Below are 72,089 nucleotides of genomic sequence, written 5' to 3' on the forward strand. Positions count from 1 at the left end.
ACATGCCCTGGTAAGCCCATGTTGCCTTCAGAGCTAAGGTCTCACCTGAGAGACTGGTAGTGTCTGGAGACATTTTTAGTTGTTACAGCTGGAGGGGGCATTGTTGGCATTTAGCAGGTGGAACTTGGGGACACTGATGGGCTCCCTCCAATGCACAGGACTGCCCCACCCCTACAGCAAAGGACTGTCCAGTCAGGATGCCCACAGCTCTGAGGCGGAGAAGCCCAGGGCTCACCTTCTGCCAGGTCTCCCACTGTGGGGAAGATGCGGGGACAATGAGAAGCCAGTGCCTGGACAATGGACACCTCTGTGCTGTTGACTTTCATATGAGAGGGGAATTGTGTGTAGCTGTCTCTTTATGAAGCTCAAGTGTATTCTACTTGAAACAATAGCTGATATTTATTGATGGCTTAGTTTATGCCGGGCATATACTGTTCAGTGAAATCTCCACGTGACAATTCTTTTAATCTATGTTAATATTATTTTAATTTTCAAATACTTATACCCATCTTACAGATGAAGAGAACTCTGTTGGCCTAGTGGATAGAAAGTTATGCTACCAGGCCAAAGGTGGGTGGTTTTAATCTGTGGACCTCAGGCCTGGTTTTAATTGTTTTTAGTCATTCTTCTAGATGGTATAGCACTGGTCTGTCCATTTACTGTACAGAGGTAACTCATGGTTGCTGTGATGCTAAACACTATGACACCGATGTGTCAAATGCAAGAATGGTTACCCATCGTAGACAGTGTTTGGTGGAGCTCTCTGATTAAAATAAGCTTGGAAGCCAGAGTAGCATCCATTTCTGAAATAGCGTGCGTCCAGAAACCCTATGAACTTGGAGAAACGATGAAAGTTATATAAGTGTTCAGGTCTTTCATTCATAGAGTTGCTATGAGTCGCCTATGACTCGATGACACTTAACAACAACAGATGAAGAAATTGGGGTTCAGAGATGTTGTGCAACTTTTCCTGCCTGTCCAGTGGCCAAGAGCCAACTCTCAACCATGACATTCAACTGAGCTGCTCAGAAACCAAGGCTTCTTCCTGATTCCGCTGTGTAAACTCTTGTTCCCTTAGACTTTAAAACCTGGGAGTCTTTAGGTGATCGTAGTAGAAGTTCCTGGACAAAGTGAAAGCGAGACTGTGGAACAAAAATCTAAATCACAGAAAAGATCGGCTTACTTGTCTGACAGAAATTGCTGGAGCCAGGACTGGGGCCTTCACTCACTCTTTAAGTCTGGAACGAAGCGTCCTGTGATGGGCTGAATCACACCCCGTGTGCATTGGCTCGGCTGCAACTCTCTGTGAAGTACAGTCATCCTGCATGTTGTAAATCCTCATCTCTGTGAGGCTGACGGTCATGTGATGATGTCATCCTCTCCCATGATGGGATCAGCCAGTCAGTTGTAAGGGGTTTTGGGGGGATGTCCAGTCAGTTGTGAGGGATTTAGGTGGGTATGATATCCTTAATTAGGGCGCAGCCCTGATCTGAGGCAAGGTGGCAGTTCCTGGGTGTGGCCTCTATCACTTTTTTCTTGTAAGAGGTAAAAGGAGACAGAAGTAAGCAGAGAAGGCCTCCACTTCACCAGGAAGGAAGAGCGCAGGGCCAGCAGGCCCTGGTGCCCTCCCAGGGCCACGAGACACACAGAGAAAGCTTCTCCCACAGCTGACCCTTCACGTGGACGTCTCACCTCCTGCATTTTGACACCGTACATTTCTGTGTGTTAACCCCACCCACTCGGGGTGTCTTGGCTATCGAAGCACTAGCCAAAGACAACAATCCCGCAGTTCAACTTTCAGGCAACCATCAGACAAGCTATAATACAATCAATAATAACAGAGAAGTATGGACTCCGTAGATGAAATCAGAAGGGCAGTGTTTGCATGGACAGAAGGCTCAGAAAGGCAGTCGGAAGAGTTTCGTTACGTGGTGAAGATGGGAATCAATGTCCTGAAACAAAACGCACATGAATTGTTGAACAGAAAACCAATTTGTTCTGTAAACTTTCACTGAAATCACAGTAAAAAGTTAAAAATATTTCCAAGGGCTTGCAATAAAACTTCTGCTTCAGATAGCAGCAGCTGGGCGATGCCTCTGTGTCTGCTCGGTTTTCTCCCGGCGGAGTCTTCCCTCCAGGGGTTCTGCCCTCTCTCCTTCACGTGAGCATTTGCAGTGTGGGGGCAGCTCCAGCTCCCGCCCCAGAGAGCCATGAACCTCACGGTCAGCAGACTCTGGGAAGCCCACTCCCCGCACCTGCCCAGTGCCCAGGTGCCCACAGCAGCTCTGCATCCACAGCCCTGAGCCCGGCCTCACCTGGCCCTCCCAGCTCCTGACAGCTGGCCTCCCAAGGCTGACAGATGGCCAGAAAACCCTTACGCAAGGAGAGGGGTTCAAAACACGTGCTCAACAGCCCAGGCGGCCAGCCACGTGCCCAGCATTCTCCATCTGGGGCAGCTGTCTCCTGTGCTCTTATGCCCCAGCCTTGCGGATAGTGGGGGCCTGACACTGCCTAGTCGTTTTATCCAGTCTGGGGAGCTCTTGTCCAAAACACCGAGTCATGTCAAAGCTGGCTCAGGGTAGAGTGTCCCCTCGGGTTTCCTCCCCTCAGCTGGACACCAGCTGCTGGTGCCCACCACAGTCGTGGAAGCGGACACCACTGCACCATCCAGGCGAGCTGTGTGAAGCCACCTAGCCAGGGCAGGGGGCAGGGATGGGAAGATCTGATTGCAGAACTCTGACTCGGCACGTGTAGCCCTGTCATGTGTTTGTGTGCTGCGTCCTCGTGTGCAGAAGTCCTTGTATGTACAGACGGGGTGGTGCTGTGTGCAGACAGTGGGCTCACCCAGTGCTCAGCCCCTCACCCAAGAAGGAAAGAAGCATCCCACCTCGTGGGACCAGCATGATGGACGTGGTCAGGAACCAGCTCCTGAGATCTAAATTGAGACAGCAGGAGGCCGGCGCTGGGCACAGCCACCTAACCCTGGAATGAGACAGGTTAAGACTGGGGACAAGGAGGGACAGATAAGAGATTAGAGTTGAGGCTGATAGTCTAAAAAGTTAAATGATCAATCAATTAAAAAGATAAATATTGACAATAGGTAAATTAGAAAGACAGTAGGTAGATTGATAGATGATGAAGATGATAGAAAGACAGATGGCAGGCTGTAGATGTTAGGTAGGGAGATAGGTGAATAGATAATTAATTGATAGATAGTTGATGGGTTGATGGATAATGGATGAACAGATAGATGATAGATAGAACTGACAGACAGAAAGATAATAGATCAATAGCTGGTTGATTGACAAGCGTGACTGGAGATGTTTGCACCCAGCAGATGGATGACCAGCCCCGTCCTCCGCCTCCGGCCCAACCCCTAGGACCTTCTCCCATGCAGCCCTCTTCTGCAGACACAGGTTATTGTGAGCGTGTGTCCCTGTGAGAAGTCTCTGTGTGGCTCTGGATGTGACAGTGAGGTGCTGTCATGGGGCAGCAATAAAAGGACATGAGCCACCAACACAGGACTTCTTCATTCGCCTGGGGACCCCAGAGTGCACTGGCTAAGCAGATACGTGCATACCCCAGACCCCTGCGGCTGCTGCCCTGCCCAGCGCCCAGGCCAGGCCACTGTGCTGGATCATGTCAACGTGGAAGCCGTGTGCTCCGACCAGCCGTGCGGCCCAGGGCTTTGCTGGACTTCGCTGAGCCTCAGGTCAGCAGCTGGACAGAGGAGGCTCCTACCGCAGGCATTGTCGGGGTGGGCACACACCACTCCCAGCCACCTGTGAAACTGGTCCTCGCTCAGGTCAGGCCACCTTCCTCCCAGCTGAGGGCCTTTCGCAGTGCCTATGTGAGCTCTGCTGTCCTAACCGGAGCCGCACCACTAACCCAGACACGTGGTTTGAATCCACCAGCTGCTCTGCCGGAGAGAAATGGGGCAGGGGAGGGGCGGGGTGGGGGTGGAAGAAAGATGGGAAATCTCCCATGGGATCTACTGTCTCTGAAAACTCACTGGAGGGTCAGCTGTGAGCTCATCCCACAGTACACACCACCACCATGGCACAAGTGGTTAACCAACCGGCCAAAAGGCTGAAGTGTGAGTTCACCCACAGGTACCTCGGGAGCAAAGTCTGGCAAACTGCTTCTGAAAACCAACCACTGCAGTTCCCATGAAGCCTCATGACTCAACTTCTGACCACACAACAGCCAGGCACGCACGGTGGACAGAGCCAGGCCCACACGGTGGACAGAGCCAGGCCCGCACGGTGGACAGAGCCAGGCCTGCACGGTGGACAGAGCCAGACCCAGACAGTGAGCCAGGCCTGCATGGTGGACAGTGCAAGGACCATATGGTGGACAGAGCCAGGCCCACACGGTGGACAGAGCCAGGCCTGCACGGTGGACAGAGCCAGACCCAGACAGTGAGCCAGGCCTGCATGGTGGACAGTGCAAGGCCCATATGGTGGACAGAGCGAGGCCCACACAGTGGACCTTAGCACCAGGAGGCAGGCACTCCTCAGACTAATCAGCCACGCAAGATCAATGGACTGTGTGTTCAGTGACACAGAGTTCAGAAGACAAGGAAGGAGAGGAGAGGATGAGTGGAAATGGGCAGCGCAGGAAGGAAGTGGGAAGAACGCTGTTACAGTGTGGAAATTTCCATCCATGTCAGAAATCAAAACGTGTACTAATTGTTGAACAGAAACCCACTTCCCTCTAAATTTTCACACAAATCACAATACATTTGTTTTAAAAACGAAAACTCACGGCGCATGATTCAGCTCTGACTCACACGGGGTCACCAGGAGGCTGGGCTCACAATGGTTGTGGAAGGCAGTCCCTTGCCTCACATGGTGTGACAGCCATGGTGGGGCCACACAGGAATGTTCCGCTGTCCGTCCCCAGGCACCAGCTCCGCCATGGCCAGCATTCCACCCGTGCTGGCCCCCTGAGCTCTGGCTGTGCTGTGCAGCCCACTCGGCATTGGTGGTGTCTGGGGCCAGCTTAGAGACTGAGCCCAGCTGAATGAAGGGTGCTTTAGCTGGAGGGAGACTTAGAGCTTCTTGTGAGTTCTCTGTGGCCATTGTAACAAAGCGTGAGCTGGATGCTCGTGATGGGAGTCTGTTCTCACAGAGTCCTGGAAACCAGAAGCTCTAAATCAAAGCGACCCAGTGGCTGCCCTCCCTCTGGGGCTTGAGGTGAGGGAACTCCCTGCCTCCCAGCAGGGTCAGCTTCTGGACGCTGTTAGCAAGCCTTGGCTTGGAGAACCCTCACTCCCATCTCTGCCTCCATCGTCACACGAACATCTCCTCTTCATTGTAGCCATGCTGCTGTTAGGTGCTGTTGAGTTGACTCTGACCCGGAGCTGCCCATACACAGTGAATCGAAACCGTGCCCTCTCCGACGCCATCCTCACCGTGTGTCTCCATGTGTTAAAGCACACTGCTGCAGCCACGGGCCAATCCATCTCCTCGAGCTGCTGCTTCTCCCTCTCTGGCCCTCTTTCCCAGCATGATGCCTTTTCCCGAAGACTTGCCCCTCCTGACAACATGCCAGGAGCATGAGACCAATTTTCCCCATGCTTGCTTCCAAGGAGCACTCTGGTTGTACTTTCTCCAAGACAGACTTGTTTGTCCTTTTGGCAGTCCATGGCATCATCAGTTCTCTTCACAAACACCATAATTCAAGCACAGATTCTTCTTTGGTCTTTCTTATTTATTGTCTAACTTTCACATGCATTGGAAGCAAGTAGAAACATCATGGTTTAGGGCAAGTGCACCTTAGTCCTTAGGCTAACATCCTTGCTCTTTGCAAGGCTCTTTGGAGAGAGCCTTTACAACAGATTTTCCCAATGGCACACATTCCTTGGAGAAGGACACCATATTTGGAAGAGTGGAGGGACAGGGCAGGAGAGGAAGACCCCAGATGAGATGGATTTATACAATTACTGGGGTAATGAGGGTAGGGGAGTCAGAGAGACTGGCTCAGAATTCAGAGCTGTTGTACATAGGGTTGCTATGAGTCACAGACAACTCGATGGCACATTTTTGTTTTGTTTTTTAAAAACAAATCCATCTCTTCCTATCCTCCTGTGCTATTAACTGCCTCTGAAAATGTGCTGGAGGGTCAGCTATGGGTCGGTTCTGACTCGACGGTACACAACAAACAACAGTGACCATACCACAGGTGTTGATGGTGCTCAAGTAATATGAAATCACTGACAGCCTCAATCTTCTCACCATCTGTCTTGCCTGTGGTCCAGGGGTGAGGTTTTTGTTTTCTTGATGTTAAGATGTACTCCATATTAAAGGCTGTATTCTTTAATCTCCTGTAGTTAATGCTTCAAGTCATCTGCATAAGGTATGTTATGGACTTACGGCCCATTCTAGGATGACCTCTACACACTCAACTACCAAATAAGGTCACACTCTGTGTTTCTGGGTGGATGTGACCTCGGGGAGACACTGACACACTTCACCTCTGACACACTCCACCACATGGTCAACCAATGGACCTTCAGCCTTGTGACCCAGCCACCCCTCACCTGGCTCAGACATTCCTGGGCATTTTGTCACTGAGCCAGCCACAGCCTGGAGCTCTGGACAAACACAGTGTCCAGTCTTCATCAGGCTCTCTGGGCAGCTACAGCAGAGGGAGCCCTGTTCTCTTGGGATGCTCCCTTGCTCGGATCCTGAAGCCAGTGGGAGTTGCAGAGAGAATCCCACCCTGCCTATTCCCAGCCTCAGGATGCCCTCAAGCTGGAATCAGAAACAGCTGGCCTCGACTCGCTGGGGTCCAGTCCTAGACTTGGCCTCCACCTGGGATCTTCCTTAGTCTGCCCAGACCCGGAACCCCTCTGCTGGGTGAGGTCCAGCAGCCACACGTTTGGAAGGTTCTCAGCCATGTGGGTGCATCACAGCCCAGTTGCCTGCTGAGCTCAAAGGCAGAGGAAGGTGAGGTGCCCAGCAAGGAGCGCTGTGATTAATGGGTGAGCCCAGCTCATTCCAGAATTAGAGAGGAAGCGGGTCACTGAGAGGGTATGGCTGAGCGAATGCCCAGAGACACGCCCGAGGCTGCGCACCTCAACTCCAATAGAAGGTCATCCCGAAAGGGCCAGGAAGCAGGTGACTGAGCCACTGTGGGTCCAAGACCTCTGAATGATGGGCAATGACAACACAACCCAGGCATCGTTAGAGAGGGCACTGCAACCACAACACTGTCATCCCTGGGCACACGTACACCTGGAGAGGAGCGAGGAGCCATCTAAATATACACGCAGATGAATATGATAGAGGGATAGATAGGTAGAGATGGATGGATGGATGGATGGATGGATGGATGGATGGATAGATGGATGGATGATGGATGGATGGATGGATGGATGGATGGATGGATGGAGGAGGGAGGGAGGGATGGATAGATGGATGGATGGATGGATGGATGGATGGATGGATGGATAGATGGATGGATGATGGATGGATGGATGGATGAACGGACGGACGGATGGATGGATGGATAGATGGATGGATGGATGGATAGATAGATGGATGGGTGGATAGATAGGTTGATATATGGATAGATAGATGGGTATGTGGGTGGATAGATGAATGGATGTTGTTGTTATGTGCTGTCAAGTCACCTGCTACTTATAGTGACTCTATGTATAACAGCTATGAAGCCTGCCCTATTCCGAGCCAGTCTCCCCATCTCTGACACACCTATTCCTATTGTTCCAATTACTGTGTCGGTCCATCTCATCTCTTCCTCTCTTTCGCTGTCCCTCCACCCATCCAACCATGATGTCCTTCTCCAAGGACTGGTTCCTCCTGGCCACATGACCAAAGTATGTGAGATGGAGCTTCAAAATGCTAGCCTCCAAGGAGAAACTTGGTTTTACTCTCTCCAAGACAGATGTGTTTGTTTTCTTCGTGGTCCACTGTATGTTCAAGATTCTTCTCCAGCACCACAACTCAAAGGCATCAATTCAGTCATTGTCCAGCTCTCTGATGCATAGCAAGTAATTGAAATGACCATGACTCCTTGACCTCATACCTATTACACAGCAGTAGTAACCAAAACAGCATGGTACTGGTACAATGACAGGCACAAAGACCAATGGAACAAAATTGAGAACCCAGAAATAGACCCAGCTATCTATGGTCAACTGATATTCCACAAGGAAATCAAAGCTATCAAATGGGGAAATGATAACCTTTTCAACAAATGGTGCTGGCAAAACTGGACTTCCACCTGCAGAAAGCTGAGACGGGATTCACTCTCACACCATACACAAAAATAAACTCAAGGTGGAAGTAAAGCCCAAAACCTTTAAGTTCATAAGAGATAAATTGAGATCAAGCTTAGAAGCCCTAGTCCAAGGTATAAAGAGACTGCCAAATACAACCAGAAATAAATGCACAATCTGAAGAGGATAAAATTGATGCATGGATTTCTTCTACAGATTAAATCCATGTGTGCATCAAGAACTTTTCCCAACAGGGTGAAAGGAAAGCCTACAGACTGAGAACAAACATTTGGTAATACCTTCTCAGACAAGAGTCTTATAACAAAAGCTTACAGAATACACCTGGGTCTCCACAAGAAAAAGACTGATAACCCAATTACAAAACGGGCAAAAGACTTGGAAAGAATTTTCACAGAGGTAGATATTCTAATAGCAAATGAACACATGAAGAAATGCTCCAAATCACTGGCACTAAGAGAGATGCAAATCAAAACCACAATGAGGTACCTCTCACTCCAGTAACAGTGGCAAAGTTTAACAGGGCAGCAAGTAATAGATGTTGGAGAGGATGTGGTGATAAAGGAACTGTTATACATTGTTGGTGGGATTGTAAAATGGTACAACCATTCTGGAAGGCAGTTTGGTGCTTCCTCAAAAAGATGAAGATAGAAATTTCATATGACCCAGCTATTCCACTACTTGGAATATACCCTGAGAAAAATGAGAACTGAGGCATAAACTGAGATTTGTACACCAATGTTCACAGCAGAAATATTCACCATAGCAAGAACATGGAAACAGCCCAGCTATCCAACCACAATCAAATGGATTGAGAAATTAGGGTACATTCACACAATGGAATACTATGCAGCACGCAGGAGCAATGATTTTGTAAATTATTACCTAGCTTGGGAGGGACTGGAGAACATTATGTGAAGTGAACGCAGTCCCACAAGGATACATATTATATAAATTCATTATTGTAGCAAGAATATAAGGATCCAAGAGGGGTGGGAGAGGTTGGAAGCAGAGGGATGAGGATGTGTGAAAGGGTGGCAGTGTTTAATCATGGGGATGTGCAATTTGATTGGTGGGGGAGTGAGAAAAATTAAAAGAATTTGTTCTTAAAAACAATGCATTCAGATTTTGTAAATAAACTAGTAGAATTTTTTTTAAAAAAAGAAGAAAACCCACAATAAATCATTGAAAAGAGGCTTCTCCATCTCTGTCACTGGGAAGAACAACTTTGTGTCTGACTCAGGATCTGCTCTTTAACAAACCACATGCTAGCGGCCTGACCTCCACTCCCGGTGACTGCACGTGTGTCAGGGCAGGCCTGGGCTCTGGGGGGGCTGTCAGGACTGGGCTTGGGGAAGTGGGTTCCCGTGGCCCATCGCACGGTAGTGGGGGGAACCCCATGCTTTTCAAAGCACACCTACGAATGTCCAAATAACTTCTGCATCTTCTTGTTTTAGTCAATGGCCACCTTGGAACAACAAGGCATCTCCTTCCCCTCAGGTCCTGGGATGAGCTCGGCACCCTGCACCTGACTCCAGAGAACAGGGCGATGGTGATGGATCAGGCCTTTGCTTGGCTCCGGGCTGGACTGGGTGGAGCTGAGAGCTACGCCAAGCATTGACTCAGACCCAAGGGCTCAGGCGGGCTATCTGGGCCAGCAAGTCCGTTCACACACCACCTATTTTGAGAAATGGGGACATCAAAAATAGAAAAGCCCTAATTCTACAGCCTAAAACTCTCAACTAATCAGTTAAGACAGTGGCTCCAGTCTGATAACATTCTCACAACAGATTCCCCCCTCTCTTTTCTTTTGAATGTTACAAAATCTTAAAGAAAACAGATGGTTAAATTATCTTCAAGGACAGAACAGCAGTTACCAGCACCCTTAGGACCAGATAAACTGGCAAACTCATTAGGGATGGCTTTGTTGACAGTTCCACGGCAAAACGGCTTTGGTGGCTCTGAGGGAGCCCTTTTACCCTGATTTGATGTGGCAGTTCATAAAATTCTAAGTAGAGAGGAAGGTTGTTTGGGAAAAATTCAGAAGGAGGGCCAACTGAAGTCAAAGATGTTTCTACTAGTGCTTTTTAAATAATCTCCCATAGCAAAGCTCTGTCTCCCGCTTCAGTTGGGCGATCAATATCCCCAAACCAGGACAGCCACCACTTCGAGGAAGAATTCAGACTCGTTCAGGTATTGCTCTTCTTTGCAGACTTTTCCTCGGAGACTTAGCTTTGGCCAAGACTTAGTGGATGCAGAGCTGACTGAAGTCTGTTGGAAGATGTCTGCTCAAATCCTTTTTCTTTGTTTTCTGCCTCCTAAAAGCCCTGTCAGGGTGGAGCCTGGCTCTGAGGCTCACTCGCCATGACATGCTCGACGGATATCAGTCATTACTCATGAAATATTTATCAAATGTGTGTCCGCGTGAAGAAGCACGATGGGAACCACTTGGGCTTTCTCCAGTTCGCTCTCCTGAAGGGGAAAGAGCGTGCATCAGAGGTGAACGAGTGTGGTGTGCTGGGGGTGAAAAGGGAGTGAGATGGGAGGCTGAAAAGGAAGAGCCAAGAGAAATAGAAAACAGACAGGATTACCTCTGCTGGGAGGCAACAGCGTCAAGGAAAGAGGTGAAGCAGAGGATGCAGGCCAACAGTACAGCTACAGAGCAGGAAAGCAAGCATGGCTGTGAGATGAGAGAGGTCTCCCAGGAGCTACTGTAACAAAGTATCACTTACCAGGCAGGTACCTCCCTCAGTTCCCAGGCACAGCTGTAACAGAGCTGGTAGTCAAAGAATATAGTAACAAAAGATTCACTTTTATAATCTTTTGGGCAAAATAACTTTAACTCTGCAAATTGTATCTTTTTGAAATGTCTTTTTTTTTCTATTAGTTTATTTACAAAATTAAAATACAAATATGAACAAATTATTTTCATTTTAAAAAAAGATTAATACACTTTTAAGCATCTCTTAAACTTCCCCCACCCCCAACATCCCCCACCCCCTTTTCTTGTTTGCCTCAGCACTTTAGGGTTAAAAGTCAGCTTTCCTTCAGAGCTTGAAGAATGGTAGTGATACTAATCTTACCTTGGTTTTCCCAAAGCAGGACAGTGTAAAATTTCTCATGACGTATAGTATGCTTCAGCTGCTTCTGCAATGACACCATATCACGCAGTGGAAGGTGACCACCAGTGAGACCAGGCTGGGCAGGCAGGCACAGCTGGGAACACTCTACAAATGTCATACCCCATCTCTCCCCTCTGTGACCTCCCACAGTCTGCAGGGTACTGACATCTATGGGAACAAACCAAATGAGGTATTGTGTTGGGCAGATTTGCTGCCAGGGGCCTCTGTAAAACGCTGAGGATCAAAGCTATCACTGAGGGCTCAAGTTTGCCAAACTGAAGCCAGGTATCTTTAATTGGGTCATAGGCTTGTGATACTTGGACAATGAAAAAAGGAAAACCACAGAATTGATACCTTTGAGTTATGTTGTTGTTGTTGTTGTGGGCCTTCAGTCACTATTGACCCAGAGCTGACCCTGCAGCAGGTTTTCAGAGGGAATTAATTGAACAGCAGGAGACTGCCCATCCTTCTCCTGTGAAGCTGCTAGTGGATCTGAACCATGTACCTTCGGGATTGCAGTGTAGCTTCTTACCACAACGTTGGTGAAAAATAGAATATATTACACACAGCCCAAAGGACAAACACATCTCATCTGTCTTGGAAAAACAATGTAGCCAGTGTTCTCGACAGAAGTGAGATGGTGAGACTGTGGTCATTCTTGCGGGCCTCTCATTAGAAAGGGTCTGGCCTTCGAGAAGAACTTCATGCTTTAGTAAAAGTACAAGGTCTATAGAAAGGAGGAAGAGCCTCAAAGAGGTGATGTGGCACAGGTGCTGTCCCGAGGGGTTTATGTACGACAGACATTTGTGGTTGTCAGAGTCAGGCATGATTTTGTTAGACAATATCTACCTAGAGTCACTAGGAATCAGAGCTGACTTGGTTACACCCAACAACAACAGAGCAAACATGCTGTTCAACTTTAAAATATAATGTTCTTTGACATATCTGGAGCTTTTTTTGCTGCCTTAAAAACCATGTCATCACTTGCTGTTGTTATTAATGACCACTGAGTTGTCTCGTGGTGACCTCATGTAAAGCAGAATGAAACGTTAGCTGCTTGTGGCTACTGCATAGTGTCTTTATGTTCTAGCAGCATATCCAATAGTATTATATTATTATCCTTAGAGTCTCCACCAAGAAGTAAATCAACTGGCCTTTATTCCTAGTCTATCTTAGTCTGGAAGTTCTGCTGAGAACTTCCCCCTGGGTCACTGTGTTGGTATTTTAAATGTCAAAGCCTTGCTGTCAGCATCATAGCTACGTGTCACCGTGACACTGTGAGAAACTCATTAAAAAGCATTTACAATTTGTGCAGCCACCAGCTTTATGAAGTGCAGGGCTCCCTATCTTTAGTAACTGTTGGGTTTGCTACATGAGGTTTAAAGAACAATGCCTCATCTTCTGCACATACACAGGTCACGGGAGTGCCAGCTGTCACATAGGACGCTGGCTACCTCACTCCCGAGCCAAGGAGGATGCACCCTGTGTAGTAGTAGTAGTAGTAGTAGTAGTAGTAGTAGTAGTAGTAGTAGTAGTAGTTATTGTTGTTGTTGTTATGTGTCATCGAGTCACTTGAGACTCAGCGACCCTATGTACAACAGCCCTAAACCCTGCTCTATCCTGTGTCAATCTTACTGTCTCTGACACACCTACCCCCATTAGCCCAGTTACTGAATCAACCCTTCTTATCGAGGGTCTTCCTCTCTTGCGCTATCCCTCCACCCTCCCAAGCATGATGTCCCTCTCCAAGGGCCAGTCCCTCCTTACAACATGCCAAAAATATGTCAGACAAATCCGCAGAATCTTTGTCTCCAAGGAGCATCCTGACTTCACTCTCTCCAGGACAAACCTGTTTGTTCTCTTAGCAGTCCATATATGGTACATTCAGTACTCTTCTCCAGCACCACAGCTCAAAGACGTCAGTTCTCTATCATCTGTAGTCATTGTCCAGCTCTCTGATGCATAGCAAGTAATTACAAAGACTATGACCTGGATCAGGCACATCTTAGTCTCCAGAGTGACACTGTTGCTCTTCAGTACATTGGAGAAGTCCCTAACAGAAGACTTTCCTAATGCAATTTGTCTTTTCATTTCCTGGCTGCTGGTACCAAGAGTGTTGATTGTGGAGTCAAGCAAACTAAAGCTGTTAACAATCTCAATCTCTTCACTATCTATCATGATGCTGCCAGTTGGCCCAGTGATGAGAATCTTTGTTTTCTTGATGTTGAGATTCAGTCCATAGTGAAGGCAGTAGTTCTTGACCTTCTGCAGCAAGTGCTTCAGATTCTCCTCAGTTTCAGCAAGCAGGGTTGTGTCATCTGCATAACGCAGATTGTTGATGAGTCTTTTCATGTAGAGGCAGAGAATCAAGAGAGTTCCTGTCTGCTGGCATTGGACTGTGAGAAATAAAGGATGGCCAAGAAGAATGAAAGACCAGAATAGCCACCATGGATAAGAGACAAGGAGAACCATGGATATGTAGATACAGAACAGAATGCAGATCTGAGACCATGAACTTGTTAAGACCGTGACCTGAACATGAGGCTCGAGAAGACAGGGCTATCTATTTTTCCTTGAAAGATAATAGGTATTAACGATACTGAAGAGAGAGATTGGATGGATGGATCAGATAGATAAAACAAAGAAGGCAGAACAGGAATGCCAGGGTTTGTTAACAGAGGAGAACAAAGGGCCCGCCCCTTGGGAAAGATGGGAACACCAGTGGTGAGCGAATGTCTGTGTCCACTTGGCGTGGCGCTGTGTGGGAGGTTTCCAAGATCAAGCTATTTCAGATGAACATGCCTGATGGGTCTGAGCCTGTAGAAAATATATAGAGGGCTGTTTGAGACAGGGAAAAACGTGGTCACGGCGCTGCTGAGAATGGCCTGTGTCCCCCTGCCCCAAATGTATGTCTGAGTCCTAACCACTGCACGTGTGCCTCCTGGTCCCACAATTCCATGACATTATCAGGAAAGGCTAGTCCCTACTTGGTAAAGCAAATGGGCAGCAAAAAAAGACAAAGACCCTCAATGAGATGGACAGTACAGTGGCTGCAATTTCAGGGTCAAACAGCAGTGAGTTTGGGGGTGTGCAGAACCAGGCCAGCTTCCTTCTGTTGTACTGGGCTCGCTGTGATGTGCTGGGCTCTCTGTGACTGTGACCGGGGGACCTGGGACCTGTCTTTCTGGCACCTAGGAAAGTATCTGTGAGTGTGATCCACTTCGGGAACAGCAGTTTCTTTGTTATGTTAATGAGGTCACTCACGGCAGGGGGTGCTTTAAGCCTCATCCTTTTGAGATATGAAAAGAGCAGGCGGGGCAGAGATCCAGCCAAGTGTGAACAGCAGTAAAGACTGAAGCCAGTTAGAGAGATGTTCAAGGGAACTCTCAGAAGAACAGAAGGAGGCTGCGACAAGGACATTCCCCAGAGTAGACAGTGGATGGAGAGAGTCTGCCCGGAGCTGGCATCCTCAATTCAGATTTTAGCTTCTGAGGCTGTGAGATAGGAGCCCTGGTGGCACAGTGGGTTAAGCATTGGACTAAGCTCAGTAGTTCAAATTCAACTGCAGCCCCATGGGAAAGACAGAGCAATGTGCTCCCATGAAAATCCACAGTCCTGGGGGACAGCCTCAAGACTGGACAGCAGTGAGCTATGGGCTTAAGAAAATACATTTAAGTTTGTTAAAGACAGTCATTGGTGGTATTTCTATCAGAAGCACTAGAAAACAAAGACAGGCAGACACAGAAAGAGAACAAAATATGAAAGGATGGGGGGAAAGGCAAACTTTAGTTCCAGGAAAAACAAAATAATTATTTATATACATGTTGTTGTTGTTGTTGTTATGAACCGTCGAGTCCCCTGTGACTCATAGTGACCCCATGTACAACTTCCTAAACCCTGCTCTATCCTGTGCCAATCTCACTGCGTCCAACACACCTGCCCCCATTTCCCCAGTCACTGAATCAATCCACCTCATTGAGTGTTTTCCTCTCCTGCGCTGTCCCTCCATCCTCTGAAGCATGGCATCCCTCTCCAGGGACTGGTCCCTTCTTACAACATGCCCGAAGTTATATACATAGAAGAGGCTAAATAGCATTATGCTGAGTGAACTAACTCAGTCTCATAGGGACAAATACTGCATAAGACCATTACAGTAAAAATAGAAGGATAACTAGCAAGATGTGTACAAAAGTCAAAGAGGGGAAAGGAGTGGGCAGAGGATTGCAGATGGGGAGGGGAGAGTCATGAGGTCACAGAGTTTGATGGGGGAAGAATGGGGGTGAAAGCATTAGACAGGGTAATAGTGGGTGTAGATCAATGGCAATGAATTGTATAAGACACACTGTATGAGAATGATCTTATGAAACACAATGTGAATAAAGGAATGTGTGAAACACAATTATACAAATGAAAGACAATGTGTAGGAATTTTGTGTGTAAACTAAAATAAAAACAAATTTTAAAGTTATATAAAGAAGGAAACTTATGCTACTTTGTTAAAAAGAAAGCTATACAATATGAATTATTATTGTTGCAATACCACAATCACTAGATATGGACTTGTTAAAAAAATGAGTTGTGACTCTTTTTAATCAGTTGAGGGAGAAGATGGAGATGGTTTAAAGATGAGTTAATCTTCACTTACTATCAATAGGTAATTAACTAACTCACTGCCGTTGCTTCGATGGGCTTTCAGAGGTTAGAGATGGTACAGAAGCAGATTGCCTGTCTTTCTCCCAAAGAGCTACTTCTGGGTTTAAACTGCCCGCCTTTGGGTTGACAGCACACCTCCTTACCCACTAAGCCATCAGAACTCCCTGTCTCAGAAGATACACTGTTAAGGACCTGGAAACTTTCTTTAAATGCTCAAATGGATGCCTGTGAGCAGCTGGATTGGGCTCAGGGTAGAGACTGCTGTTTCACGATAGAAGCCCATGAAGCACAACCTGACTTAATAACATTTCCATGCATGTCCTACTTAGGTTCATAAAAGATGAAAGAGAAAGTCTCTGGCCTGCTTCAGTCACTGAGGGATTAAAGGTCAGGTGACTGGAAGAGTGCAGGGTAGAGAGAACAGAGAGAGAGGGACAGCAAGAGAGAGAAGGCGGAGAGCAAGTGAGCATTGTCAGATACGCATTTGTACACTCCAGGTGGGCCGCACCCTCAAGGAAACCCCCATTCAAATGATTGGCAGCTCACATCTGACCTCATCATGGAAAGTCCTTGGTCTGCTGGACCATGAGAGTCACTGCCTAGTTGACACTGAGCATTAAACATTACAGTGATTTACCCTCTCGCCCCTTTTACCAGCCACCTCTCTGTCCTCAGCGCCTGCTCAGCCTCCTCTCTGTACCTGTCCCTGGTCATCCTGCTTGTATGCAGGCCCAGGAGGGCACAGGTGGACACTTGATCCTCAGAACTGGCACGTCCAAGTCATGACCTGGTCGCCAGGCAGCCCCCGTCCCCAGCTCTGCCTCACATTCAAGGTTGAGGAAGTGCCAGGCCACAGCCTCCATCACCCTGGCTCTTGGAGGACTGTTTTTGCACAAACACCAGTCAATGACCTGGAGTCTTGCAAAACCCTAATTTCACATTTTTGTGCCAAGATGTTTACTGAGGGTACAGTTGATGTCCCATGCTGATAATTCTTTAAAACAAAACAACAAAATCTTGCTTCTACTCCCCCAAACCTTACTCTTGTGATTCTGTAAAAGAACCCATTAAATCAAAAAGGAGAAAATGCAGAATAGAATTTAAAATCCTGGTATGATTCTAGACTTTCTGGATCCATGAAGGCGGAAATTTTTTTTAAAAAAGCAAACACCTGATACCATTCAAGTGAGCACATTTTTTAAACATTCAGTTGAAACTATCCCCTAAAGTAAAACTTTAGACTAAAATACTAGTTTAGTGTAATTAGGAAAGCATCTAATTGGAAAGAAAGACGTCTGCATTAAGCATTGCTCTTAGAGAGAGTGGTCTACGAGGGATCCAACTGACAACCACGAGAGGACAGGTGAGGAGCTTGGCAGGCAGTGAGCCTGTGCTGAGGAAGAGATGGTTTGAAAAAGATCTTTGAGAGAAATAGTACACCTTGAAGAATGGAATTGCTTATGTGTAAATTACTGAAAATGTGTATGTTTTCCTATTTATATTTTTACAACTCCCCCTAGCCGCACCCCTCAATCCTACTTTCCCATTTCTCACTGGCCTGTAGTTTCTCTTTTAAGGGAGACTCTGTTTTGTTCCAGGTCCAAAGGCAACAGGGTCACGCTCCAGTCTCCTTGGGAGACTGCAGGCAAGAGAAAAAGGCTATATCTTTGTTGTCACACAGACCAGGGTTCAAGTCCCACTTTGGAATCTAACTCTAAAACAACAGATAGGCCTATTGGGTGACCAGTAACATCAGGCAAACTCACCCGTTAGAATACCCAGCTGTATAAGGTCAAAAGTGTCATTCCAAGGATAAAATCTAGAAGGCAGGAGGGGGTGGGACAGGATTAATGGAAATGAGAATTACAGGTAGGAAGTAGGAAAGGATAGATACATTTTGGGTGCTGTAAAGAATGTTTTAAAACAAAAGGTGTATGAAGGGGAGAGTGAAAACCACTTTGCAAACTTCCACTCAAATCACAATTAGGCTCTTACTCAACTCCCAGCACCCCAGTTACTGACAATGCAATGGAATGCATTCTAATCAAAGTCCTTCCTCCTCTGGAGGTTCGAATCCACCCAGTAGACCCTCTCCTCTCCTTGCAATCTGTAATCTGTGGACCCCTGTGGAGAGTCCACATGATGTGGGTAGATGAGTGAGTGAGTCGTTCAGGGGTTAAGAACTCAGCTGCCAGGAGAAAGCCTGGGCTTTGCACCCACCAGCTGCTGTGAGGCAGAACTACATAGCGGCCTGCTTCCAGAAAGGATCCTGTCTGGGCAATTCTGCTTTGTCCTGTAGGGTCGCTTTGGGTGGGAACAGGCTAGGCAGCAGTGAGTTAAGGTGTTTGAAAGAGAGAGACTGGAAATTCCAAATACAAAGTAGATTCTGGAAAGCCCCCCCCTTCCAGACCCCCCATCCTTGCAGCTTCCCTTTCCCTTTCTCCGACGCTCATGCTTTCTCCTGGCTTCTTTTTCCACCCTCTAAGCTAATCCTCGAGGTGAGAGCTAATTCTCAAAGGTAACGCACTGACAAATCACACTTCCCAACGTGTTTCATGTTTCGCTGGAGGTGAGTGTGGAGGGGCGAATGTGGTGGTGTTTTCTTGCACCTTTTTTCTTGCCCCCAAGGTGATAGCAGGCAAGCAAGTCAGTGCCTCAGGCTGGAAACCCTGCCGTGTCTCCTAATAACTGTAAATCTCCAAGGTTGGCTAGCTCTGAGCCAGGGCTGTGGGGTGGAGAAGGATAGGGGGGCAGAAGGAAGAGCAGGAGTCGGCTGGGGCAGCAGGGGCAGGGCAGGAAGGGACAAGTCCCACCAGTGGAGGCAGCAGGGGCACGCTCAGGAGAGGAGAAACCCTGGCCAGGAGCCTAGAAAACGTTTGTGGCCCTTACAGATGAGACTCAAGATCCCAGGTGTGTGGCTGGGGAACAGATTGGGATTTTTGCGGCTCGCACCCCCAGGATGAGCTCTCCTTTGTGGATTAGCTGTTGTTGGCTGTGGGGTTTGTTGGTGGTCTTGGTGTCATGCACACAATGTAAGGATTCCAGCCCTGACCCTTCTGAGCAGGTGTCTGTGACCCAGGCTCGTACGCAGGAGTGGGTCCGCGTGCTGGTCTCTCTCACTAGGGCCATTTAGACCCGAGTATTTCAGCGGGAGGAGTCAGTCCTGCAGGTGAGCCAGGTGCTGGCTTCTGTGAACCAGCGAAAGAGTGAGGTAGGTCAGGGGTCTCCTCTGCCTGAGCTGTGGGGGTGCTCTGTGAGCTCCCCAAGACATGTCTGCTGGTGGGGTGTCCACCGCCCCACCTGCCGCTGTCCCCCTGAGCCCACTCCAAGCCCATCCATGCACTGACAACAACTTTGCCCGTGTTCACCAGCCCCGTGGCTGCCTCTTGTCTCAACATCGCCACAGCCTTTGCCCCCCTGACCTCGCCCTTCTCCACTTGACTCACATGTTTCCAAGGATGGTCGGCACGTGGTGATGAGCACAGCGTCTCCTGAGTGGAAGAATGGGAGAGGGAGCCCACGTGCCAGAGGGCAGGCTGAGTCATAACTGTGTCCTGGGACCTTCTGGCTGCCCAGTTCCTCGGTTTCCCAAGGGTGAACTTAAGAGCAGATGCAGTGGAACTCATTTTTGGAAAGACTGTCGACGTATTTTATGACTTATTCTAGGAGATCAGCACCCAGAAGCCGAGGGTAACGACCATCATTAGCAGAAATCGCCCCATGGGACGCGCACAATTGGGCACAGCAAGTATCTACAGACAGCACAGCAAAGTCAACCTTCACAGTGAGCGCGGAGCCGCGCAAGAGGCTATTTCCTCCTTCAAGTCCCTGGTAGGGGCATCAGCAATGCGCAGTGTCACCGCCGCGTGTCCCATTTGTGTCTCTGGATCTGTCTGCTCAGCGGAAGGTGCCCAGTGTTCCCGTGCATCGCTGGGCCCCTGCCGTTCACTGTGATGGTGCCAGTTTCTACCTCACAGCAGCCGAACACAGCCCGGTCCTGGCCCATGCCCTTGACTGGTTGCACATTGCACGATGTGACCCGTCAGGCCTCATGGCGCTAGGCTGCCAGGCCTGTAATGGAGTCAGTCTGAGTCTGGAAGCCCCTCTGGCCCTGTCCAGCATCTTAGCAACAAGCACACTGCTTCTGACAGCTGTGGGGGCCGCACATGAGGTGCATCGACCAGGAATTGAACCCAGGTCTCCTGCACGAAAGGCAAGAGTCCTACCACCGCACCACCACTGCTGCCGTGACCAGGTGGCCCCAGGAACCCACCCACTGTAGCTCCTCCAGGTTCTACAGCTTAGCTGGTGCATTTCAGAGTCAGAGCCTGTTCTGAGCGCTGCAGGTTGAGGTGCAGTCTCTTGACCCCTTCACAGCGGGACAGACTAGAGCTAGGAAGATTCCAGGTGTGTGTGGGGTGAAATTGGGGCCTTAAGACTTAGAAAACAAATGGACAACATTGAGAGAGCTACGTTGGCCTAGTGGACAGAAAGTTATGCTACCAAGTCCAAGGTGGGTGATTTTAATCTGCAGCCCTCAGGCCTGGTTCAAATTGCTTTTCTGTCAAACATTCTTCTAGGTGGTATAGCCCTGGTCTGTGCATTGTGACGTAACTCATGGTTGCTGTGATGCTAAACACCGTGACACTGATGTGCCAAATGTGATAATGGTCAGCCATGGTGGACGGTGTTTGGTGGACCTTCCCGATTAAAACAAGCTTGGAAGCAGGAGTGGCATCCACTTCCGAAATGGCTTGCCTCCAGAAAGTCTATAAACAGTGCTCAGGCCTTTCATTCGAACAACAACAAAGCAAACGGATTTTCTCTTTGGGGATGAAGGCAGTCCTGAAGCTCCTAGGATGGTTCCAGGACCAGGAAACATAATGGGCCACCCAGACCACAGTTGTGAGCAAGAGGGCAGGGCGGGCCCGAGGCTGGGCTGCGGCTGGGCTCTCAGAGGCTCCAGGAGCCATGCTCCAAGTGGCTGAGATAAGCCAACACAGTGTTTATCCCTCGCACTGACTCTTAACTGTACAGGGCTTCAAGGCACTTTCAATTTTGCCTTTGACACACCATCAACTCTTGGGCACGCTGTGTATGTGTGCTTGTGTGAGGGCACGAGTGTCGTGCACATCCACATGTCCTTCACGGGGAAGACGGCCAGCCTTAATAAGCTCAGGAGCAAATGCAAAATGCTTCAGGGACTCATTACCCAGAGCCATCCAGCTGATACAGGATCCGGGGGAACAGAGCAAATGCAAGACATGGGGAGTCAGGAGACCTCGCTGAGAAGCCCGGGGAGGTGGGGCGGTCAGATTGAGTAAGAAGCAGAAGCACCAGACACTCCATTGCAGCCACGTTTCTAATGCACAAGTCATTCCTTCAGGTAGGTGTGTCCCACATCCATGGGCCTTCGGTGGCTCCATGGTCAGAAACTCACTTTGCGGGAGGGAGATCTGGATTTGCATCCTGGTCAACACACGTCCTGCACAGACACCACCCTGTCAGCTCACGACAAAGGCAAATCCTGTTCCCGAGACCACACATTGCCTGGGGCACACTTACACCATATACATGTGCATATTGCAATGGGAAAGTCTGTGGTTAGAGACTTCTCTAAAGTACTAAAGTGCAAGGATGTCAGTCTGGAGACTAAGGTGTGCCTGATAGATGCCATGGTCTTTGCAGTCACTTGTTATGCATCAGAAAGCTGAACAATGACTAGGGAGGACAGAAGGAGAGTTGATGTCTTTGAGCTGGGGTGTTGGAGAAGAGTATTAAATATACTATGGACTGCTAAGAGAATGAAACAGGTTTGTCCTGGAGAGCGTGAAGCCAGGCTGCTCCTTGGAAGCAAGGATTCTGAAGCTTCATCTGATATACTTTGGACATGTTGTAAGGAGGGACCAGTCCTTGGAGAGAGGGACGTCATGCTTGGGAGGGTGGAGGGACAGCGCAGGAGATGAAGACCCTCTAGGATGTGGATTGATTCAATGAGGTAGTTGGGGTAGGTGTGTGGGAGACAGTGCGATTGGCACAGGACAGGGCAGAGTTTAGGGCTGTTGTACATAGGGTCGCTATGAGTCGCAAGTGACTGGACAGCACATAACAACAACAACAACAGATTTATTTAAGAAACATATGTATATATATAAATTTCCCTGCTCCACTGTTTATTTGAGCTTGAATCCAGCTGGGCATTCCCTATTTCACTAGCAGTTCTACTCCAGGAGCAAAGCCCGATCTTCCCCCAGGGTCCTCCACCGGTTTGGCACATTGTCTCCGTGGACCGACTCACTGCTTATGACACCAGCAGCCTCCTGGTGGAGAAGGTGCCATCACTGAGCAGTGCGACACTGTGAGAGAGCAGTGCACACTCACTGTGGGGAGACTGTGGGGCTGGTGCAGCCTCACCCCAGGCCCCCACCTGGCCTGGTGGTTCCTGCAGGGATTCCTCTCCACTCCTGTGTGCACTCTTCATCCTCAACGGCACCCTCAGCGTCTAGTATAGTTACTAAATTAAAATACAAATTTGAACAAATTATTTCATTTTTCCTCACCCCTCCCCCATCAAATTGTGCAGCCCAATGATTAATCCCCCTCTTCCCCCTCTACATCCACATCCCTCTGCTTCCAGCCTCTCCCACCCCTCCTGGATCCTTATACTCATTCTACAATAATGGTTTTATACAATATTTATCCTTGTGAGACTGGGTTAAATCACTCAACATAATGCTCTCCAGTCCCTCCCAAATTAGGTAATCATTTACAAAGGTATTGCTCGTGCGTGCTACATAGTATTTCACTGTGTGAATGTACCATAATTTCTCAATCCACAACTTGGATCAGGCGCACCTTAGCCATAAGAGGTCCTCGACAGTGGAATCGTCCGAGGCAACAAGTCTTGGTTTCTTGACTGCTGCTGTGGGTGTTGGCTGTGAAAATGCTGTCTGCACCAGATCAGTGTGGGCTCTGCAGCCAGGAGTCCAGAGCACCAACCCTTCACTGCTGACCCCAGGCGGGGATTGATTTCAGAAGTGGACCACCAGAGCCACTGGCCTCCCTGGGGTCCCATCGCCCTCCATCATGAAGGTTCTGGTTTAGTTTAGGAGAGACACCTAGTTAGCTTAGCAGTTCAGAGCAAGCATTTGATCGGCTGGAAAGTTCAAGACAGGCATCTGATTGGTCAAGTCGCTTCATGCAGTCACGTATGATAGGCCACTCTATTCGAGGCAGGCACATCTGATTGGCTGGAAGGCTCAGCGCACGTGTATGTGTGATTGGCCAAGAAGCTGAAGGTTGACACACTCCCACACTCCAGGTGCAAGGAAGGCTGGGGAGAATCTGGCCTTTTCTGATTCAGCGTGGAAAGGGCGAGTTCTCCTTCCAGCAAGGCTCTGGGGGTGGCTGATGGATCAGCGCTGCAAACGCGGTTTACATTCAGCTGATAAGTGGCAGAATTTGGCCAGGTTTAAAATTCTAGCTGTCTTTCACCTGCTGCCCCCAGGTGGACCTGGCTCCTGGGTAGGCAGAGATCCACCCCTCCCTCTGGACAGCTGAGGCGCAGGCAGCGAGTGCAGGGCCCTGTCTCCAAACCTGATGTACAGAATGGACACATTAGTCACAGAAATGATGTGGCCCAGGATAGAGAGCGCCCCACAGACACAGATCCAGCCATGGGACCCTCCACTCTACCTGCTCTTCTGTCCATCCCACAGATAACAGGGCCACCCAGCTTCAGCTTTCCAGGACACCCCCGGTCTGCACCTGTTGTCCAGATGTAATTATTGACTGTAAGGTGTTCACTCTCCTCAGTGCCCCACTGGGACCCTGAATGGTCACCCCATGGGGAGAGAGCGTGGGAACGGGCCGACCCTTCACCCTCGCACACCTGCCCGTGGCCCTGCCCGGACTTCTCTTTGCTGTCGGTAACTCAGTGTGCCCCGTGCTCTTCGCCCCAGGAGCAGTCTGCTTTGGTTAATACATTTGGCTGCTATCCGGGACACTAGCATTTTGAATGCACAAGGGGTGGTGATCGTTCAGTTCTTCCGTCGAGGTGACACCTTGGCCCCCGCTGTTCAGCTCTGCCCCGCGGGCTCTCTGGGGGTCAGGTCCAGTGGGCAGTACAAGTTTAATTTTTGGTTGGGGTCAATGAGAAGGGCTGCCACCATGTCTCTCAGCCGCGTCCTTGTAACTCAGGGTCAGTCCAGGCTGACCTCTGCAGGTTCCACTTTTAGGGAGGGACATGTCCACACCCTGCTCAGTCAGGACCAAGCCTGTCCTCTGAACCATGAAAACCTCTTCCTATATAAAGAACCGTCCAGAATGGAAGCTCCCTGTCAACCCCATGGTCCGAAAGCTCACAAATCCAAGCACTTCCCTGAAGTTGGTTCTGACCGCAGTGACACCCACCTCCCCCAGTGGGTTTCCAAGCTGCAGACCTTAGTGGGAGGGGGTGCTCACCGTTCCCCCTGAGCTGCTAGTGTACTTGAACTGCCTCCCGGTCAGCAGCCATGCATGCTATGACGACTCCCCCAGAACTCCTTCACCCAAAGGCAGGTCTGTACTATTTGTCCACCAGCTTTCAGACCCTGCTGCATCCTTGGGGTGACCTGGGGGCCCTGCAGACAGCACTGCACAGGGCGAGGGGTTTTGGGAAGCAGCCAGACCCACAAGGGGCATCCATAGACAGTCTCAGAGATGGAGGCCCAGGTGCCCTGCAGACATTGGTGCAAGTGGCCCTGCAGTCACGCCCATGAGGGGACGCTGTGAGACACTTCTGCAGAACTGAAAGGCTGCCCTGAAGCCCTGGACAAGTTCTTCGGAGCGTCTATGGCTCCTGTCTGTGAGTTGCTTTCTGGAAAGTTGGAAAGCCGCCATGGAGATGGTGAGAGGATGGGGGGAGGGCTGGACAGGGTAGGACAGGCTGGCTAATGGGCTTGGCGCTGTGACCCATCATGGCCATCAGAGGCCAGCAGGAGGGAGACCAGCTGAAAGGAACTCCTGAGGTTGCAGGCCAGCCTGGCCAGCAGGAGATAATGAACTTCTGGGCCCATCAGCTGGCACAGCCCAGTGAGGGTCCTGGAAATGTCCATCCTTCCCTCTCAGGCCAGTGGGCAAGAAAGCGGGGGCCCGAGGGAGTGCAGGGCAGCTGGAATCCTGCTGGGGGCTTTTAGCCATCAGAACCCAATGGCTCACACCTGGGGAAGAACCAGGAGGAAATGTTTTTACTATAGCATTAACTCTGAGCTTACCAACCCAAGTCTGCAGGTTCCTGGACCACAGCCCAGCCATGGTCACCCCTCAGGTCTCTCTTCCTTTTTAGCCATCACTGCTTAGTCACTCACTGCACCACAGCCCCAGCCATGATCACCCTGGGTCCCACTCCCTTCTTAGCCATCACTGCTACAGTCACTGAGCCTCGTCTTCCCCCTGCCCAGTGCTGGACCTGAGGCTCTGAGCTCTGGCTCCTGAAAGCTGATGGTTACCTGCTGCAGAAGAGATGCCAGGTATTCAGTGTGGTGCCATGAATCGCCATGACGCTTCTAAACCTTGGTCTTTGCAATGCTCACCACGTGGCTGGGTGGGGCTATGCAAATGTTAGGCCCTTGAGAGGACTTGCTAATTGTGTAAACAAAGTAAATAGCAGCTTTTGGGTGGGACCATGTACACGAGTTGTGTAGATCACTGATGTGTGGACTGGTTAGTTTTGCCATTCCGACAGGCATTAGAGGAGTGGAAAATGGGGGTCTCACCACCATCCAGAAAGAACCAGGGGGTGTGGTGCATCCACCCTTCGACACAAACCTGAGACAGAGCTGTAACACTGGAGAGATGGTGAGAGAAAAGAGATGGCATGGGAGGAAATGAACACAGGAGAGTAGTAGTTGCAGTAGTAGCAGCAGCAACAACGGAAGTGATGGAGAACCAGAGGCAGGTGTGAACTCAGCTGTGGGCTCCCAGCCCACAGGACGAGAATGCCGAGGGCCTTCAGCAGGAGGCACGTTCTCTCCAAGCTGATGCCTCTGAACATTTGCTGGTTTGCCAAGCCATGGAGCTAGAGCTGAGTGCCTAAGTGGGGGTGCCCCAGTGTCTGATTTGTCTGAGCAGTAAAGCTTTGTAGCACTGGTCCAGGTAGAGAAGAGGCCAGAGCCTGGAGGCTGATGATCAGAGAGAGGCCTGCCTGCGAGTGGACCTGAGAAGAGGCTGTCCTGATGGATGGAGAGCTGTGTCCTGAGTGATCCTGAACCTGAAGTGTAGCCCGAGTGTTTGCTAGTAAATCACCCAACAGTGAGTTAGAACGTGTGGGTTCTGTGGTCCCCGGATTAGTGAATCCAGTAGAGAAGTGGTGAGAGCCATGGGAGGTGGGAGGTGGCTGGTGGTAGAATTGTTACAAGAAAGGTATGTGGAGTGTCGGGCTTGACTGACCTCATTGGAGGCAGCTGTGTGCCGTTGACACTGTTGATGGGAATTCTCTCTAGTGAAACTGGTAGAGGCTGGACATCCCCGACTCACACCCGTGCCGTTCTTACACTCAGGAGCTCGTCCCCAGGCAGAACTCATAAGAAGGGGAACCAGATTTGAACCCAGGTCTGGCTGCAGAGCTCAGATGCCTACACACCCATCGTCCAGCACCAAGCTGCCCCATATCCAATAGTCATCACCGTGTCTGGCAATGTCCACAGCCCTTTCAGTGTCCACCTGCTGCCAAGTCAGCCCAGGAGGGCCCTGCTCCTCGGGCATGGCTGGTGTGAGAACTAGCAGGCAACCCTGTTTTTCAACAACTCTGCTGAACTGTCTCCTATCACAAGGGCAGGAAAGCGAAAACACATTCGAGAAACTGTAAGCAACCAAGAAATCCTTCAAAAGCTGAGTGAATAAACAGTGGTATATCCATACAGAGGACTGTTGTTCAACCATAAAAAGAAATTGGCAAAAAGCATGAGAAAAACACTGGGCAGCCCCAGTGCACATTTGTAAGAAAGCTGGTCTGATGCTGCTGCCCCTGCATGAGTCCAGCCGCATGGCATCCTGGGAAAGGGACTAGAGATCAGAGGCCACCAGGGGTCAGTGGGGCGGGGGGGAGGGGGATGAACTCGTGGAGCATGGGCAGTTTTAGGTCGGAAAATGGTGATGGTGACGCATGGGGTGGTGCATTTGCCAAATCTCACAGGGTTGAACGTGGTAGAGAGGGAGCCCTCATATAATTAACAGATTTCAGTTAGTGTCAATATTGGCCCATCAATTGTAATAGGTGCCAAATGCCAACAGTAAGGGGAGCTGTGGGCAGGACAGAGAAGCAGGTGTTAGGCACCAAGTTGGTTCCAATTCTTACAACCCAGCGTACAACGGAAAGAAGCGCTGCCCAGCCCTGCACCTTCCTCACGGCTGGTGCTGTGCTGAAGTCATTCTGTCAGTCTGCCTCAGTGACGTTCTATTTTTGTGGCAACCTTCCCCTTGACCAAGCGTGAGGTACTTCTCCAGAGACTGATAGCACGTCCAAGGTCCGTGAGACTGTCTTACCATCTTTGCTTTTAAGGAGCACTCTGGTTGCACTCCTTGTAAAACAGATTTGCTCACTTAAAAAAAAACCAAACAAACCAAAAACAAAAAAACCCCACAAACAAACCATTTTTAATTGATATTTTAACAAAAGTTTACAGAAAACTTGGATTTCCATCCATTCATTGTTGCACGATTTCCTCCCTCCCCCACCCCCAGTCCACTTTGCTGTGCACCTCTTATTCTGCACCATTGTCATGCAAACAATACTTAATTATATATTTCTTTTTTTAAAATTTTTTTAAATTATATATTTCTTTTAGACTGTTTCCCCCCATCTGTTTCCATACAGTGTACATTATTTATCCCCTCTTAGTTCCACTCCAACTTCCATGTCAGTCCTATTTTATAACAGTGGCATTATACAGTATTTATGCTTTTATGACTGAGATACTTCACTCATCATAATGTCCTCCAGGGTCACCCATTTTTAATAATATTGCATGAGTTCCTTGTTTTTCAGTGCTACGTAGTATTCCATTGTGTGAATATACCATAGCTTCTCTATCCATTCATTCATTTGTTCATGGGCACTTGGGTTGTTTCCATCTCTTTGTTATTGCGAACAACACCGCAATAAACATGGGTGTGCATCTATCAATTTAGATGACAGTTCTGGTTTCTTTAGGGTATATTCCCAGTAGTGGAATTGCTGGGTCAAATGGTATTTCTATCCAACTTTTTGAGAACGCCATACTGCCCTCCACAGTGGTTGCACCATTCTACCCTCCCACCAACAACGAATAAGGGTTCCAGTTTCTCCACAACCTCGCCAGCACTTGCTGCTTGCTGCTCTGTTGAACTTTGATATTGTTGCTGGGGTGAGATGGTATCTCACAGTTGTTTTGAAGATTTGCTCACTCTTCGCAGTCTATGGGATAGTCAGTCAGTATTCTTCACCATCAACAGGCAAGGGCCGAAGTTCTTCCTCCGCCGGCTTTGCTATTGTCTTTCATATGAAATGATTGAAAATACCACATCTGTCCTGTCAGACTGTTACCCAAAAGGTAATTGGTTTGAATTTGCTTTGCCGTTCTTTCAGCTTGAGAAATGCCAACTGAGTTTTTCTCTTTTTGTTCTCCAATTCCGGCTCTCTGCATATTCTGTTAAAATACCTTGCTTTGTCTTCTTTGAAATCTTCTGCTCAGCTCTTTTACTTCAATCTCTCTTCTCTGTTTGACTTCTTGACGCAATTTTCAGGGCCTCTTCTGACATCCATTTTGGGTTTTTTCTTTCTCTTCTGTCTTTGTAGTGATATTTTGCTCTCTTCATGGATGATAGCCTTAATTTCATCCCATAGCTCATCTAGTCTTTGATCATTAGTGTTCAAGGTATCAAACCTATTCTTAAGATGATTTTTAAATTCAAGTGGGATAGATTTAAGATCACATGCTGGTTCTCAAGTACTTGTTTTGATTTTCTTCAGCCTCAGTTTGAACTTGCACTAGAGTAATTGAGGTCTGTTCCACAGTCAGCACCTGGCCTGGTTCAAATGCTGATATTCAGCTGCGCCAACAATTGCTTCTGCAGATGGAGTCAATCTGATTCCTGGGCAGCCCGCTGGGTGAGGTCTATTTATAAAGTCACCATTTGTGTTCTTTTGTTTTTTAATTTTTTAAATTATTTTTGTGTGTGTGTACCGTCAAATCAGATCTGACTGGTGCAGGAGGAGATTGCCCCTCCTTCCCCGGCAGAGCATCTGGTGGATTCGAACTGTGCACCTCTGAGATTGTAGTTGCAGCTTCTTGCCACTAGGCCACCAGAGCTCCCCTACCATTTGTGTTCTTTTGTTTCAAAGGTATTTATGATGAATAGATCAAATGTACAAAATTCAATCATTCAATTTCTGGCCTCATTTCTGTAACCAGGTCTGTACTTTTCATCGACCCTTCTGTTTTCATTGTTTCCAAGTTTTCTATCCAGTCACCAATTATTAACAACGCATCTAGATTGCATGTTTGGTCAATTTTGAACTGTGAATTTTGGTAAAAATCTTCAAATTCTGCCTCTTTGGCTTTAGCTGTTAGTACGTCCATTTGAATAACGGTTGTATTAGCAAGTCTTCCTTGTATGTGTATGGATAATAAACTATTACAACATTGTACTTCAGGATAAAACTGGAAATAATCTTTTTTTTTCATTTTTTAATTTTTTTTATTTTATTATTTTTGTGTGCGTGTACCGTCAAATCAGATCTGAGTGGTACAGGAGGAGATTGTCCCTCCTTCCCCGGCAGAGCATCTGGTGGATTCAAACCGTGCGCCTCTGGGATTGTAGTTGCAGCTCCTTACCACTAGGCCACCAGAGCTCCCCGAAATTATCTTTTAAACTATAGATGCAACACCATTCTTTTTTTGTTTGTTTGTTTTCATTCCCAGTATTGTATACCATGCGCTTGCCTGATTCAAAGTGGTCAAAGCCAGTCCATCTCATCTCAGCAAAGCCTAGAATGTTCATGTGTTCTGGCACAATTTCCACAACTTCTAGTTTTCCAACATGTGTACTTTGTACGTTCCATAACCCAGCTATTCAGAGGTGTCTGCAGCTGTTTCTCGTCCTTTTGATTGACTTCCAGTCTGGTCTCTATCCCCCCACCCCCCCGGCCCCATACTACAGCTGCGTTCCTCTCCTGTTCATAGGGATCTGGTCTTTCCCTCTCATGCTAGAACCGTCTATGTTCCTCTCCTGTTCATAGGATTTCCAGAGGCTATTTCAGAAGAAAAGAGCTGGACAATGACTAGGGAGGCTAGAAGGAGAATTGCCGCCTTTGAGCTGTGGTGCTGGAGAAGAGTATTGAATGTACCATGGACTGCCAAGAAAACAGATTCATCCTGGAGAGGGTTAAACCAGGCTACTCCTTGGAGGCAAGGATTGAGGGGCTTTGACATACTTTGGACATGTTGTAAGGAGAAACAGGTCCTTGGAGAAGGGACATCATGCTTGGGAGGGTGGAGGGACAGCGCAGGAGGGGAAGACCCTCTATGAGGTGGATTGATTCAGTGACTGGGGTAATGGGGATGGGTGTGTCAGAGACAGTGCGACTGGCACAGGATAGAGCAAGGGTTTAGGGCTGTTGTACATAGGGTCGCTATGAGTCGCAAACGACTCGACGGCACATAACAACAACAACAATTCAGAAGTGGGCAGCCAATCCTGATTCCTGGTCTGTCTTAATCTGGGATCTCTATTAAAACCTATCCGCCATGGGTGACCTTTCTGGAATTTGACACACTGGTGACACAGCTTTGGGCATCACAGTACCCATGATTACCTCAGCACAACAAAGTGACAGGCATGTTCTGTTCTCTTTTAAACAATGACAAGCAAGACTACAGATTAGTTAGTTAGCAATACGCAGATCAGTCCATCAATCCAACACACGAACAGAGGAGTGCCCCAGTTCAGGAGGCTCCATGTCTGGGTCCCGGGCACCAGCCCCAGGGGGAGGCTTTCTCTCTGGTGATTCTGGACGATCGTCCTTGACTCTGAGCTTCTGATCCTCAGCTGTCTTCCTGCGGCTTAGTGCCGTGGCTCTGACACAAGCCAGGCAGTTGGGCCCGTCTGAGGCTGGTGGTGGCGGGACAGGGTGAGGCCCTGTGTGGGTGCTGGAGTCTTCCCGCTGAGCACACAGCTGGCACGGCAGGACAGTGTCCCAGGTGAGGATGACGTCTCGGCTGGATCTGGGATGCTGGTGCTCCACATTAAGCCCAGGGGCCACAGGCCTGAGGCCCGAAGGGGAGCAGGGATCGAAAATGCCTCTTCACCTTGCCAATCCTTGCTTGCTCTAAGCCACGAGCACACCTGAACATGACCAATCATTGCCATTTGCACGAAGCAGTCTGCACATTGCAGGTTGTCGATGACTCGTCCTCCAATCCTGATGCTGTGTTCTTCTTTATATAGTTTAGTTTCTCAGATTACTTCCCAGCAAGTAGGCTGGATAACTATGGAGAAAGTCAAGCTTTGATTTTAAACCATGCACTGTCCCCTTGTTCTGTTCAAATGATGCCTTTTGGTCTGTGCAGAGACCGCTCTTAAGCACAACGAGGTGTCCTGGAATCTCCATTCTTTGAATATTATCCACAATGTGTTCTGAGCTGCACAGTTAAATACATTTGCACAGTCAGTAAAAAGCAAGTAAACATCTTTCTTGTGTTCTCTGCTTTCGGCTGTGACTCATTTGAATCAGCAATGATAGTGCTCATTCCACATTCTCTTCTTAATTCAGCTTGGATTTCTGACAGTTCTCCATCAATACACTGCAACTGTTTTCAAATTGTCTTCAGCAAGATTCACTTGTGTGGTATAATGATGCTGTTCAGTTGTTGTTGTTATTATGTGCCATTAAGTTGCTTGTGACTCACAGCACCCCTGTATCCAACAGCTCTGAACCCTGCTCCATCCTAAGTCCAATTCACTGTCTCTGACACACCTACTTCCATAATCCTAGTTACTGTATCAATCCATCTCATCCAAGGTCTTCCTCTCTGGCACTGTCCCTGTACCCTCCCAAGCATGATGTGCCTCTCCAAGGACTGATTCCTTCTTGTAACATGTCCAGAGTATGTCAGATGGAGCTTCAGAATCCTTGCTTCCAAGGAGCCGTCTGGTTCAGTAGTATCACTAATAGGAGAATTCTCTGTATTTGTATTCAATTTTTAGTAGACTCCAAATTGCTCAAAAATATACAGTCTGTTCTCATTCCTGACTTCCCAACATCCCTTATCCCAGTGCCCAGGTGTGAGGCACTTACCCTGAGACCAAAAGGACTAGATAACGCCTTTGACATGACTGGCCACTCTGACTGGAACTACAATAGGAGATCTCTGACAAGGTGGAACAGAACCCAACATCAGAAAAAGCAGAGCAGCCTGACTATTCTGAGGGACACTGGCGGGACGCCCTGGACATTGTGGCCTAACTCACCATTCGAGCCTGGACCTGAGCCCCACCCGCAGGGATCAGTCTGACAGACAGACATAACTGATTCACCACCTTCCAGTGGACTCTGCGTGGTGAGCCCTGATCAGGTTCCTTCAGTGGTGAATCTTTATGGGAGGAGAGTGTCTACCTTTCTCCATTCAAGCAGCTGGTGGGTTCACATCTCCATCATCGCTGAAGGAATCCATTGTGGAATGACTAGGATTACGGCTTTAGTAGAGAAGTGCCCACTTGATTATGTGAGCTCTGACCCGGTGTAAGGACGCGTGGAGGGTGTAGAACTGTGCATCCCCCTTGCCACGTGCGGCCCTGGAGCGGGACCTTATCTCCCTGTCTCTATGGCAAAGCTCAGCATTGCGTCTGGCTTGCTTGGATACCAAATTGAGCTTGAATAAAGAGATGAGAGAGAAGGGACGCCAGCTCATCTGCCTGCTTGATGCTGCTACAGTTTCCTGATCTGTCTTTAGGATCTAAAACCAGGCTTTCAACGCTGGCAATGTGGTCAAGAGTCCAACATCAGCAAGCGTCCATGGCAGGAGAGTCACCGGGCTGCCCACAGAACCTGCACCGGCCCCTCCTGTCTGTCTCTTCTGCAGGGGAGAAAAAAATGTGGACAGGGGCGTGGGGAGGACACGGTCACCCAATGGGCTGGAGAGACCAGGGCTCATGGTTCTGAACTGGAGCCTTGGTGAGGAGCACTTGGGTCTGATAGGACAGCCCTGGGGTCCCCCTGCTCCGACTAAGGGGCATCTCAGCAGCTCTGTGAGTGAGGTCAGATGTGGAATGGGGGGGGCAATATCCTTGCACCTTCCACTCTGCTGAGGAGGGGGAACCAGGGAGGCGGCTAGGGCTGAGGTCCTGCAGAGCCCACTGGAGACCTAGCGTCAGGTCTGTCACTGTGCCTGCCCCTCTGTGAGGCTCCTACCACCTGTCCCCTTCCCCTCAGCCCCCTCATCACCATCTCAGTCACCCCCACCAGCCCCAGCTTTGGATGGACTTGAACAAACAGCCTCTGATTAGCAGCCAGGCTCCTTCACCATCCGTGCCACCAGGGTATCCTTCTGTCTCAGGGCTTACCAACATGGCAAGGCCTGATAGGAGCACCTCACCCTCTTCTCCGTTTGCAGATTGCTCACCTGCCCTCTGTACATCTCTCTCTCTCTCTCTCTCTGTGGATGAAGGTGTTGGAGCCTGAGTGAGGCAAGGTGTCTCCACTCAGTACCAGGTGGTTTATCAACAGGACTTACCTGCTGAGGCACCTGCCCAGGTGAGAACACCACCTGGCTCCTCAGCCAGCTTGCTTCTGGGTCACTAAGGAGGGGAGGGCAATTTCTGCATCTTGAGGGTGCGGTGTGGCTGGAATGCAGTCAGAAGGGGGGGACCTGCACCCACCTTCACATTCCCACCTCTCCTAGCATCATTTAAATATCTAGATTGGAGGCTGACAGCCCTAGACACTGACCCAACCCAACCAGCCCAACCCCTGCATGTGCAATTGCCTCAAATGCTAGTTTCATAATCAAACGTTCCACTTTGTTTACAGACAGAATATTCCTTTGGCCCTTGGAGGCTGTTCTGGAAATGAGATTTCTCGTTAGCATCCTGAGGTATAAGGTCGTTTTGTGAGGAAGCGAAGGAGGCTGGCATCGTGTGGGTGCGGAAGCGTCCTGTCCTCATCAGCACTTTGTCCTCCTGCGGCTCTGGCCCCCCAGCCCCTCCCTCTTCTGCCTGGACCTGGGGTGTCACGTCCGTGTTGGCTTTGCTGAGTGTGGGAGCAGGGCTGAGCAAGACAGTAAACAGGGTAACTCCAGTGTGCACTCAGAAAGAGAAGGGGCTGGAGGTGTACTCCCCAGGAACCCCCTAAAATGGGCGTTAGCCTAGTGGCCAGTTTCCTCTCCTCCTCAGAATCCCATCTGGGGTGGGTACCTTTGAAGCTCTAGGTGATGCAGTGGTTAAGCGCTTAAGCCATCTGAAAGGGGCTTGTTTCAAATTCACCCAGCAGTCTCTTAAGAGAAAAAACCTTGTGACCCGCTTCTGTAACAGTTATGGCCAAGGACACCCTAAAAAAGTGACAACAACATATGAGGTGCTGACACAGGACTGGCAGAGCTTGGCCTCGTCACCCCTCAGCTCGATCCTTGGACAGTGGCTCCATTTATCCAACCTGCAGGGTCCTCAGGGAGAGAACAGGCCAATGTCCAGCTGCTAACAGAAAAGACAGAGCTCAAACGTGCCTCAGAAAAAGCCTGGCCCGAGAAAACCAGCCGCTGAAAAGACCGTGAGTCTCACTACAGCACTGAGACCTAGAACGGACCATGCCGAGTGACGTAAGCTGTCACGAAAAAACAGTGGAAATGTACACTGTCAAGGGACCCCTCACTGACCCTTCACTGGGCTTCAGGGCCAGTTATCAGCCTACAAGGAAACTGCCCATCTTCCTCTCACGGAGCAGCCTTTGGGCTGGCACTGCAACTCCTGACCCCCAAGCCACCAGGGTCCCCTCGTAAGGTATATGAACTCCCATTGTAAAGAGCAAAGGAAAGGTTTATGCACAGACTCAGTGTTGGCAGGTGAACAGGGCCAGGAAGGGAGAGGAAAGAAAAGAAATCAATAAAGAGGTGTTATTTTTGTTATTCTGTCTCTGTACCTTTTCAATCTATATGGGGAACAGATAATTTAGAGGCTGGGCTTTATGAGGGGGAATGTGGCACCAGAATTGGAAGAAGACTTATCAACAACTTGCCTTGTGCAGATGACACAATCTTGTTCACTGAAACTGACGAAGACCTAAAGTGCCTGCTGCGGAAGGTCAAGGACTACAGCCTTCCATGTGGATTGAAGCTCAACACCAAGAAAACGATCATTCTCACCACTGGGCCAATTGGCAGCACCGTGATAGATGGAGAAGAGATTGAGATTGTTAACAGTTTCAGGCCAGCTGGACTCCTGGGCCCTTGGCTTTCCATTGCGTCTCCGGTTTTGCATATTTGTGATCGAAAGAGCTATGCTGGTGAGCCATGTACCGGAGGGGGCTGGGACTGACCGTGAGTGTCCACACAGGAGCGGGTCGGCCTGGAGACCTGGAGGCAGTAGAAATGCCCCCTGGTGGTGTCCACACAGAAGCAGCGTTGGATGGTCAGCCAGGCCCTGGCAGGAGGGGCAGAACCGACATGGCTGGGAGAGCAGCACCTCACCCAGGAGAGTGAGGGCACATCTGGGGGAGACAGTTCACAGTGGGTCTCCTGGCAGTTCTCAGCCGCACACACCCTCCACTCGGCAGGGTCTCCCCGGGAGGTGCTCCTCTGAGGTGGATGGTGAATTTCTCCTCCTGCAGACTCCTCTCCTCCCATCCCCACCTGCCCCCCTTGGCCTCCATTGCCCCCCAGTGCACAGAGCTATGGAGGAGCCTGATTAAGAGCAGGGGTTGTGACCTCCACCTGCCTTAGCCAGCAGCCTCAAAGTCAGCTGTGGGCACTGCCCTACCTGGGGTCACTGCCTGGAGACATGCTGCACCCCGTGTCCACCCAGGACCTTGAGTCTCCTGGGAAAGCTCTCTTGCCACAACCTCCCAGGACCCACATATCCTTCAAGACTTCCACTCTTGGGTCCTCCTAGGACCTGCACCCATATGTCCTCCTGGGACCCCCTGTCCTCATTCCCCTCCTAGGTCTCCCTATCTCCCTAGCTGGACTTGCTAGATCTCCCCCAGTTATCCTCCTGGGACAGTCCCTGTGTTCCCCAAGATTCCTCCACACCCTCCTGGGACCACCTCCCACTAGTGTCGTCCCTGACCTCACTATTGTGTGTCTTCAACTTCTGTGTCCTCCCAGGACCCTCACCCCTGTGCCTCCCCGTATCCCATATACATTGCCTCCTGCTGCTCTTCCCACACACCCCATGTCCTCTGTCCCCTGGTGTCCTTCTGCCTCCTCTGCTCTCTCCTGTTCTACCTGTTCTCTGTGCACTCTATGTCCTCCTGCACACACACACCCCACCCCAGGTCTTCTCACTGTCCCCGAGACTCTCACACCCCCAACTGCGTATCCTCAGCATTTCTGTCCTGGGACTGAACTCTGCCTCAGCATTGTCCTCTGGGGGTGCAGACACCCCACTGTGATTATCTCCTGAAGATCTGAGGCTTGATATCCGGCTGGGGGTGTCCAATATGGGAGTGCAGACTGTCATGAACACGCAGAGGACGGCAACCTCTCCCAGAAGTGAGAGAGTCAGGTGGGGAGGCGACACGGGCTGAGCCCAATGCCCACCCCCAGTGTGTGGAGCCCCAGCTTTGATACCTGTGGTCGGTCACACTTAGGAGTGAGGGATTGTCCCGTTGGCAAATCTTGTCCAAGTGGAACCACTGCCGTCCAGTGCCTCCTAGCTGCCCCCATCCCTTGCTGGACAGAGCCGGGCTGCACACTAGGCTTTTGGGACTGGAATCCTCAACTCGCTCCTGCAGCGCGGCTGCTGGGTTCAAACTGCAGACCTTCCAGTTAGCAGCCATGTGCTTAATCACTGCGCCACCTGGGCTCCTGAGACGAGGTGAGCTCAGCTCACTGTGGTCAAGTCAGAACTGACTCCTGGCTGACCCTCCAGCAGGTTTTATGAGGCTGTAAATTACACAGGAGAAGGTGGCCCATCTTTTCCAGGCACAGTTTTAAGGGGGAAAAAAAATCCCAAAACTTGTTTTTAATGATACGGTTATAGACAGTCACTCTAAGAAGGAAGAAGTTAGAGGACAGACAGCCCCCCACGGAGCCACAGAGGAGCTTCCCCAGGGAGTTCCCCTCCACCACTCCTCTCACTGTGAGGGCGGCCAGGACCCAGAGGGCTGCCTTCTGTCCCTCACGAGGTCGCCATGGTCACAGCCATGGTCACAGCCGACAACTACAAACCCTGCACACAGGTTTCTCTGCCTTGTCTCATGGCCGCAGGGGGAGTGGCTGGGGCACAGACTAGGGGCCTCTCTGTGGAGTGGCCAGAGGTCATTCACAAGGGCATGTGGCTCAGGCCCAGTGTCCCCTTGAACCTGGTCGGGACCTCCTGGCATCCATGGTGTGAACAGGGGGGAGGCCAGTTCCCAGGACTACTGAGGGTGTGGCTTCCAGCCAGCACATTCCAGAGCCTCTTATTGAGATGTAAATGGAGTTTGGGGAGGGCACCTAGGCAGCCCAGGGAACAGGACCAAGCCCTGAACCCCTAACAGGGGCCTGGCTTCCTCTCTGCAGCCGTGGGCGTTAGTGCGACAGAGATGGTGAGGAAGTCAGGGGACAGCACAGGGTTTGCATTCATTGTTCTTAGGGTCCCTCACTGGAACCCAACAACAACAAACAGCAACAATATATATGTTATACATACAATATATATTCTACATAGGAGCTCTGGTGGCCTAGTGGTAAGAAGCTGCACTGCAATCCCGAAGGCATTCAAGGCCACCGGCCTCTCTGTGGGAGAAAGATGGGCAGTCTCCTCCCTTCAGAGTAACTGCCTTTGAGAACCCATTGGCGGCTCAGTCGTGGGTTGGTTCTGACTCTAAGGTCCACAATAACTATATATATGTATATGTATGTATATTTATGTATATGTATGTTGTTGTTGTTGATGGCTGTCGAGTCAAGCATGACTCATAGTGACCCTACGAACAAAAGGCCTGAAGCCTTTCTAGAACTATCATCATTCATCAAAGTTCATAGTTTCCAGAGGCATGTTGTTTAGGAAGTGGATACCACTCCTGCTTCCAAACCTGTTATATATATCACACATATAAATATATAGTATGTGTTATATAGATTGTAATTGATATGTATCTCTTTCTCTTGCTTTGGAGAGAGAACTGGCTTGTGTCAGTTGTTAGGGCTGAAACACGTGTGTTATGGTGGCATGCATGTGCATGTGTATGTGTCTGTGTACACATAAGCCCCATTTCCTCTGTCTGACTGGACATTTCCACCTGGACCTTTGGTGGGGTGACACCGTGTCCTTGTCTTGCGACCACCCAGCAGAGACAGCTGGTAAAGGAATTGTTGGTATCCCTCCCTCACAGCCAATCACCTCGCCCAGGTCTCTAGGGTCTGGCAGGACTTCCATCCTCCAGGGTCCCTGATGCTCCCACAGGCCCCCTTCTCTAAACAGGGAGGCCCTGGGGGCACCATAGGTCCTGGGGGTCGGGCTGGTGCAGAAGACTCATTCCCTGGGACCAATGATGTCGTCTAGCAGGGCTGAGGAGAAGAATCTGTGTGATCTAGTGTGCTGTAACAGAGGAACTATGAGGGAGTGGCTTTAATAAACAGGAATGCATTTTCTCGCGGATCAGAACACTGGCCGTGAAGGCTCAGCTCTCTCTGGGGTGGCTCTGAGGAAGGCCCGGCTCTCAGCTTCTCTAAAGTGCCCCATGTTTTGTGGGGACTTCCACATGGCGTCTCCCCCCATTCGTGCTGGCTTCTCAGTCTCACCCGCTGCTTTCAGTCTCGAAGGGTTTGGATTTACTATGCGCCCTGCATGGCTCTGGCATCACTAACAAGACAAGGAACACTTGGTTCTCAAAAGAGGGTCGGGTCAGAAGCAACGATTTAGAAAAATATTACGTAGCCTGGGAAAGGCTGGAGAGCATTATGGTGAGCGAGCTAACTCAGTCTCGTTAGAACAAACACTGAAAAGACCATGATTGTAAAAATAGAAGGATAACTAGTAAGATATGGATACAAACCTGAAGGAGCAAGGGGAGGGGGCAAGGGGGCTGAGGGTGGAGAAGGAGGGGAATCACAAAGCCACAGTTTGGTGGATGGAGGGAGGGGGCGAAGGAATTAGGGAAGATCCAGTGGGGACCTGAAAAGATGGGGTATAGTGGGCATAGATCAATGGTGATTGATTTTATAAAACACAGTATATGGGACTGATCGTGTGAAATACAGGGTGAGTGAAGGAACGTGTGAAACAATGTAAATAAATGAAACTCAATGCATGCAAATCTTGTGTGCAAACCAACTTAAAAGAGAAAGAATTCTTTTATAAAAACAGAGGTTAGGCTGCCAATACATATTGTGAGGGAGAGTACACAACTGATGCTTAATGAGGGCAAAAGGTCCTTAGAAGTTCCTTTTTAAATAAAATTTTTATTTTATACTGGTTTACCTATAAAGTTCGTATACATTGTTTTTCATACTGAATCTTTCCCTGTTTCCTTTACCCACCCCTCCCTCCACCTATCAAATTATGCGGCCCTACAATTAACTCCCTCCCATTCCCACCCCTCCGCTCCTCCCCCCACCCTTGGATCCTCATATTCATTCTACAATAATGGTCTTATACAGTATTTGTCCTTATGGGACTGAGTTAGTTCACTTAACAGAATGCTCTCCAGTCCCTTCCAAGTTAGGTAGTGATTTACAAAATCATTGCTTCTGTGTGATGCATATTATTCCATCATGTGAATGTAATAATTTCTCAATCCATTCGTTTGTGGTTGGACATTTGGGCTGTTTCCAAGTTCTTGTGATGGTGAATAATGCTATTACAAACGTTGTGTACAAGTCTCCATTTGTGCCTCAGTTCGAATATGCTTTTTAAACACAAACACATGCCATCTCCAAGAATGTTCATTTGCAGGAAAGTCCACTGAGTGGGCACGTTGGGAATCTTGGCTCATAATTGTTTGTTTTTTTTTCTCCCAAACAGCCCCTGCATGTGGCCCATCGGTCCCACTCTCTCCTGATCCTGCACATGTGTGCCCAGCCTCCCTGCCTGGCTCCCAGACACCTCTTGTCCCTGGGGCCCCTGGTGTAGACTAGAAGCCCTAATCTCCGCTGCTCAGATCAGTGATGCTGTTTACTGCCTTTCCCTAGGAACCCGAGCTGACACAATGTGCTCTTTTTTGGGTGGAAAAAAGCTGAGTGCCCCATTGATCATTGAGTCCCGGCAGCAGAGCCAGCCAGACTGAGAAATTGCACAAGGAAAAATCATTTTTATCTTCCTTCTGTGGCCGTTGCTCCCTTTACGTCCCTGCTGGGTGGTAAACAGCACGCAGATGTTCACCGCTCTGCGAGGGAGAGAAAGGGTTCTTGCTGTGTGAGGAGTGTGGCCGACACGTACCGTGTGCCAAGCGGCTGTTTGTGCAGACACCTCCCAGACTCCCTCCTTTATCCTAACAGGCCCGTGCTCCACAGGCTCGCTCCTTCTCTGAGGGCTGCTGTAACAAAAGACCACACTGCACTGGTAGCTGTTGTTGTTAGGTGCCAGTGAGTCAAGTACAACTCATAGCAACCCTGTGAACAAAAGGTGTGAACCCTGCTCTGTCCTGCACCATCCTCACACTTCCTGACACACAAGAGCCCGTTGTGGCAGTAACCGTGTCAATCCACTTGGTTGAGGGTCTTCCTCCCATTTGCAGACCATCCACCCTTTCCAGCTCCTCATGTCCCTCTGCAAGGAATAGTTCTTCCTAGCAATATGTCCAAAATATGAGAAGCAAAGCCTCATCATTTCTACCTCCAAAGAGCACTCTGGCTGCACCCTCTCCAGGACATATCTGTTCATTCTCTTGCCCGTCCATGGGATGTTCAGTGCTCTTCTCCAGCACCACAGCTCAAAGGCATCAGTTCTTTCCCTGTCATCCTTATTCATTGACTGGAAACAGTGGAGGTTTCTTCTCTCACGGTTCTGTTGTCCAGAAGGGAAAATCAAGGTGCTTCCAGGGGTGATGTCTCTCAGAGGCTCCGAGGGGGAGCCTGCCCCTCCACCCTCCCTGTGTCCAGGGGCGGCTGACAGTTCTTGGTTGTGGGCACAGTGCTGTCTCTGCCACAGTCCTCCTCAGCACACGGTCTTCCCCTCTGAGTTTCTTTTAGAAGCGTGCTTGTCACTGGTTTAATCCAGCTGAGTCTACTGTAACTCAGAGTGACCTTTCCTCAGACTTGTGAGGCTGTAAATTCACACAAGAAGGGACTGCTCATGTTTCCCCGTAGGTGGATTCGAACTACCAACCTTGCAGTTAGTTGCCCCGTACATTACATGCCATTGAATCGTTGCTGTTCTTGTGTGCTGTTGAGTCACTTCTGAAGCATGGCATCCCTCGGTGCAACAGAAGGAGGCCCTGCCCAGTTGCGAGCCCTCTTCCCGGTCTCCTTTCTGCTTGTTTATCATCTCTGTCACTGTGTCCATCTAGCCTCTCGGAGGCTGCCCCTCTCTCTCACATACCCTCCACTTGCTTTTATTTTTACTAGTTTGTTGTTGATACTTAAAAATTATTTTATATTGATTTGCTTACAAGGTTCCTATACATTGTGTTTCCTACTATTCTTCATTCACATTGTGTTTCATACAATCATTCCCGTTCACTATGTTTTAGAAAATCAATCACCATGGGGCTGTGCCCACCATTACCTTGTCTTTTCAGGTCCCCACCAGATTCTTCCCATTTCCTTTACCCCCTCCCTCCACTCACCAAATTGTGTTTTCAGTCCTACCCATCCTCACCCATTATTGTAAAACCAGAAGTGTAACTAGAAAAACATGTATGGGGACCCTCCACTTTTCAGTGAGTGAGTGAGCTATGGCCCCTAGTATTTAAAATACTAGGAGGGTCGCCCCAGGGTGGACAGATTTCAGCTGAGCTTCCACAATCAGACTTATGAGGAAACAGGATGGCCTATCCACTTCTGAAGCAGTGAGCGCTCAAAAACACGAAGAACAGGATCAGAACCTTGTCACTGGCTTGTTAGGTGCCACTGAGCTGACGGCCACTCATAACAGCCTCTGTAAGAGCGGGTCAGAACCTTGCCCTATCCTCTGCTGTGCCTATGTCCAACGTTACAGCCACTGTGTCACATCACCCCCTCCGGGGTCTTCCTCTCTTTCAGTGACATTCTGCTCTAAACAGAAGCAGGGACTAACTCCTCCAGACAACACACCCGAAGTCTGTGCGAGGGAGTCTCCCCACCCTCGCCTCTAAGGAGCGCCAGGGTTGTCTTTTCTCCAAGACAGATTTCTGTGTTCTTTTGACCTTCCCTCCAACACCATGATTCAGAGGCCTCAGTTCTTCATTGGTTTGCTCTAGTCATTGTCCAACTTTCAGATGCACAGGAAACAGGGGAAAATACCATGGCTTGGTTCAGTATGCTCTTTTTATGTGTGTGAGAAAAATTTGTATTTAGATTAGCCAGGTGGACTCAATTGAGATGATCTCAATTTTGTTGGCAACACCCAAAGCATCATAATCAGGAGCGAGTGGAACCCAGGCCTCCTCCTCTCCATCAGGCCTGATCAGGGTGTTGACCTTGGCCATGTCAGTGTCACTGAGCTCCTGTAAAGCTTGTTTGATTTGGTGTGTGTTGGCCTTGACCTCCACAATAGACACAGTGTGTTATCTTCTATCTTTTTCATGACTGACTTGGTGGTCAGGGGAAGCTTGATGATGGCATAGTGGCCAAGCTTGTTTCTCCTGGGGTCACTCTTCCAGGGGTATTTGGGCTGCCTTCAGAGTCTCAGCATCTTAGGCCGCCGGAAGGTGGGTGACATGTGGATCTTCTTTTTTTTTTTTTTTGGCTGTGGATGCCCTTCAGGATGCCTCCTTGGCCTTTAATGCCTTTGCTTTGGCTTCCGTTTTGGGAGGGGCAGGGGCTTCCTTCTTCTCTTTCTGCACCATCTTTGTAGAAAGGCTCAGGTACACTCTTACTCTTTAAATGAGGCTGTTGCTCTTTGGCATTTCAGAGAGGCCCTTCCTTGACAACAGATTTCCCAAGGCCACGCACATTTTGATTTCTTAACTGCAGTTACCATAGATATTGATTGTAGATCCACGTAAAATGAAGTCATTGGCAACTCAATTCTCTCCATCTAGCATAATGTTGACTATTGGTCCTACAGTGAAGACTTTTGTTTACTTAATGTGGAGATGTAACTCATACTGAAGGCTGTAGTCTTATATCTTCTATTCATTACACCCCCCCCCAAAAAAAAACTCCTGAGGATGAAACAATGAAATAAGACAGGGGAGTGTGAATGACATGTCCAAGGTTACAGCTGGGACCTGAAGGGCACATCTGGTCACTGAGGCATGTGGTTGCAAGAGATTCCCAAGGAGACTGAAAGGGGCATGGTCCTGATCCCCAAACTGCCTGGGTGCCCCTGCCCAAACTCATTCTCTATTTGTATCTTTACAAGAGGCTCCGGAATGTTCTGGCTGGGTGCCATGTCCATGATGTGAATAACCCCCGTTGTCCTGAAAATTGGCCTCCACCCAACCCACGCTATTGATGCCCGAGCCCCCCCTGACCTGGGCTTTCCAGAGCATGCTGGACATGAGCCAGACACCCTGTGAAATGTCTTCACACCACCCCGTGGACTGTGGGACCCTGAGTCTGTGCTCTGGTCACTCACCCTGTTGTTGGAAGGTGCCATCTACTCTCCTGTGGCTCATAGCAAACCTGGGGGCAGATTGAAGCCTCTTCCACACCAGCCTCGTGGTCCCTGCCGTGCTGATGCCCATTGCTGCAGTCTCTGTCAAACAGTGTTGTCGCGGGTCTTTCTCCGGCCCTCCACCTGTCCAAGCATGATGTCTTTTTCTAGGTGTTGCCTCCTCCTGACAAAATGCCCCAGGTGTGTGAGGTGAAGTTTCACCACCCTCGCCTCTAAGGAGCTCCCTGGTTGCACTTCCTCTAAAAAAAGGCTTGTTTTTTCTTTTAGCCGTCAATGGGATGTTCAGAACTCTCCGCCAACACCACAACTCAGAGGCAGTAGTTCAGTTTTGATCTTCCTTATTCGTTGTGGGTCATTCAGATGTATACAAAGTAATTGAAAATAGCGTGGTTTTAGTGAGGTTCTTTAAACTGACATCCTGGGCTTTACGGCTCTGGAGAGGCCTTTGACGGTGGACTTGCCCAGTGAAATACATCTTTAATTCTTTGACTGCTGACATTGTGGGTGTTGACTGAGGATCCAAGGAAAATGAAATCCTTGACAACTTCAATCTTTTCTCCATCTATGATTATGTTGTCAATTGGTCAAGTTATGAGGATCTTTTTTCCCCCCTTCTGTTTTAGTGTTGAGGCTTAATGCATACTAAAAGCTTTAATCTTCTATCATCTTCAGTAAATGCTTCAAGTCTTCTTCATCTTCTGCAAGCAAGGTCATGCCATCTGCATAACACAGTTGTTGGTGAGTCTTTCTCCAATCCTAATACCACATTCTTCTTCCTGGAGTCTGGGTTCTCGAATCACTTGCACAGCATACAAATGTCATAGGTAGGAGAGAGGATACAATCTGATGCTCACCTTTCCTGCTTTCAAACCATGCCCGACCCCTTCGTTGTGCTCAAAGGACTGGATCTTAGCCTGCGCGCAGGTTTTGCATAAGCATAATTAAGTATGCTGGAATTCCCATTATTCTTGATATTATTAATAATTTATATGACCCATATGAGCTTTGAATAGTTAATAAAACACAAGTAAACATCTTTTTAGTTATTATTCCCTGTTTTTTAACCAAGATCCATCTAGCATCAGCAATGATACCCCTCACTCTGCAGACCCTTCTGGGTCCAGCTTGAATTTCTGAAGTTCTCAGAACTGGTTGTATCGTTCCAGCTCTTTTACATGACTTCCAGCAAAATTCCAAGTGCCTGAGATTTTGATAACATTTCTCTATAATTTCCACATTTGGTAGCATCTCCCGCCCCACCCCCTCTTTTCCGAGTGGGTATACAATTATTATTTTTTTCCAGTCAGTCAGCCAGGTAGCTGCCTTTCAAATTCCATGGCATAGACTAGTGAGCATTTCAAGGAGTGGATCTGTTTGTTGTAACCCCTCAATTGGTATGCCATCCTTCCAGGGCTCTTGTGGGTTTTTTTGGGGGGGTTGCCTTATTTTTTGACAATGCCTTCAGTGCAGCTTGGGCTTCTCCCTTCGATACCTTTGGTTCTTAATCCTTTGCTACTTTCTGATACGGTTTTGTGTTGACCCGTTTATTTTGATATAGTGACCATGTTCATCACACCTTTTTTTTTTATTGTGTTATGAATGGAAGTTTACTAAAAAATTGGGTTTTTGTTTATTCATTTATGCAAAGTTTTCCTCCCACCCTCTTTCGTATTTTTTCAGTCCTGTTCCAGTTGTGAGTTGTATCACTGCTTCTAATGTGACTCAGCATTTTGCCCACTGAGTATTTCAGTGCCACAACACAGGCTTGGATTTGTTCAGTCTTTCAGCTTGAGGAGTGCTGAACACCTTCTTCCCTTTTATTTTCTAACTCCAGATCTGTGCACACCTCACCTCGTTTTAGTCTTTTGCTTTGTCTCCTCACGTTGCCTTTGAAATCTGCTCGGCTCCCTTCTGTCATCGTTCCTTCCTCTCTCTTGAATGGCTCTCCATTCAGGAGCAAATTCCAAGCATCCATTGTGGCGTTCTTCCTCCCCGTCTTTGTAATGACTTTCTGATTTCTTCATGCATGAGGTCTTTGATGTCATCCACCTGAGTTTTAAAGCCACCTCAAGAATAGATTCGATGTGTTGAATGCTAACGATAGAAGACCACATGAGTTGGTGGATGACTCACCCTGTGGCCATTGTTGTTGTTATGTGCCATCGTCATCGAGTCACCTGTGACTCATAGTGATCCTGTGTACAACAGGTCTAAACCCTGCTCTATCCTGAGCCAACCTTATCATCTCTGACGCACCTACTCCCATTATCCCAGTCACTGAGTCAATTCATCTCATTGAGGGTCTTTCTCTTTTTCCCTCCAGTCTCCCAAACATGATGTCCCTCTTCAAGGACTGGTCCCTCCTTGCAACATGCCCAAAGTATGTCAGATGGAGCTTCAGAATCCTTGCCTCCAAGGAGAAGCCTGGTTTCACCCTCTCTAGGAAGAACCTGTTTGTTCTCCCAGCAGTCTATAGTGTAGCCAATACTCTTTTCCACCACCACAGATCAAAGGCATCTATTCTCCTTTTATCATCCCTAGTCATTGTCCAGCTTTCTGATGCATAGCATATAATTGCAAAGACCATGGCCTGGACCAGGCACATCTTGGTCTCCAATTTGACATCATTGTCCTTCATTCAGTCCACTGGAGATGTCCCTGACAGGAGACTTACCCAATAAAATTTGTCTTGATTTCCTGGCTGCTGGTACCAAGAGAATTGATTGTGGAGCCAAGGAAACTAAAGCTGTTAACAATCTCAATATCTTCATCTGTCATGATACTGTCAATTGGCCTAGTGTTGAGAATTTTTGTTTTCTTGATGTTGAGTTTCAATTCATATTAAAGGCTGCAGTCCTTGGCCTTCTGCAGTAAGTGATTCAGGTCCACCAACTGACTGGAAGAGATTCATATTTGTTCCCATTCCAAAAAATGATGACCCAACAGAGTGTGAAAATTCTCAAACAATATCATTAATATCATATGCTAGCAAGATTCTCCTGAAATAATCTAAAAACAGCTGGAACAGCACATCAACAGAGAACTGCCAGAAGTGCAGGCTGAATTTAGAAGAGGCCGTGGTACTGGGGATATTATAGCTAATGCTAGATGGATCTCAGTTGAAAGCAGAGAGCACCAGAGGAATGTCTATCTGTGTTTCACTGACTATGCAGAGGCGTTTGACTGTGTGGATCACAAAGACCTGTGGCTGACTCTGAGAAGCAGTTGATCCTCATCCATTTGAATCTTGGAGCTCTACTGAAACCTGTCCACCACGGGTGATCTTTGTGGCATTTTACACGCCAGTGGCATAGCTTTCAGCATCACAGCACCCACAAGTTACCCAGTGCAGCAAACTGACAAGTGCTGTTCTAATTAGATCAACGAATTTTTGTAATAGTGGATCACGGTAGAGTGAACACATACCTTTTACACACACTGGGAAAGCAAACACGTGTGGGACTGCTTTAGTGGGTGATCTGAAACTGAACTCGCTGTGTCTTCTATACTATGTGCCTCTGTCTACCATACCCTGTCTCACTACTGCCACCCCAGCACCTGACCTACTGGGATTCATGTCACCCTACCAGCGTGCTAGGCTCCTGAAAGCAGGCTCTGGCCATGCCGACAGCTGAGTCCTAAGTGTGTCCCCATGCACAGCAGCCCCTCAGTAAATAAATGTTGTTGGACAATTAAATAGCATCAGTCTCTTGCCTTATGGGTCTTATATGATGACTTAGAAGAAGCTACGTTTTTAGCTTTCTTGTCCACAGAGTTTTCAAAGATCTGTTTTTTTCTGAAGAAGATGGCCAGTCCTGCTTCTTCGTCCGCCCATGTCTGGAAGCTGTGCTGAAACCTGCCCACCAGGGTGACTGTGTTGGAATTCAGGCACTGGTGGTATAACGTCCAGCATTGCAGCAACATGCGAGGCAGCACACAATGGCAGACTGACGGACAAGTGGGACAGGTGACGGGTCAGTGAGAACGGGAGACCCTTCACAAGAAGGACTGACACGGCCACAGTCACAGTGGGCTCGAGCGTCTGCACGGAGAGCAGGGAAGGGCGGGGTTCGGATCTGTCAGTCACCGCGTTGCTATGAGTCCTCGGCTGGACGGCGTCCAACAGCAGCCTGCTCTCAGCTGGGAACACCATGATGGAGACATCTTCGTAGAAGCTGAATTTGAAAGGGTGTGTCTTGGGGAACACTAACAGTGCTCTTGTTAAGGTGTCAGTGCAGCACCCATGGCCAAGCTTTCAGTGCTGGGGGTACCCCGAGACTTCAGCCGGTACTCCTGATAGACCAAACACCAGCCTGTGAGACAGGGAGCCCATGAAAACTCCTATGTGGCTGAGGAAGCAGGATCAGGGACAGGAGGAGATTAGAGGATGTGTCTTTTGACCACTAACGATCTCTCAAGAGATCAAAAGATGTGCTGCAGTGGTACAATCTGCTGCTATCAAGGGTGTCTTCCAAGTACTAAAGGTGAGAATATCTGTTTAAAGACTGAGGTGTGCCTGACCCATGGTATTTTCTACTGCTTCCTTTGTGAAAGTTGAGTGATGAGTAAGAATGACAGAAGAAAAATTAATGCTTTTAAATTGACGTGCTACTGAAGAGTACTGACTATTCCATGGACTATCAAAAGAACAAGTAAGCTCTGGTGGCCTAGTGGGAAAAGTTTCAATCTATATGCCGAACAGGTCATCCAGGACACTGGGCTGTATGAGGAGGAATGTGGTATCAAGATTTGAGGAAGATTTCTCAACAATATGTGTTATGCAGATGACACAACCCTGCTTGCTGAAACGGAGGAGAACCTGAAGCACTTGCTGCAGAAGGTCAAGAATTACAGCCTTCAATATGGATTAAAGCTCAACATCAAGAAAGCAAAGATTCTCACCACTGGGCCAATTGGCAGCCTCATTATGGATGGTAAAGAGATTGAGATTGTTAATAGTTTTCATTTCCTTGGTTTTACAGTCAATACTCTTGGTACTAGCAGTCATGAAATCAAGAGACGAATTGCTTTGGAGAAGTCAGCTGTCAAGGATCTTTCCAGAGTACTGAAGAGCTGTGACGTCAGGCTGGAGACTAGGGTGCACCTAATCCAGGCCATGGTCTTCGCAATTGTGTGCTATGTGTCAGAGAGCTGGACAATGACTACAGATGGTAGAAAGAGAATTGATGCCTTTGAGCTGTGGTGCTAGAGGAAAGTATTGAATATACCATGGACTGCTAAGTGAACAAACAGGTTTGTCCTGGAGAGGGTGAAACTGGGCTGCTCCTTGGAGGCAAGGATTCTGAGGCTTCATCTGACATACTTTGGACATGTTGCAAGGAGGGACCAGTCCTTGGAGACGGACAGCCATGGTTGGGAGGGTGGAGGGACAGTGCAAAAGAGGAAGACCTTCGATTAGATGGATCAATTCAGTGACTGGGGTAATGGAAGTAGGTGTGTCAGAGACAGTGAGGTTGGCACAGGACAGAACAGGTTTTAGGGCTCTTGTGTATAGGGTCGCTGTAAGTGGCAAGCGACTCGACAGCACATAATAACAACAATCCTAAGGCAGGTGGTTTGAATCCACCAGCTACTCCGTGGGAGGAAGATGAGCTCTCTCTCCCCGGGTGTTTTGCGGCCTCAGGAAACCAGCTCAAGGGTCAGCTATGAAATCAGCTCCAACTGGACCACGGTGAGTGAGTAAAAGAACGAACAAGTCCCTCCTGGAAGAAGTTCCTCCAAGGCACTCTTAGAGTCAAGGGTGGTGAACAATGGTCTCACACGCTTGGGGCGTGTTGTTAGGAGGCGCTAGTCCTCAAATGTGGGCACTCTGGTGGCCTAGTGGCACGAAGCTCTGTTGCAATCCCAAACACATGAGGTTGGAGGCCACCAGCTGCTCTGTGGAAGAAGAATGGGGAGTCTACTCCCCTGCAATTAACTGCCTCTGAAAACCCACCGGAGGGTCAGCTATGGGTCGGTTCTGACTCTAGAACACACAACACAACAATAGTCCTCAAATGTCCATTTGGAACAAACCATAATACTGGAAAGGTCAGTGAAGGAAAGGAAGACCCTCAGAGATGGGTTGATACAGTGATTGCAACAAGTGTCTGAGCATGGTGTGGGTGGTGAGGCTGTTTCCGGAAAGGCAAAGGTTCCCATCTGTCCATCTGTCTGTCCTTCAAGACATTGCTATTAGGCACCGTTGATCTGATGACACCTAACAACAATAAACAACAACATAACTCAGGTCTAATTATCTCCATGCACAGCTGCCTCCCGTGTGGTGAGACTGGAAGAACCAGATGGTGCCAGTTAATATGGAACATTCTGATCAAAGGGGGGAAATACAGAACACAATTTAAAAATTCTCATAGACTCTAGACATTTGGGAGATGCAGAGGTGGGATGAAGCCTTAAATATATTCCCGTGAGATTATCTTTAGATTCTAAGCCAAAAACATCCCCTGAAAGTTTCCTAAAACCAGAATTTAGCTTAGCTAGATTAAAAACCTTGCTCGCTGAAATTGAGGAGGACCTCATGCACTTACTGCAGAGGATCAAGGACTGCAGCCTTCAGTATGGACTGAGGCTCAATGTCAAGAAGACAAAGCTTCTCACCACTGGACCAATTGGTAGCATCAGGATGGATGGTGAAGAGATTGAGATTGTTCACAGCTTCAGTTTGCTCGGCTCCGCGGTCAACACTCTTGGCACCAGCAGTCAGGAAATCAAAAAACGTATTGCGGTGGCAAAGTCTGCTGTTAGGGACCTCTCTAAAGTACTCAAGAGCAACAATGTCTCTCTGGAGACTAAGGTGCACCTGATACAGGCCATGGTCTTTGCAATCACTTGTTATGCATCAGAGAGCTGGACAATGACTAGGGAGGACACAAGGAGAATTGATGCCTTTGAGCTGTGGTGCTGGAGAAGAGTATTGAATGTTTCATGGACTGCCAAGAAAACAAACAGATTCATCCTAGAGAGGGTTAAACCAGGCTGCTCCTTGGAGCCAAAAATTCTGGGGCTTCATCTGACATACTTTAGACATGTTGCAAGGAGAGACAGGTCTTTGGAGAGGGACATAGTGCTGGGTAGAGTAGAGGGACAGCACAGGAGGGGAAGACCCTCTATGAGGTGGATTGATTCAGTGACTGGGGTAATCGGAATGGATGTGTCAGAGGCAATGCGATTGGCACAAGATAGAGCAGGGTTTAGGGCTGTTGTACATAGGGTCGCTATGAGTCACAAACGACTCAACGGCACACAACAACAACAACAGATTAAAAAGCTTGCCTTGAACATTCTACTTGTTACAGGAAGTTGGGTAGGAAGGAAGAGTCTCTGGCCAGGACAGATGGCCTAAGCTCAAGCTCCCGTGTGTTTGGCTGTACCAGCTTGAGAAAGCTCCCCACCTGGGAAGATGGCTGCAGCGTCTGTTGAGCTGGGAGTGGTCCACATGAGGCTGAGTTTCTCCTGACCAATCCACATGTCCCACGTCTGTAAGCCCACCCTATCCTGCCTTCCTGTGTATATAAGTGCAGTGCTTATCCCAATAAAATTGAGCTGCAGTGACTCTCTGATCCTCTCCTGGAGTGGTATATCTCCACCGTGCTTACTCCCATCAGGGTGTCGCTGTAGGTTGCCGGCAAACAGACAATGACACTACTGCTTTAAGAATGACCCACGTGGGATTGAACTGTCAACAGCTACTCAAAACCTCCCATAGGTGGGGGTGAAGGAAATGGGAAGGATCTGATGTGAGAAAACAATGTATATGAAATTTTTAAATATATCAGTATAAAATAAAAATTTTAAAAGATGTTAAAATGGCACAAAAAATAAATACAAATTTACCAATATAAAATAAAAAACAAAACCAAAAACCTTCCACAGAAGCCTTAGGGACAGTGAGTTTATGTTAAAGAAGGAAAAACTCAAAAAGAAGGCTGAGAATGACAATGCAACAAGTTCAGTCAGCATCACTGAGTTGGACATAGAGAAGAAACAGGCTTGTGTGTGTTTTGCTATGTGTCTCCTTAACAATAAGAAAATAAAATAAAAATTTTTAAAGCTCATCTTGTGTGGCCACCTTCTTCAGTCACTCAGGATTATGGGGATCTCCCTGTCCCCAGAAATGAGTGAAACCCTAGATCTGCCTGTCTCTGGCTTCACCTTTTAAAGACAAACCTTGAAGTCCACTTGGGCAAGGAGGAGGAGTGGAGCTTGGAGCTACATCCTCAAAGAAGGGGAGCCACCCGGTCACACACCTCTGGCCTCTCATCCATCAAGAACAGCACCCACTCCTGTGCCCACCGCCTCTTCCTTCATCTCCCTCCAAATCAGGCTGGCCAGCTGGTGACTCCTCAGTATCTGTGCAGAGCAGTCCCCTGGGACGGACAGAACCGCCCACAGGGTCTCTAAGCTGTGACCTGTAGGTGAGTGGGCTTTCTCTCCTGGAGTCCTGGTGTGTCCCAAAAACCAACCTCTCCACAGCAGAGTGCTTAACCACTGCACCACCAAAGCTCTTTGCATAGGACTTACTGATCCTTAAAAAAAACCTCATCATATATTGACAATTCAGATCTGACAGTGGTCCTGTGGTTCGTTGTTGTTTTTTTAATTTTTAAACTTTTTCTTTTGTTCTGGTTTATGTACAAATTCCGAATACATTGTTTTTCATACTGGATCGTTCCCATATCCTCAACCCACCCCTCCCTCCACCCATCAAATTGTGCGACCCTGTGATTATGGCCCCTCCCCCATTCTCACCTCTGCTCCCGCCCTTCCCCCCTTAGGTCCTCGTACACATTTTACTAGTTGTCTATTTCTACAATAATGCTCTTCAACAGTGTTTGTCCTTATGGGACTGAGTTCACTTAGCATGATGCCTTTCAATCCCTCCCAAATTAGGTAATGATTCACAAAATCATTGCTCCTGCATCTGTGTAGTATTACAGCGTATGTACGCACCATAATTTCTCAATCCATTCAATTGTGGTTGGATGTTTGGGCTGTTTCCATGTTCTTGCGATGATGAATAACATTGCTATGAACATTGTTGTACAAGTCTCTCTTTGTGCCTCAGTTCTCATTGGTCCTATGGCTTTCTTGTTATAACAGGCAACTCTGTTCTAAAGAAGAAGCTAGCCACTCTGTTCCTGTCCTGACTCGATCTATTTCCACAGCTGCTGGCCCACTTGGCTAAGGTCTCTGAGGGCAGGGCCCAGTGTGTCGTTGACACCAAATTCCAGCGAAAATCAGAACAGAGAGAGTGCTACTGACCAAACTTGTTGTTGCAGTTGTTGCTGTTAAGAGCAGGTGGGTCGAGTATGACTCGTAGCAACCTATGAGTCATCGTCACAGTCACTGTCAACCCATCTTGTCCTCGTTTTTCAGTGACAGCTCATCTGAGCTCTACCCCTCATATTATAGTTACCCATAGTTCTCTATTGATTATAGGGGTTTTGAAAGCCTGTTATTTCAGAAGTGGATGGTCAATCATCTGTCTTGTTCTGAGAACTCTGATGAAATCTGTCCATCATGGGAGACCCTGCTGATGCCTGAAACACTGGTGATAAGATTCCAGCTGACCCACAAGTTACTCCAATACATCCCACAGGCAGACAAGTGCTGCGGCTATAAGAACAAACCATCAACAAACACACATATACATACCAGTCCCCTGAAGTGTGTATCTATCTGGCTGGGCCACGATTGTCAGTATTTTGTGGTCATGCTCCGCTTTGAGATCTGAGTGCTTCTCCTGTGTGTTACACACCCTCAGCTCTGTGATGTTGAGACAGGATTAGCAGATTACAGTACAGAAGCAGGATGCAATCTGCATGAGCGTGTAAAGAGAAGAGAGTGAGCAGGGAAGTTGGGGATAGGGGTGAGGTGAAAATGTAGGCAGAGATTTCAGGGAAATGGCTCACATGCTGGTAGAGGCAAATAGGACCCACGTTCATGGGTGGGACCTCAGGTGATAGGCATCTAGGGACGCTGATGGTCCAAGTCGTTGGCCAGCTGGGGGTTGCATCAAGGTCCAAGAAACAACAGAGACAGCAGGCTTTGTAGGCTGATGAATCCAAGGTCAGGTCAATAGAATCAAAGACCAGACCAGTAGCCAGAGGCAGGACTGGACAACAAGTTAGCTAGTTTCTCAGACATACATTTAATTCATGTGACTTCCTCTATCTACACCAGATCAGACTGATCTTACCTAACAGGTCTGCTTCCAGCCCTGCCTTATTAGCATCATAGAGGTTAGTTAGAATTTACAACATGTGAGATAGTTACATTATACTGAGACTCATGGCCAGCATACAAAACTGACCATCACATGGAGTGATATAAAAATTATCAGATGGTGATTGACACCATAGCAGCAGCAGCCAACAAATCAAACAACAAGTCGCAGTGGGGAAATCTGCTGTCAAGGACCTCTCCAAAGTCCTAGAGCAGGTGGATGTCACTTTAAAGGCAAAGGTGTGCCCAATCCAAGCCATGCTCTTTTCATTTGCTTCCTATGCGTCTGAAAGTTGAACAAGGGATAAGAAAGACTTAAGAAGAATCAATGCCTTTAAACTAAGGTGTTGGAGTAGAGTGTTGGATGTAACACGGACCACCAAAATAATAAACAAATTTGTCTTGAAGAAAATTCAACCAGAGTGCTACTTGGAAGGATGGTAAAATGTCATCTCACTTTAGGTTTATTTTCAGGAAGAATCAGTCTTTGGAGAGAGAGAGAGACAGCGTGGTGGGTCGGTGAAAGAACAGAAGACCCTAATCAGATGGATTGACACAGTGACTAATTATCACAAGGGCTTCGAACAGGACAGACGATGAGGACGGGCAAGATAGGGCAAGGCTTGCATTTGTTGTCCATAGAGTTACTCGGAGTCATATTTGATTCAACGGCAACAAGAAGAAGGTAGGGATCAGCCGAAGAAGGGCTGCTCTTCTCGGTCTCCTACTTGGAGGTAAATCTTCCAGTTCAACTTCTCTGGTGAGGCAGCCCTCCCTGACAACCCCAATGCCCGAGAGCTAGAGCGTCCTCTCTTTACCACACCTTATTGCAGGTTGGAATTGAAGGAGAAAGTCAACGGGGTGATTAAATGGCTCGTGATATTTGATATTGTGTACCATCGAGTTGAAACCAACTCACGGCTGAGCCTCCAGTGGGTTTTCAGAGACAGTAAATCGCACAACAGGAGGAGACTGGCCATCTTTCTACAGAGCAGCTGGTGGATTGGAACCATGTGCCCTGGAGATTGCAACATAGCGTCTTACCACTAGGACACTAGAGCTCCATGTTGTTGTGTTGTTAAGTGCCGTCAAGTTGTAGATGACTCACAGTGACCCTTTGAACGAAAAACCTGGACACTTGTATAGCTTTCATTCTTTCTCCAGGTTCATAGGCTTTACAGAGGCAAGCTCTTTCGGAAGTGGATGCCACTCCTGCTTCCAAGCTTGTTTGAATTGGGGAGCTCCACCAAGTACTGTCCATAGAGGAGAAAAATCACCTAACACATAATTTGTAGAAAGGAAACTGCAGACAGTGGACACACTGAGGAGTGGCTGCTCAAATGCGCAAAGGACTCAAGAGACACCTGCTTTAAAGTGTGGGGCTTCTGAGTGTCCACCAGACACACGTATGCCAGGAGCTGGTCAAGGTCAAGTACTGGCAAGATAGCAGCACAGGGAACCAGAACAAGCTACCCTGGGACAGACTTGAGTGGGACACTGTATGGGTCTCTCTTCTAGAGATGAAATGAAGGTCCATAACGCTCTGGCTAGCCTTCCCAAGGCGCGCCCAGTGTCTGTCCTGGACTCTTGTAGAAGTGAAGAAAGGACAGCCAGTACAGAGCCACTCATGAGTGGACCCTGAAACATCAGGTATGTGAACGCTTTCTGTGCCACAGTCTCAGTCAATGAGCCTCTTGGGGAGAGTGTGAAAGAACCTTGAGTGAGGCATGTGGCCATTCCACAGCAATTCTAGTCCAGGCAGACTCCCGAGTGTCAGGGACTGAACTGTGTTCCCTAAAAGGTGTCAACCTGGCTGGACCATGATCCTCAGTGGCTTGGCAGTCATGCAGTGACGTCATAAGGCAGTTAGGCAGTGCTGGAATCATTGCCATCATGTGATCTGATGTCCTCAGCCCTGATCTTATATAAGAGGATGAAGGTAGGATGCAGGACCCTTGCTCTGGTCACACCCTGATCCAATGAGCGATGTATAGGCCTGCATCATTCTTTATCTTATAGGAGAGAAAAGGAGAGAGAAGTGAGCAGAGAAAGAGGATCTCAAGACACCAAGAAAGAAGAGCTGGGAGGTTTCTACACAGGGACCATCAAGACCCAGAGGAAGATTGATGCCAGGACACAGGAGATCTCCAAGGAGAGCCAGGCCCACAGCTACTGAGAAGAGACAGGGACCTTCCCCAGGCTGACAGAGAGCAAGCCTGCCATTCGTGCTGGCATCCTGAATTCGGACTTCTAGCTCACTAACTGGTGACAGAGCACATTTCTGCTTGCTAAAGACACCTGTCTGTGGTGTTTCTGTTACAGCAGCACAGCTCTCTAGAACACAAGAACACGTGATATAGAGACTCAAACAGATAAGCATGTGCCACAGCGTCCACTGCAGCACTGTTCACGTAGTCTACAGCTGGACACAAACCAATAGTCAAAAGGTGGGCGTAACCCAAATGTTCGTCATCAAACAGTGGATAAACAAGACGTGCTTCCTCCATACCCTGGGATGTCATTCAGCCGGAAAGAGAAACGAAGTCCTGGGATGTGTGACAAGGTGAATGAACTCTGAATACATGATGCTGAGTCAAGTAAGTCAAACTAAGTTTTTTAATCCATGAAAGTATAACAACACATCAGTAGCAGTCCTCAGAGGCGGTTGGGAGAGGAAAGGGGAGGCCTTCTTTAAAGGACTGGGCTGATACTTGGGGCAGAAAGTTTGGAAATGGATAGTGGTGATGACTGTCCAGCATGGGGGGTGTAATATGAAGAAGAGTGTGGCGCTGAGATTGGAGGAGCATACACAGTGCAGATGACAGTCTCACTTGCTGAAAGTAAGAACGACCTGAAGCATCTACTTGAAGCCTTCAATCTGGATTACATCTCAACTTCAATAGAACAAAAATCCTCACCACTGGACCAATACGTAACATGATAGATGGAGAAAAAGTTGAAGTTGTCAATGATTTAAGTTCACTTGAATCCACAATTAACCCCCACGGCAGGTGCAGTCAAGAGACCAAGCGTCAGGATGCATTGGACAAACCTACTGTCAAAGACCTCCTTAAAGAGCTAAAGAGCAAGGATGTCACTGTAAAGACTAAAGTGCGCCTGACTCAAATCATGGCTCTCCAATTGCTTTTTAAGCATATGAAAGTTTTGCAATGAAGAAAAAAGATTGAAAAGAGAATTGTTATCTTCGAATTGTGATGTTGGTAAAAAAAAGAAATAATGTACTAGGAGCTCTCAAAAGATCAAACAAATCATCTTAGAGGAAGAGCAACTAGGGTGTCCTTAGAGGTAAAGGTGGCGGTACTCGGCCTCATGTACTCTGGGCATGTTACCAGGAGGGTTTCATTCTTGGAGAGAACACCGTGCTTGGAAAAGAAGACAGTCAGTGAGAGGACCTACCGTAAGATGAACTGACACAGTGACTTCAACAATGGACTTTAAGCACAGTACAGATGTGAAGGGGGAACAGGCTTGGGGAAGGTTTTGGTCTGCTGGGTGTAGGGTTGCTGAGAGTTGGAGTCTCCTGTATGACACCTAACCACAGCAAAGCATTGTGCACACAAACATGGTGAACATCAAAAGTGCTTTATTGTATATATTTCACTATGATAAAAATATTTTGACTTTAAAAAATTTATTGGTTCGTATATAATAATTTCCTATGAACCTGGAGAGAGGATGAAAGGCACCCAAGTGTCGAGGACTCTCCTTCATAGGGTCGCTATGAGTCGCCTGCAACTCGACGGCACTTAACAACAACAACAACATATAATAATTTATATACATCATGTTTTGTCATGTACTCTGTTTTATACACATTCATCTACATTATATTCAGCTTTCAGGGACCTCTCAAGAGTACTGAAGAGCAATAATATCAGGCTGGAGACTAAGGTGCTCCTGATCTGGGCTATAGTCTTCGTAATTATGTGCTTTGATTTGGAGAGTTAGACAGTGAATAGGGATGATAGAAAGAGAATTGATGCCTTCAAGATGTGGTGCTGGAGAAGAGTGTTGAATATACCATGGACTGCTAGGAGAACAAACAGGTTTGTCCTGGGGAGGGTGAAGTTGAAATGCTCCTTGGAGTCAGGAATTCTGAAGCTTCGTATGACATACTTTGGGCATGTTGCAAGGAGGGACTGGTCCTTGGAGAGGGACATCATATTTGGGAGAGTGGAGGGACGGCACAGGAGAGGAAGACCCTGGATGAGATGGATTGATTCTGTGAGTGGAGTGGTGGGAATGAGTGTGTCAGAGATGGTGAGGTTGGCACAGGACAAAGCAGAGTTTAGGGCTCTTGTACATGGGGTCCCTATGAGTCGCAAGTGACTCGATGGCACATAACAACAAGAACAACATGCCCATAACCATCCCATCTTTTCAAGCCCCCATTGAACATTTCCCACTACTTCACCCCCCTTTGTCCACTAACCTCTGCTATCCCAGTGATTTTTCCCCCTTGTCATTTTTTATGTCCTCTTCTCTCCTTTCCTCTCTGAACATTTGTATATATCTGACTCAGTTACCCTCTTATTTTCACAATAGTGCTTTATATATTTATCCTTATGTGACTGAGATATTTCATTCACCAAAACGCTTTCTAATCTCTCTCAACTTTTAGAATATTTTATGAAATAGTTTCCCTTAGTGCTGCATATTATTCCATTATGTGAATGTACCACAATTTCTCAATCCATTCGTTTGTTGATGAGTATCTGGGCTGCTTCTGTTTTCTTGCTATTGTGAATAACTCTCTATGAACATAAGTGTACAAATGTTCATTCATGTCTCAGTTCTGATTTCCTTGGGCTATATTCCCAGCAGTGGAATAGCTAGGTCATAAGGAATTTCTATGTTCAGCTTTCTGAGGAAATGCCAAATCGCCTTCTGTGTTGGTTGTACCGTTTTACAATGCCACTAGTAGAGCATATGAGTTCAAATCTCTGCATCCTTTCCAACACTGATTGTTTGCTGTTTGGGTGAACTTTCCTGTTGCTCCTGCAGTAGACAAGCCACTCTCACCAAAAGAAAGGTAGTTACTATTGTCTGTTTCTTTCCTCAAGTCTGTTAACTGTTCTGCGTATTTTGCAGGTCTGTCATTAGATGCGTAGACGTTAACTAGAGATATGTTCTCTTAACCTATTGTGCCTTCAATCATTCATTATATCGTGTCCTTCCTTACCTCTTATGGTGGCTTTCATTCTGGAGTCTGTTATTGGAGATTAGTATTGCCACTCCAGCTTTCTTTTTTTTTAAATTGTTATTAAATTTTATTAGTTTTAATGAACATTTACAGGGATTTTGGGTTTTCATTCCTACATTGCTGCACCATTCTCTCTACCCTCCTCCCCAGTTTGTTCTTCTTCCCCCGCCATCCAAATGTCTGTTTTAATTGTCCAATTGCCACAGTGCTTGTCAAAGTCAGTTCTGATTAATCTCCTTTGTCAGTGTGTCCTTTGCCATTCCCTATCACTCCTCCCTGAGAGAGACTTCACCCTGATTTCCAGCTTTCTTATGGATGCCAGTCTCTTATTATATTTTCCCCCCGCCTTTTGGTTTTTATTATTTCTCAAGTATGTATTTTGTGGACAACATATTGATGGGCTTTTTATCCATTCTGCTACTCTTTTTCTCTTAACAGGTATATTTAAGTGCCGTTCACATTGAATGGGATTATTGATGTGCCATCAAGTCACCTGTGACTCATAGCGACCTTGTGTACAATAGCTCTGAATCTTACCCCGTCCTGAGCCAGTCTTAGTGACTCTGATACACCTACCCCCATTGCCCTGGTTAGTGTATCAACCCATCTCATCTGGTGTCTTCCTTTTCTGCATTGTCCTTCTACCCTTCCAAGTATAATGTCCTCCTTCTCCAAGGGTTGGTCCCTCCTGGACATGTGCCCAAAGTATGTAAGAGCTTCAAAATCCTAGCCTCCAAGGAGAAACTTGGTTTTACCCTTTCCAAAACAGACCTATTGGTTTTCTTGGAGGTCCATGACTCTTCTGCAACAGTACAACTCAAAGGCGTCAATTCTTCTCCTATCATCCTTCGTTATTATTCAGCTTTCTGATGCACAGCAGCTAACTGTGATGACCATGGACTGGATGGGTAGGCTAGGTTTTATCACTGGCATTTTGCAGCGTTCCTTTTTCTGTTAGTGCTGTTTACATGGGTTCATCTGCTTTCGTCTGCTGCCTCTGCGTAAAGGACTTCCTTAGTATTTCTTGTAGAGCTTGTCTTGTTTTCATAAATGAATTAAGTTCCTGCTTGTCTGCAACCTGGCCCAGTAGAACATCCTCTGGTCTTAGCACTATCTGCTCAGAGATGGTCAAGGGTCCCCACCAATTGTGGTCATCATGTGAGCTTGAAATTCAGGAGCCTTGTGAAAAAAAATGGCAGAAAATGAGCAATTCTTTTTATTGAAACCACTGGGGCTCCTTGAAAGCTGGATTTCAGGGGGTTGTCGGGGAGTTTACAGTAAGTTACACTATGTAAGCAGTGACTCAGGCATGACAGTAACTATAAACAGCTATGATCCTTATTTGACTTCATGTTCACTGAAGACTCCCCTTCACGAGCCTTCGCTTAGGACCAGAGCTGAAGGGACAGGTTGCTTCCTGGCTTTGAGCCACGCAGGACTGGTCGGAGGCATACTGGTTTTCTATGGGGCATGCTGGTCTTATCTGAGACGTGCAGCTGTTGTCTGGGGATATACTTGTCTTATCTGAGATGTACTGATTTTCTCTTGGGCATGCCAGTCTTGCATGAGATCTACTGGTTTTGTCTGGGACTTACTAGTCTTGTCTAAGACATACTGGTCTTACCTGGGGCATAGTGGTTTTCTGTGAAATGTACTGGCTTTGACTGGGACATACTGGTCTCACAGCAACTGGAAAAGAGGACAAAAACTTCAGGTGGCTCCTGAGGCTTCTGACAAAAGGTGACACGTAGCACTTTTACTAATATGACCTTGACCCAAGCAAGTCAACGGCCTGGCCTGGTCTTAGTGGGGTGGGGGATACACGCCTCTAGCAAGGACAGGCTAGTGCAGAATGGGCTGCAAAGGTCCTGACAATTATTGTTGTGATGCTGTTGAGTCGATTCTGACTCAGAGTGAACCTGTATGTCAGAGTAGAACTATTGCTCCGTAGTTTGCTAGGACTTAATCTTTCTGGGGACAAGTTTCCATGTCTTTCACTGTGGAGCTGCTGCTGGGTTCGAACTACTGACCTTTTGGCTACTAACAGAACACTTTAACCACTGTATCACAGTGTAGCTTATCCTAGGGAATAATTCTAGGGAGTTCTGGTGGCCGAGTGGTAAGAAACTGTGCTGCCAATTCAGACACACAGTTCATATCCACCACTTGGTTCACAGGAGAAAGGTGGACTGTGGACTCCCATGGGATTGACGGCCGATGGGAACCTGCGGGAAGGTAGCAATGAGCTGGTTCTGACTCGATGGCACTTCACAACAAGCACCACATCTAGGCCACACTAGCGGTGTTGGTAGCCGTTTTGGCCGCCATCTTGGAAGCAGGCAAAATTGATAATTGGAGTTCATCAGAGGAGAAGTAAGAGATGCAGAGAGAGACTGAGACCCACAGACAGATGCTGAGCCCCGATCCACCTGTGCCTGGTCCACCTTTGAGTCACCAGGTTCACGGTTACTGGTTGCTGTGGAATCTGATCTAACGGTAGGTGTCCACACGTATGGAACTGCTCCACGGCGGTCTCAGGTTGTGACATTCAGCAGCAGGTCAGCCTCCTGAGATGCCTCTGGGTAAGGTCAAACAGCCAACCTTTCAGCTAATAATTAAACACTCAGTATTTGTTTCCCTTCAGTCAACGGACATGTATGGTCTAACCCTAGGAGGCCAGGAACTGGAACACTCACCCCGAAGCATTGATCCTGACTCATGGTGAAGCTGTAACACAGAGTTATTGTTGTTTGCCTTTGAGTTGAATATAACTCTTAACAACCTGATTAACAAAAGGCCTGAAGCCCCTCTATTATTGACATTTATCAAAGTTCATAGGATTTCTGGAGGCATGTTATTTAGGAAGTGGATAGAGCTGTCAATTTGGTCTCAAGGTTCTATGTCCTAAAGGAAAACTATCACATCCCCCCACCCCCTCAGAGCAGTTGTTAGACTTGAACCACTAAACTTTTGGATGTAACAGCATTTTAACCCCTACTCCAGGAGGACTTTTCCAGGGACTAAAAGGATTTACTATAAAATCTAATGTGAAGAATCTGGTTGATCTTGGGGAAGAAGAGTGAGATAACCTTGAGCAAGGAGTACTGTGAACTTGTCACTTGTCTATGAGAGATGCGGGCGAGAAGTTCTCTGGCTTCATCTGTCCAGAGAGAAGCAATCCCTTCCACATCCATCCATCATGTCTGAGCACCTTTGCCCTGCCCAGCACTGAAGACAGAAAGAAGGTATGACATAGTCTCACTTTGGAGCTGCCCCAGAGAACCGAGAAGGAGAGGAGCATGCTCACAGGGATGGAGAGGAGGAATACTCTCAAGAGTGGATGTTGACAGTGGTGCCATCTTGGCCTCAGAGACACTGCTACCTCCTACCTGCACAGCGTGGTCCCAGGTGAAGGCTGAGGTCCAGCTCAGTTGCAGTTGGCAGAAGAATCTGGACAGCAGCCACCTGGATTGTTGGCAGGATAAGAGCCCTCCAGAATGCTCCCTGGCTGTGGGGTGCTGGGGAGTGCAGTAACTGGCAAGAGGGTGGGGCGTGGTTGGAATCATAGCACCTGCCGATTCCATGGTGTGAACACTCCTGCTCTGGCCAGCACCAGGCACAGTCACTGACCATACTTGACCATCACTGATCACAGAGTTGGAGTGGAATGGGCACAAGGGGCCCCCACACCCGCCTTAGCCTTCTCCAGCATGACTTCCTGGCCCCTCCCTGCAGACTCCCGCTGGGTCACCTCCCTCGGTGTTTCCCAGGCTCCGTGCATTCCTGAGCGGCCTCCCGTCCGGTGGGGTCTTTCTCATGGACGCCGTCCACCACTGCAGAACAATCCTGCCCTCTGTCTTATTGTTTGCTGGATAAACGAGCTGGATTATGAAGAACAAGCTTCTCTTCCTGATCCTGCCCCCACCAACCGCCCGGACCAGCCCAGCCTGTTTGGCATCCAGGAAGCTGGCAACACTTTGGCACCTCGCTCCAAACCCCAGACTGGCAGCCCCGCAGGCCTGGGAGGTCCGAGGGAAGCTCTCCTCGCTCACATGCACTGACTCATCGTCATCAGCTGCCCATCTCTCCTACACACTGGAGGTCCCCAAACTGCTTAAAGAAGCCTGTTTGGTCCACACCTCATGGTGCATTTTCTTCCAGGGCCAGATCGGGGCCTGCATCTCAGTCTGCAAGTGCTGTTGAGATGCCCCACTCAGGTGATTTTGAAGAATGAACATTTATTTTCTTTTTTAAAAATCAATTGTTTTCAAGTAAATTCTGGCTCAAAATGACCCTATGAGATAAAGCAGAACTGGCCCATAGGGAACCCAATGCTGTAAACTTTACAGAAAGGAGCCCTGGTGGCACAGTGTATAATGTGTTGGGCTGCTAACTCAAAGGTTGGTGGTTCAAATCCTTTAGCCCTTCCAAGGGAGGAAGACAGGCAGCCTTCTCCTATAAATACTTACAGCCTCAGAAACCCAAAGCGGGGGGGGGGGTCCCTATGAATGGGATGTTAGCTCAGGGGCAGTGCAGGAGTATCTATAGAAGTAGGCTGCTGTGTCCTTCTCCCACGAAGCAGCTGGTGGATTTGAAGAACCAACCTTCAGGTTAGTAGCTGAGCACTTAACTGCTGGGCCTCCAGGCTTCCTCCTCACTGTGTACGAGGTGAGAAGCCCAGCTCCAGGCTGCTGGCTCTCAGCAAAGGCTTTGTCTGTCCTGAGGAAGTTCTGGTTCCATTTGCCTTCCCTCCCTCAGCTCCCAGTGAATTCTGTAGGGCCTCCACCTTTCCCTGCTTCGGTGGTCCTGCTTCTATGCCTAATATACTTCTCTTTTTATTGTGATTTGAGTGAAAGTTTCAATGACCTAGTTGGTCTCCACTCCATCACTCTCACATACTTTGTTTTATGACAGTACGTGCAATGACCACGGTGTGACGGCACTCTTCCCCATTCTTCCCAGTGATTCTAGTTTCCATTCCTCCTTCTAGTCTCACCTGCTCCTTTGATATCTCAAAAGAGATTGACTTAAGGCACACCTGGTGCAAGCGTGGCCTGGTTGACACCAATGACCCCATCCCTGGATGGGCTGACATCCACACAAGTGGGGCTAGGATCCCACACACACCTGGGGGACTTGATTGAATGTCTTCACTGTGAAGACTGAGAGATGACTCCTCTCGTGTGATACTGGAGACTGATGCTGGCCAGGTCAATCAGCAGCACCATTCGGTCAGTGCTGAGGCAGAGGAGATGGGTCACGGGGCTGGGGACCAAGGTGCAAGCCACCTGGGGGCTCATCAAGGCCCCGGGCCTCCAGAGGATGCTCTCCAAGAAGAGGCTGGTGCCTCTCCACCAACCCACTGTCATCTTGTCAACCCCACCTCCCGGTGATTCCCCTGTGTCGGGGCAGAGCTGTCTCCATGGGGTATTTGTTGTTGTGTGTCGTCGAGTCAGAACCGACCCACAGCTGACCCTTCAGTGGGTTTTCAGAGGCAGAAAATCGCTCAGGAGGAGACTGCCCTTCCTTCTCCCACGGAGCAGCTGGTGGATTCGAACTGCATGCCTTTGGGGTTGCGGCACAGCTTCTTATCACTAGCCGTGGGGTACTCAGTGGCTGGTTATTCGACGTGGATCACCAGCTCTGAGGTGCGATGGCGTGGGCGTGTTGTTAGCTGTGGGTATGTTAGCACCTGCCCCCCAGAGACGACTTAGCAAGGCTCTGCTGGGGTTGGTTGTAGTTAAGCTGACCCCCCACTCCTGGAAGCTGCATGCCAGGGCAGAGCTGGACTGGGGAGGGGGCGGGGTTGAACAGTTAGTTATTCAGGAGTGCACCATCAGGCCCTTCTCTGAGGCATCTCTGAGCGCCCTTGAACCTCCGGCCTTTGGGTTATCAGCTGTGTCTGCCATTTGCACAAGGACTCCTTGGAGAGGGCGTGTTGTTGGCTGTTGTTCCTTTGACTCCAGCTCACAGAGACCCTGTGTGTCTGCCCAGCGCTGGGCCCCACGCAGCGTCCATGGCTGACTTTTCAGATGTTGATCACCAGACCCTTCTCCCGAGGCACCTCCTGGCAGACTCAAAGCTTTGGCTTAGTGGGGAGCAGGGAGTATGCTCGACGTTTACACCTCCAGGCACGCCCAGAGGACCCCACTGTGGCGGAATCGCCCGAGAGAAGACGGGAATGTCCTCCTCCGAGATGAATGGGAAAGCCGTCCTCAGAAGGGTAAATGCCAGCAGCAAAGACAGGGCGTGCCAGGAATGTTGAACATGGGCCCCAGGGCATCGATCCCAAGGTGCGGGGTGTCGTGAGCACCAGTGGACCTGGAGGTTGGGCCGGGCCCCAGGCCCAGCGTGTCCCCCTTCTGGGTCATGCTGTGGCACTGGGCTCTGTTCTTCAGACAGAGAAAGATTTTCCTTGGGAGCACGACGTGGGCAACAGTGAGATTCACTTTTTGTCCTTTCTCAAGACCGAGTCATCTGCCGGCCATAAGGGCCCCATGTGGGCAGAGCGGAGCTCGGCATCTCCAGGCCCGTCCTCCAAGATGATCTGGACAAGCTCAGACCTCAGCCTTTCAGTTAACAGCTGTGTGAGCTGATGGCCTTCCACCCGGAGCCTCCAGTCATTCCGACCACCCCAGAGAGGACCACAGTCGGGGGGGGGGTACCGTTCTCTCGTCCCTTCTGCCTGCTTTGAGTGGAGAGCTGGTCATCATTGTCATTTAGGGGAAATCGACTGGACCAGGATGACCACTGCATCACATGCTGCAGGTTGTCAGTGTCCAGTGAGGGCAGCCCCTCTCCACACTGGGACCCAGAGGGCTCTGAAGCACAGTTCCGCTGCCCTCAGGGTGTTGTTCCAGGCCCTGGGGTCCAGGAGGTCCTGAGGGACAAAGGCGGCGTGTTCCGGCCATGGTGGTGACTCCGTCCTCACCCAGTGGTCAGAGGGAACATAGAGCCGATTGAACGCCTGCCTCCCGCTTCCCGAACCGTGCTGCCCACTCATGGCGGTGCTGAGCCGGAAGCTGGGCTGCAGGAGTGGGCACTGAGGCGATCCCGGATGGCTTCCCTGGGCACCAAGCCCGGAGTGACGCTGGCCAGGAGAGGGGACTTTCCTTCAGGACACCAAGGCACTTCATTTCCTTGAGTGTTTCTGTGGCTGAGAACCAGTGAGCGATAACCTTGGCGCACACACCGATGTGTGCATCTGTGCGCCTGTTCTCAAATAAATCATACACACTGCTAATTCTGCGGGGGCGTGATGGATGGCTTGGGCCCAAGGTGGCTGTCACGCACAGGTGAAGCCACGTCCAGCTGAGACCCTCTGCCCCCTGTTTCCGGTCCTACCCCACCAGCGGGGAACCAATGCCAGAGAATTCCGATTTCTCCTTTGCTTGGTGCTTCCTCTCCCCGTCTCATCTTCATGTTGGCACAGCGGTGGTTCAGGGTTGTGGTGATGCTGGGAGCTGTGTCACTGGTGTCCCGCATACTAGCAGGGCCATCCACAGTGGACAGGTTCCAGCAGAGTGACCAGAAGGAACGGCCTGAGAAAGCCTTCCCTGAGTCAAACCTCACGGCTCATGACCGTACACTCCAGCTCTCCTGTTTAGAGCACACCATCCAAGATAGACCAATGGCTGGAGGTGGACATCACGCCTGCTGAAGTAGAGGGCTGGTGAGGCCTCGGCAGACCCTCACCGAGAGGGGCCAGCATGGTCCTTGTGACAAGGGATGGGAGCACGCCGGGGGGCTGTGAGGACACGGGACTGGGCAGTGCCCTGTCCTGTTGTGGTAAAGTCACCGTGAGCTCGAATCTGCTCAGCAGCACTTATCCATCAAGCTCGGGGTCCCCTGGTGGTGCAGGTGTTAAAGTGATCAGTTGCTGAGGGGTCAGTGGTTCTAACCCACCAGCAGGTCCTCGGGAGAAAGCTGTGTCTGTCTGTTCTGTGGAGCTGACAGCTCCATGCAGCCCCGGGGGCAGTTCTAAGTACCGTGCGGTCCTTGCGCATTGACGTCAGTGCGACGGCAGTTACCTGTCTACTCAGGAGCTGGTGGTGCAGTGCCTAAAGTGCGCAGCTGTTCAGTGAGCAGCGGGCGGTTCAGAGCCTGCTCTGTGGGGAGAAGGCGGGGTTGCTGCTTGCACAGACATCACTGTGAGGATCCTGGCGACAGGCCTGCTGCAGGTTGTGGAGGTGCTGGTAGGGTCCACACCAGTGCGCGAGGCTGTTAGCCCTGTTTTGGTTCATAAACTGCCTGTGCAGACGTTTCCTGAAGACCTGCGCCTGAGGACAAGGGCCTTTTCTAGAAATGATTCACCAAGTCCTTCACCTGCGGACGAGGTCCTTTCCAAGTCCACTGTGACATGGAGCAGGCACATTTTTTCAGGACGTGAGTCTGGTACCTGCGATCAGGAGCTTCTTGTCATCAGCACATGTCTGAGAAGACAGCGTCGTGCTAAAGGACTCTGTGAAACAGGTGGCGTGATGACGCCTTGAATTTTCAGAGTGTGGAAGATCGGAGAGGTGCAATGATTTATCTAGGACCACACAGCTGGCTCCAGGCAGGACTGAGAGCTTTTCCCTACGTTTTTGTATCTATGTAACTGATGAGAAGCGAGCCCCCCCAAGACTGAGAGCAGACAGTAGATAAGCTGTGACATCGAAGCAGCCGAGTCTCACTCACTTCATTCAGCGTCTTTAGTAGCTTCCTCAGCTCCTACCCTCTTGATGCCAACGTTACCCTGTGGGGAGGACTTCGGGGTAGACTGCGGACGGCCAGCAGGATGAGCAAATCTGTCCTGGAAGTTCAGCCGGAACACTTCCCTGGTGGTGAGACTGTCGCACGTGCTCTGGGGCGTTTTCAGGAGGGCCCAGTCCTGGCCAGGGACACTGTGGTCAGGTAGACAGTCAGAGACAAGGAGGACGCGTGATGGACTGACTCAGTGGCTGCGACAGTGGACTCTGGTACAGGATCATGAGGTCAGTGCAGGATCCCTGTGTCACGTGCAGGGTCCCCTGTGTGTCAGAGACGCCTGCTCAGCCCCTAACAGCAGGAACAGCACAAATTTCACACGGTGACTCTTAGACTTTAATACACACAGAATCATAAGATGCGGAGTACTTATTCCCAATCTGAGGCCTTTCAATCCACATCTAGAGTTCAACTGAAGTTGTTTCAACAGCTCAGACTTCTCTGTTGCTGAGTGGTCTAAACTCAACTATTAATCAAAAGACTGAAGTTCAAACCTGCCCAGAAGCACTGCGGAAGAAAGGCCTGGTGATCTGCTCTGATAAAGATCTTGGTCAAGTAAACCCTCAGGAGCCAGGTCTGCTGTGAGCTCAGGCTTCCCACAAATCAGCAGGTGGCCACCGGCACCCAGAAAGCAGCATGCAGGATCCTCCGTTCCGCTCAGCCTTCCGCTAGTTGATGGACATTTGGGGGGTCTTCAGCTTTGGCCATCACTACTAAAGCTGCTTTCAACACTCCTGTCTCTACTGAATGGCGATTCTGAGTCTCTGTACATTTCACGTTACCCATTTCATGTCTGGAGATAAGAGGCTTGTCCAGAGGGGAAGGCAGACCAGCTGGACATGAGAAGATTCTGGACAGGGGGAAGCCAGCTGTGTCCAGAAGAAGGCTGAAAGGAGCCACCAAGGAGCCAGCTGTTGCCAACGTGTTAGGCACTGGTGGACACTCACAAGGGCCTGGCCGCCCCAGCCTCCCCTCCTCCATCTCATTGTACATGTCTTACCTTTTCTATTCTGGATGGCCAAGACCGGACAGCAAAGCCCAGGATAGACAGGACTCCAATCGCTCACTCATTTTTCTCACTGCCACTGGTTAGGTCCCCTTCCAAGGAGGCTGTCTGAGGAGTAAAGCTGTCCCGGAGGCCTGCTGAGGCTGCAAATCCGACACTGCCACATCTCACTCCTTCCAAGTCCAAACCACTGACCTGCCCGCTGGCAGCCCAAATGCTTTAGCCACTGTGGTACTGTGGCCATCTCCGAGACATCCCAGGAAGGGTTAGGTGGTGTGGTTGGCTTGGGGTTCCTGGGAAGTACAAATGTTTAAGCACTTGACTATTAACTAAAAGGGTGGAAGTTCAAGCTCCCACAGAGGCACCACAGCAGAGAGGCCTGGTGATCGGCTTCTGAAGGGCCTTGAAAACCGTGCGGAGCCAGACGCTGCTCCGAGAAACCCTGCTCTGCTCCCCACACCCAGGGTGGGGTGGCCCGGAGCCACGTCAGCAGCAGTCAGTGTGTTATCACGGATGATGTAACTCCCGCATCCCCTGCGAGATGCCCCCTTAGGAAAAGAACTTGTGTCCTCTGGGGGAACCTAAGAGGAGCCCCAGTGGCCCAGTCATTAAGTGCCCGTCCATAACTACAAGGTCAGTGCTTCAAACCCTCCAGGATGTAAAAGGCAAGACCCCACAATGAGATGAGGGAGGGGAGGTCCTGCTGGGGCAGCTGGGCCCTGTGAGGGTCCCCTAGCACATAGGTGACAGCTTGCTCTTTGGTGATTCCTTTCAGCCCCTTTCTTGGTACAGCTTGCCTCCTCTGATCCAGGGAACAGCCCTCCATCTCCCGGCTGCTCTGTCTCCCCTCCCTCCCCAAGTTATGATCTCTACATGTGGAATGGGAGATAACGTGGAATGTACAGAGACTCAGAATCTGGGGCTAATTTGGAAAACAGAGTGACAATTCCTTTAAAAGTTCAGTATACATTTATCCCCCCCCCCATGCCACACCTCAGTCCCTGCCCAAGAGGACTGAAACCACGTGTTCAACAGAGACAGGTGCGTTCAAAGCAGCTTTAACAGTGATGGCCAAAGCTGAGACGCCCAACTGTCCACCAACCAGCGAAGGGCTGAGCGGAATGGAGCGTCCTGCCTTGATGCTCTGTCAGTGCCGGCGGCCACCTACTGCTTCGTGGCGAGACTGAGCTCACCGCAGACCTGGCTCTCGGGGGTTAACGTGACCGTGACCTTTATGAGAGCAGATCACCAGGCCTTTCTTCCACAGTGCTGCGCAAGGTTTGAACTCCAGTCTTTGGATTCTTTAGCTGTTCAGTGGGTGAAGGGTGAGGCAGGCAGTTCCTGGAAAGACCACGGCCCAGGAAGCCCTGTGGGAAGGACCTGGGCTGTCCTGTGGGGCTGCCGACTTTAACAAACAGAAGTGCCTGTTAATCCTCACAGTTGAGGAGGCTACAAATCCAAATTCAGGGTGCCAGCCCCAGGGAAGGCTGCTTTCTCTCGGTCAGTTCTGCTCAGCACCCAGGCCCCAGTTCTCTCTGTGGGTCTTGGCCTTGCCCGGTGTGGAGAAGCCTCCAGCACAGAGACCTTGGTCCAAAGGACACTCTCCTCTCCTGCTTTTCTATCCTGAGGTTTCTGAGGTCCCGTTCTCTGCTTACTTCTCCCTCCTTTAACTTCTCATGAGATGAAAGATGTTACACGCCACTCTCCAAGGAGACACCCCCTCACACCGGATCGGGGCTGAGATGGGATGAAGGATTTAACTCCCTTATGCCTGGCTGGTGATCACATCACAGGTCATGTCATAGAGAATGATTATACCACCGCACACCTGCCTCAATCCGGCCTTGTTAGTGTCAGGGAGGTGAGGGCTTATTCACAGAACCATTACACGGAGGACCGCGGGCTCGCCATGTCCACACGCATTTTAGGGGGACACAGTTCAGTCTCTGACAGTGGCTGTAAGTGGAAATCTCCTGGGTGGTGGCAGGTCTGTTTTTCTTTCCTTCTTTTTAAAAAAAAAATTGAGAACCTTCATGCCTGCTCATTTTCACATAGTTGTTGCATGTTCTAATTACTTTCATGTAAAGTTCTGGGTCTCCCACCTTACATATGTCCATAAATAACATACTTAAACGAACTTATAATAATCTTCCAGAAAACCACATTAGCTGATTTATTTGTTCTCCGCCCATGTGACTTTATTTCTTCACTATAAATGCTGCTAAAAGGGAAGAATTTAAAAAAAAAAAAAAAAAAAAAGGGAAGAATTTTGTTAATCCCGCCACAGTGGACATACCTGAATACACCCAGTAGGCAAAGAACACTGGAAAACTGGCCAAAATATTCTGAAATTTTTCCTTCCTTTAAAACTCTTTAATGAAGATTTTTAAATTGATCCAATGTTATCACAGATAATCTTGAATTTTTGCATTAGAGGAGATTTTATTTTTTCCAAAGCTACTTAAAAACCTTTCACATAGCAGCATGTAAGTAAGAATACAAAGACGTTCTTGGAAATAGGAGAATTAGCATTTAATCCAGCGCTAATGAGAGACAGATTAGGATGTTCTGTGTAATGCATTTACAATTACTGCTGGTTATAATATTACGTTAGACGATTATGTTGGGTTTGCTGTGTTGTTTTTTTTTCACTCAGAAATGGGCTTAACTAGCAAGTCAGTAGGTGGCAGCTATTTGTAATGATGACTTCCAGAAAGCAAGTCTAGGAAGAAGTCAAGGTTTGGTCTTTGATGGTGAATGTGGAAGACAAAGCGGGAGAGAGAGTTCCTTTTTTTTTCCTTTCTTTTTCTTTCCTAACACTTTTTTTATGATGTTTGATTTTTTTCAGCCACTGATGTAATACCTTTAGTACAAAGATCTTAGTATAAAAATAATACAAAATATGGTTTCTGA

Source organism: Elephantulus edwardii, unplaced genomic scaffold (genome assembly GCF_000299155.1).
Source record: "Elephantulus edwardii isolate Elephantulus edwardi_28Jun2011 unplaced genomic scaffold, EleEdw1.0 scaffold00126, whole genome shotgun sequence".
Classification (NCBI taxonomy): Eukaryota; Metazoa; Chordata; class Mammalia; order Macroscelidea; family Macroscelididae; genus Elephantulus; species Elephantulus edwardii.